Genomic DNA, 72,089 nt, shown 5'->3' with positions numbered 1-72,089 from the left:
GTCCACGTTCTCAGGCAGCCTAAATTGTCTCCAAAACTTGCCATAGGAGCGTTCCACCCTGTGCCAATGGTCGCCCTTCTTCTCTTCCTCTCTCTTCCTTTCCCCGCTCACCCTCAGCACACGGTTCTCTTCCACTTCGATCTTCAGCTCTTCCTTCTTCAACCCTGGCACATCCAACATTATCGTATGCCCCTCCGCTGTTTCCTTCCAGTCCACCCTGGCTGGCGACAGTGCCAAGCTCTCGTCCCTCTCCAGGGTAAGTGGGATTTGCTCTAACACTCGGAACGGATCAGGCAATAACAGACTGCCACTGCCTGGATCCATGAATGGCAGCAAACTCGATCCATTGCATAGGCCAACACAACACGCCAGGAGCAACAGCAAGAGCCTCATTGTGTATATACGCTGAGTGAGAGTGAACTTTCTTGAATTGGAAGTCTGGAGCTAGCGACTTAAAGGGAATGCTACTTCAATGTTAAATTCTATTGCCATTGTAAGAAGATTTGAGGGGATATTTATATGTGGATAAAAGTAGTGAAATTCTCGAAATTTCTGATGATGTGATTAATTTGTAGAGAAATTGGGAAGATTCTAGCGATAACCAAACTCAGCAGCACAGTGCAAATCGAAAAGAGAGCAGCCGATAGGCCGAGCAGGAGGTGGATGCATCGTCCAGGTTCTAGAGTCTTTCATGTCTAATTACTTTTGTCTATTGGATCTATTCCAAGTTTCCTCCACGGCCCTAGTCCAATCGGATTTAATATTTCTTTTGTTTGTATTATTATATTATATGGTTTTAGCAAAAAGATTTAGCCCTTCCTTTTGGATTGGAGGGAAGATAGGTCCCAAGTTTGGATTATCATAAGGCAACCTTTCCGTGGGCTTAGCAATAAAACTAGTTTGGATCAACATTGAAGGCCTTAGGCTTTCCGGGACTAATTGCCTGCTATTCATTTGAAGGCAAGGTGAGCACAAGCCTAAGAAGTACTTACTAAAACCTGCAATACTGGCTTTTGCTTGACGTCTTTATTATTTCTATAAATGATCATATATGGATATTAGAACATTTTGATAAACAGTGTTTTGTTGTTAAGAGCTTCGACGACGTGTTGGAAAGACTGCAAGGAACACATAAATCAGTCATGGACCATGGTGTCCTTTGCAATGCTTTAGCCAAAGCCTGGTTGCACCACATCAATAATGGCTTTCCCAAGAATTATTCAGCGGTTTCATATTTGTGTAAACTGTAAAGTTCAAAAATTTAAGAATGAGTTTCATTTTAAAGTTCAATTTAATGTAAATAATACATCTTTTTTGCTTGATAGTTCCAACTTAAGTTCAACCAAATAAACATAGTTGTAAGAAACAAAAAAAACAATACAGTTCCATGAAAAGATTAACATGTTTTTGGCTTAGTAGTAAAATGTCATGTCGAGACAGCAGCATGAAACATTGACAGACATTGTGAATAGTTACTACCCTAAGTCGTCATTTCTTCTCACTTTGTAATTGACGATGAGATATCTAAAGATTTGTTTGTTGCCTCCCATATATTTTTTTCACATGTTCACCTGACAAACTCACTTTTTCGTGTTTCCGTTACTGCTTTTGGATCCTATCTTTACAATAAGATTTTTAATTAAAAAAATATTTTCAAAAGAAAATAACAGCAAATTTTCCAATGCCTACAGGGATTATAACACTCCACGTAGGTTATCTCTAGTTATGCTTCTTGCAAGCTAATCTGTCACACAATCAATTACATTTCCCAAACAAGTAACTAAAATGGACAAAGGAACAATAAGAAATAATAGATAAAATGTCATCCGCAGCAACTTTAATCCCCCAGGGGGATTTGTAAGGGTCTGTGAGGGTCTTAATTACAACATTATTATCCGACTCAAATATCACATTTCTCCAGCAGCAACTCATTGTCAAATTGGCACTAAGCCTTAAAGCTATGGCTTCAAACACTTGTGCTTGGTACCTTCTATAATCTTTCAGGTGTGGTATACCTACAGTTTTTTTCATTTGTTTTAGTAGCAGCATCACTATTAATTTTGATTGTGTTCATACGTTAGTTCAATATAACTATGAACAACAGGGGACAAAAAGGAAAAATGAGAAGTAGATTACAAGTGCAAGAGATAATTTAGGATAAATTATAATTTTTGAAATTATTATTTATTTATATCTAAAAATTAAATTAAATAATTATTTTTGTCTAATTTTATTTGAATAATTACATATGTTTACATATAAAATTTAGGACAGTATAATCGTCATGATTTTAACGAAATTAGAACTGAGTTGTATAAATTAATCAATTATTTCTTGAAAAATATTTTATTATTATATTAATTAAATATATAAGTTGACTTTTTATTTAAATCAAGAGAGATAAACTCATATAATTAAACCGACTCAACTAGCCTATTATAACTTGTGTGTTATGGCACTTATTCGACTTGGATGTTAACTTTAACATAAGAAATTCCTAATGGAATTTGAGCTCCTCTTATTTAATTAATAAATGTGATTAGAATAAAAGTTAAGTTCTTCCAAATATCCTTCTGTTAAAATTGAATGACCTAAATCATTATTTAAATAAAATATAGTGGTAAAATAAAATAAAAGGAAAATTTATATAAAATTACACTTCTTTTATTTTATTTTAGAATAAGGTTTTTTAAACCTTATTATCTATTTGATATTGACTAGAATAAGGTGTTTCAATCTTATTACACTACTATTAGAATATGGTTTTACAAGTCTATAAATAGACATAGCCTACTCCTCTTGTAATCATTCGATTTCGATATAGTGAATTATCTTCTCTTCTGCCCGTGGTTTTTTACTGAAAGGGTTTCCACGTAAAATCTGTGTGTTCTTTATTTTTCTTTCTCTTTTCTTTGCGATACATTGTCATTATAGACGTTCTATTTTTCACAAATTGGTCTCCGAGCTTCCGGGTTGTTCATCTCAATCACGATAAATGGCGTCTTTGAAGTATGGAATTCAGTTGTTGGATCGCAACACCAGATTCGCGTTGTGATAGATAAAGATGCAGGAATTTCTTGCACAGATGGATTTAGAGGATGCCCTACTAGGGATAAATAAGATGCCTTCGACATTGACGGAGGAAGAGAAGAGGCATAAAGATCGAAAGGCGTTAACACAGTTACATGTGCATTTGTCTAACAAAATTTTGTAAGATGTAATGAAGAAGAAGACCGCTACTGCATTATGAAAGAGGCTGGAACAAATATGTATGTCGAAAACTCTAAGCAGTAAGCTGCATATGAAGCAACGTCTTTATGCTCATTGTTTGGAGGAAGGTGTGTCTGTACACAAACACAGTGTTAAAAGAAATTCTCTCAAACTTGGGAGCCATGGAGGTTCAGTATGATAAGGAAGATCTAGGTTTGATTCTACTTTGTTCGTTGCCCCGTCTTATTCAATCTTTAGAGACACGATTTTATATAGCCGCGAGTCTCTCACAGTTGATGAGGTTTATGATTCTTTAACTTCGTATGATAAGATGAAGTATCTTGTGGTTAAACCCGACTCTCAGGGAGATGGTCTCATTGTTTATGGGAGACAAGATAAGAATGCTGATAATGATCGTGGAAGGATACAGGAAAAAAATCCTTGCGGTAAATCTAAGGGTAGATCGAAGTCTTCAAACAGAGGTAAAACTTGTAACTATTGCAAGAAGAAAGGTCACATTAAATCTGAGTGCTATAAACTGCATAACAAGATCAAAAGAGAGGTTACGAATCAAAAAGGAAAACAACTAGAAAAATTCAGTGAAGCTGATGTTGTAGAAGATTACAACGATGGTGAACTTCTAGTCGCTTCTTTCAACAATTCTAAAGTGAGCGATGAGTTGATTCTTGATTTGGGCTACATCTTCCCCATGAGTCCCAATTGGGATTGGTTTACAACTTACGAAATAGTGTTTGAAGTTGTTATTTTTATGAGAAATAATGCTTCGTGTAAAATCACAAGTGTTGGAATGATTAAAGTTAATATGTTTGACGGAGTTGTTAGAACACTTAGTGACATGCGACATGTTCCAGAATTGAAGAGAAATTTAATTTTGTTGAGTACTTTTAATTCAAAAGGGTACAAAGACACAGTTGAAAGTAGGGTTTTGAAGATTTCTAAAGGTTCCCTCGTTGTGATGAAAGGGCAGAGAAAAACTACAAATTTATATGTTTTTCAAGGTTTTACTGTTACTGGTAATGCAACTTTCGCTTCCTCTTCCTTGTCAGATGATGATGTTACTAGGCTTTGGCATATGCACCTAGGGCATATGAGTGAGAATGGCATGGCAGAGACTTCGTGATGGGCAAGGAATTTGCAAACTAAAGTTTTGTAAGCATTGCATTTTTGGGAAGCAAAAGAGAGTTTGATTCACCAGAGGAATCCATAACACAAAGGGAACATTGGAGTATATTTTATTTTGATCTATAGGGACCATCCAGAGTGCCTCCGAGAGGTGGAGCTAATTATATGCTAACACTTATTGATAATTTTTCCAAAAAAGTTTGGATGTTTTTCTTGAAGCAAAAAAGTGATGCGTTTTCTGCATTTAAGTATTGGGAAACTATGATTGAAAAATGACGGGAAAACAAATCAAACACCTCTGTACAGACAATGGTGAATAACGTTGAATAATGTTAAAGTTACAATAAGTCCTGATTCGACATAACATTTATGTGATAAACTTTTCATGTATCATATCTTTTTATCACTTATATCTATGTTGGACACAAGTCATGGTATAGTCACAATTGTATAGTTCAATCTCATATATCTTAATATTCTGAGTAGATTACAATAAACAAATAAGTTTGATATCTAATATTAACTAATTTGAGCATGACCATGCATTTCTAGTCTCACTCCATCAAGTGACCCAAGATATCACCCCCATTATGTCAGAGTGGTAAATCCTATCTTGATCAATCATATCCCACTACGTGGATTGTGGTGTATCCAACATCAGTCTTTATAGTTCAACCTGTTACGGTAGACGTTTGACTATATCAAAATATACAACTCACAATGTTGGGACAATGATGATCTCAAGTCTGAGGATCATATACATAGTTATCACTATGAGTAATGTTTGTGACTATTACATAATAATACAAAAAACATATTCATGACAGGTCAGTCTAATATATTGTTCTCTGACACATACTCATGTATTCATTTTTACATCCCTATGTCAATGACAACACATTGTCATCAATCAACTACACATTAGTCTCAATGCATTATTATTGTCCAAGCCCAAAATAATACTTGAATAAGGACCTTTTACGAATAAGTATATTATTCTTAGGACTTTATTGTTGATCAGTTTATTTATATACATAGAAAAAGAAACTAAAATAACAATGACAATGTCATATATTAATAACAAGGTAAAATAAGTATGTAATTACAACCATCTCATGATTGATTTTTGGGCGTACTCTAATAGATGGCATGACAAATCATGCGATGCAACATATGACACAAAACAGATACAGATCCTACCCTCATCCATTACACACAATCTCCGTCCATCCCAACATACCAATTAGGGTAAAAATACCCTTTCCACCCTACACACCAAATCAGTAATCGTACATTAGTGTACAGAAATATGTAGTCAAGATGTTAGATATAGTGTGGAAAATTGCCAAAATCATATATATACAATGTTTAACTACTAGATACAAAAATTTGTGGTGTAACTAATAGAAATTGAAGAACATGGTCTGCCAAAACTTCTTCAGTCACATATGATATCCCAATCCAATGCATATGCAAAAACATGATACACACTTAGATGCACACATACTAAACATTCTCTTATATACTCGATTGATCATAATGTGCTAATAATGTATACAATTTCACATATCAAAATCACATACATCAAAATCAGAAATACTGTATACAAACAAGCTTACTCATACAACAATTATACATATTTAACTGTACACTTATACACATAGAATGTTTGTATTTAATCATCATGCATAACCTAACAATTTTAACTGATTTCATAAATGGCCACTTAACTATTATAGAGTTTTAAAAACACACATTCGGATCACTTAACCAATGAAATAGACCTACATGGTCGTATGGCTCACATGGCCAGACACACGATTGAGTGGCGTCAGTAGTATGATTTTCAGCTTCGTGCCATTCACTGATTTTTTGAAATTAGAGTCACACACCTAGCTATTTCGCAATGCCGATACAACAACAACAATTCCAAATCCTATAATGACACCAACTTGAGTTGATTAGCACAAAACATCGAATCCAAATCAAAATCTGACCCCTACTCATTTAGAGTATTTGGCCACAAGAGTTAGTGCATTCAATTTAGACATGCCGAATCAATCCCTAATAGGGCAAATAGTCCCTTACCCTTTTAAAAAAAGTTAACAACAACATTAAATCGCCAAAGTAGAGTTATGCACTTCTTGATCCACACCAAGTTCGAAACACAAGATGATTTAACTCTGCATGATTACATACTAACAATTGACCCAAACACAACCTGCCATTTGCATAAAACCCGAATGAAACACTCACACCTAAAGGAAAAATAGAAAGCACTTATGCAAAGATACAACCACAATGTTAAACACTTTTGAGTACTCAAGATTGACACCCAAAAACTAGAGGTTGACAGTGGTTCAAAGGAATTCATAGTTAAACAACGACAACCAAAAACAAAAGATGACGGCTAAATAAGGAAGAGGGTAGAAACAAAAATTGTAACTATGCAAAAGGGCAATTGAGAAAAAAAAAAGAAAACAAGGCAAAAACGACAGAGAGAAAAGATAAAGTAGAAGAAAAAAAGGAGAAAAAAGAAAAGAAACTAAGAGAAACAGTAAGATGGAGAGAAATGTGGAAAGAGAGAACGACAAGAATGAAAAGAATGAGAGATAGATGGTTGTGAGGCATTGTTTTGGGGAGAAAAATCATCAAAATTATTATAAAAATCCACTGAATCCTATTTGTTATCCTTAACAGATTTTCTAGAGCATGGATGACACATCAAAGAGAAGAAAAAATAATTCCACTATTACACACAACAGGATTCGAACATAAGACCTGTGGGTAAGCTAAACCCTTACCACTAAACCAGCAAGTCCATTCTTGTGAATAAACACACAAATTTTAAAGATAATTCAGATGTTCAGAGTTGAGGGTTGGGACAAAAATAATAAAAATTTCAAGGGAAAGGATTTGAACATAAGACCACAAGCACACATAAGTAACACTCACTATTGCAACATGTAACAGCCCATTTTTCGGTGAAATTGGAATAGTGGTTTTGGGACCACAAATTTGAGCCAAAAATAAAATTTATTTTTATTTTATTTTATGGTCCGTAATATGAAAGAAATATCATGTGAGAATTTTGAGAAGAAAATTTTATCGATTATGTGCTTAATTATGAGAAGGACTAAATTGCATAAAATAAAAAAGTTGGATTCTAGTAGCTAGAAGGATCAAATAGCTATGGAATTCAAAACTTGAGGTTCTTCTGTGGTAATTAGACCATTAATTAAAGTATATAGATATTTTGGTGACTCATCCATGTAAATTTAGAAAAAGGGCAAGAACTAAATTGGAATTCAACTAAATTAGTTAATTAAAAAGATGAAAAGAAAATAAAAATCATATTTTCTCATCTTCTTCCCCAAAATTGACATGGAAACCCTAGGAGAGAGAGAAGAAACTTTCATGGCCAAATTTGGTAAGTTTCCTTCTCCCGTTTTTAGTAATTTTGATATTTTTGAAACCAGGATAGCCTAAACAATCTATTTTGGGGATCAATTTGAAAAGTTATCAAGGTTTAAAAAATGAGTCATGGATGTAAATACTGTAAAAGTTGTATGTATATTTTGGCTAGGCTTGGGTAGAGGGTTGATGGTCCTGAAACTAACTAAAAATTAGACTAAGGCAAGCACCTATCGAACAGTAGTATAGTTATGGTAAGACCGGGAATATCGTATCCATAAGGACTAAAAGTACTAGTAATTACTATCTTTTTATTATCTAGCCTAAGAATTAAAGGATGTTTTTAAACTAAAACTAATTATATAATTAACTAAAATTACGACAGAAATTAAAGTTGGAAAATACTTTTTAGAAAACCGATGGAGAGGACAATACCTAAGGAAGAATCCACCTAGACTTTACTTATCACTTCTGAATTAGACGATTTATTTACTTGACTTAATCCGTAAAAATCCCTTATTTATGTTAATATCTCTTTCGATACTAAAAACAACTAACTCTAGGTTGATTAATCGAAATATCTTTCTAATTAAAACCTGTATTGTCACATTAACTCGGTCTATGGATTCCCTTATTAGATTTGACTCTAATCCGGCAGATTTATGTCGTCCTATCTCTAGAATTGCATGCAACTCCGCTTAATTATGAATGATCTACTCTTAAACAGGGACTTTTTCTCCACTAAATAAGCACATCAAAAACCTGAATTAATATCTTGGAATATTAAAGCAAGGGTTAAAACTCACAATTAAGAATAAGAACAAGTATTTATCATATAATTCAAATGGTAATAAGATTCGCCTTAGGTTACATCTCCCTTAGGTATTTAGGGAGTTTAGTTCATAATAATGGAAAACATCTCAAAATTGGGATAACAATAAAACATAAAGAAACACCAAAGAACTTCTAGGGAAATTGAATGGAGATCTTCAGTCTTGAAGTATATCTTACTTCCGAGCTGATTTCGATGGCTGTCTTTGAGTATTTTCTACCTTCCATTCTGTGTGTCCCCCTTGATCCTCTTCTAGGGTGTTTATATAGACTTTGGAATGCCCAAAATTAGCCTTTTCAGAACAGAATTAGACTTTGGCTCTACAGGGACACGGCCGTGTGCCATGCCCGTGTGAAGGTCCTCAGGCCGTGTGCAATTCTGACTTGGTTTAATGTCGACATGGTCATGCCACACGAGCGTGTGGCCTACCCGTGTGTTACACACGAGCGTGTGGACTACCCGTGTGGAAGTGCCTAGGTTGTGTGGAATACTGAGATAAGCCCATTTTGTCCGTTTTTGGCCCATTTCTTGCTCTTTTTCACATTTCTATGCTCATCTAAGCATAAAAAATGAATTTAATGGATTAGGAGCATCAAATTCTCTAAAAATTATGATAAATCATCCAAAAATATTCCAATCGTAGGATAAAAATATGTATATATTATGGTTTATCAAATATCCCCACACTTAAGCATTTGTTTGTCCTCAAGCAAAATCTTCAACTCTTAATTAAAATAAACTCTTCTCAATTTATATTTCTCATCAATAATGTATTGAAATAAACCACAAGTAATCATATATTGAGAGTTTAACTAAAAGAACATTAAAGTTTCACACAGTCCAAGTTGAGCATTTTAATTATAAAATCATATGTATCCCCCTTTATCTAAGTAATTTCCTTAAATTCCAAATTGACAAGGGTTGACATCCTCACTAAAGATTCACTCAAATCACTCAAAGTGTTTGAGGTTCTATAATTAAGCGCTCAATAGTCAAACATGAAAAGTTATTACCATAGGCTTGCATGAAAATCAAATCTCCACCACTATGAATGAGATGATACACAAATCAAAAGGTCTTTAACAGGGTTGTAATGGGGCTTGGGTTAAAGGTGTGGATAAAGGCTAAAAAAGAGGGTTAGAATCGAGATTAATTTAATAAATTACCAAACTTAGAAAAATAAAGCTAATTACTGAATTACAAACATGTGCCAGAATTAACACTATCCAAAACTAATGAAGTGAGTTTTTCTCTCAATATAATGACTTTAACTTATCCAAGCTCTTTAGAACAATATGTAATTGAATGAATATAAATATACGTTTTTCCTCTTCTTTTTTTTTAAATAATAAGAACAAATACAATAATGGGTAGTACATAATAAGAAATAATTCAGAAACTGGACTAAACGAACATAGTTAGGTTACTAATCAAATCAAATCTTGATAAAAAGAAGTCAATGAAAAGGGAGAAATTCTTAATGAATTAAAAAGGGTTAAGTTGTGGGTTAATATTAAGGGGAAAATCAAGAAACAATAGTTAAGGCTCAAAAGGGTTTACTAGGGGTCAATTATATGGGTAGGCTTTTTATGGGGTAAATGGGTTAAAACCTAAGTGCCTTTATCATTTTAGTATATCAAATCAAAGGTGTGGTCTTGACATGTATAATTGATGCAAGTTCTAGAATAGCAAATCAATGTTGATAGACTCATAAAAAAATCAGTGAGCAAAAAAAAGATATATGCTCTAAAAGGCTCAAAGTCTCACGAAAATTACGGGTATTTGATGTCAATACTGTAAATTCAAAATTTCAAGATAATACCTCAATTCAGGGAAACAATCTAGCAATTTTAATTCTCAAAAGTCAACTTATCATGCTTGATTCTGTAATGCCTTTAAAGTTTGAACAATCAATGCACAATTCTCTATGATTAAATTAAAAACATATTAATAAAAATTATAAATCATTCAAAATTCACTCTAATAATAGTATGAGGAAATTATTTGAGACCGAGATAGAGATTTAGGAGTTTTCTAATATATAAATAACCTCCCCACACTTAAGATGTACATTGTCCTCAATGTACGAAGATAGATAACGACAATATAAGCATAATATCATAGAATAGGGGAAACGTGAAATTGCCCTGAATTTGGATGTAGTTCTTGAAAGAGCGGAAGCGGGTTTAGAGACATTGGAAGTGATGTGTATGTGACATGTAGACAGAGGTGAAGGTGGTGGTAGAGGTTAGGTTCCACAATTACAGTGCCCAGCGAAAATGTTATCATGGTGGTCGGTGTCGTGGTGGCTATGGTTGTGGTCGAGCAGGTTATGGCAATCGTGAAGGATTGTTTGTATATTCCTAAGTAGCACCAATCAACTGAACCTTTTGAAACTGCAATGCCATCAGTAATGTTTTAGGGAGTTATATTGATAGGGTTGTTATGGTTCGTAATAATGAAATAACTAGATAAAAGAAAATCCAAATTATACTAATAAAAGTCTTTTAAGAAAATGATAAGTAAAGACAAAAAGAAATGCAAAAATAAAAATAAAAGAAAAAGAAAAACAAATTGAAATGTAAATGGACTCAAAAGTCCTAATTGACAGCTGGATCGTGGGGTGGTGGTGTTGGAGGTGATATGTGAAAATGCTGGCAAATTTGTTGTAGAGTCACCTCGATGCTGTCGAATTATTGCTCAAAACGATTAAAGTGGTCAGAAACTTCAGACAATGAAGCAGCCACATGAACTGGTCAGTGACTCGGTGGTGGCTAAGAAGGTGGGTCCTTCTGAAATGTAAGGATATCGTCAGGAATATCCTCGGTGTCATCCTCATCAATAGCTCGTGCAGGTCGGTATTGAGGAGGATCGAACCCACCACAGCGCTCTATCATCCTTATGTGGAGCATACTTTGGATACCCTGTGGGGACATCTGACCAATGAGTGTGAGCGATGAGGACTGTACCACTGTATTCAGGTGCCCAAAGTATCGAGCTAGACGAGTCACATATGGGCCAATGCTGATGACTCCCTTTCGGTGTTGTTCTGTCTGATGGCGAAAGGTAAGAGCAATGAAGTATGCGAGATCAAAAATATGCCATTGCCTCATGCTCCACAGGAAGTATGCGTCGTGAGTGTTAACGACGCCAGTGCTTTCTCGTCTCCCAGTTAATGTGTGTGCCAAAAGGGAGTGAAGATATCGTAGAGCTGGAGCTAGAGCTGATGCCTTTGAGCGGTTGGGGTCATAGTTGCCTGTAGCAGGCATGAGGGCTGCCCAACATGATGAAGGTGCATAATGGATGTGGCGGTAGAGGTGGGGAAAATTGTTAGCCTCCATAAAATCGTCTGTACAGAGTCCCAGGTCAGCTCCAAATTCTGGGACACTCAATTGCCATACTAGACCGCCAAGGGGGAATTGGACTGTTCTTGGGTCGTCGTACTCCACCATAACTATTTGCAACTAAAACGTCAAGCATAGTTCCAAAGTGAACTCTAGATACATTGGCTTGATGATATCAAAGAAGCGGTCCCATGGAGCGGCGGCGAGGAGGGCCTGAACCGAATCAGCTAAGTGGACCTGCTCTAATGTGGCCCAATTGATGCAACGGCCCACACCAAGGGGTCGGGCACATAAAATCTGAAATAATTCTTTCTGGGGTCCTGGTGGAAATTGAAGGAATGGATGGCGGATCTCAATGGTGGCACTCGAGGAGGTCGCACCTAATCCCTTTCGCTTTTTAGAGGTGGGGACGGAAGTTTTGTTTCCTCGAGTGTTTTTCATGATGTACCTAAAAGAGAAAACATTTTAATATAAATAGAATCGGCATAAGTAACACTTAATCAAGGACATCAAAAAGCTTAGGAGGAGCTAAGATAAAAATGTGACTTAGAAGACTCTATTGTGATAACAAGATGAAAATTTAGTCTTAAATGCACCATTACCTTAGCATGAAAAAATTAATAGAATGTGAAACTAACTTAACAGTATACTAAACTAATTAGCAATAATAATAGTAACAAGGGAAAAGACACTGCAACGAATAATGAAAACAAATAAGCACTAAAGAAAAACCGAACATCATTAATGACTAACTAAATTCACAAATTTATCAAAAGATCCTATGATTAAAACAGTAAGCAAGGCAAATGAACAAGAATCAAGAGAGGTGAATCCCAAATCTATTGTTAATAAGGGGTAACAAAGTACCAAATGAATATCAAACATATTAGTGAATCAATGGGATAAACTAAAATAAAATGAAATAAAAACATGATGAAGATCAAGAATATGAAAAAACCGACTGTTATGGTTGAGTGGACGGCGACTAGTTGGTCGATGGTGGTGCGTGAAATAGGGAAGGGGGTTGCGATTTGTGTGAGGGAAGAAGGAAAAGAAGGGGTATGGGGTTGAACAAGGATGGATAAAGGGAGATGAAAGAGAGGAAAAAATAAACGAAAAAAGAGTGGGGTGTTGGTCGCCTGAGGTTGTTGGAGAATGGTGGCCGGAGTGGAGAAGGTGAATAGTGAAAAGGTTGATGAATAGTGATAGTGGAGTTTTAAATAGGAAGGGGGGAAAAATTAAGGTTAAGGGAGGGGAAAAATGGGGGCCACGGTCGTGTAAGCCCTGTTTTGGGCCACACGGCCGTGGCCCACGCTGATGTGGTGTGTTCCTAGCCCGTGTTTTTCGTGAAATCTTAGTCAGTGTCGCACATGATTCCTTTAACAACCCCGTGTTTATAGGCTGTGTACCCCACACGACCGCATTGAACGGCCGTGTGCATGTTTGTTCGCTTCTCCCACGCCCGTGGTAGGTTCAACACGCCGTTTTCATGACTTGTGCTTATGGTTTGATGATTTAAGTCAGTATCGCACACGAGCCTGTGGACACGCCCGTGTGTCTAGGCCGTATGACCGACACGGTCGCATCGTATGACTATGTGGTGCTTCATTTGATTCCCCCACACCTGTGGTAGGTCCAACACGCCCGTGTCTAGTAATCAAGATTGCACACGACTTTTGCGCATGATCGTGGCTTAAGCCCGTGTTGTCTTCTGAATTGTTGAAAGTTTCAGTTGTTTGTGCAATTTCCCACACGGCCTCAAGCACGCCAGTGTGCATGACCGTGTAACTTCCACGGCCACCTTGTATGGCCGTGGTGATTTAACGTATGCCGTGCCACTATTGATTTTTTTGGGGAATTAAGGTGCAGTTTCACCATGGTCTGGGGCACGCCAGTGTCCCGTAGCCGTGTGATTCACACGGTCGTGGCTATTTATCGCAGTCCATGTGTCATCTTGTCTTGGGGAAAATGTTTGTCTTATTTTAGCATGACCATGGCCACGCCCATGTCTCCTACCCATGGTGAGAACACGGCCTAGGGCATGCCTATGTGCCAGGCCGTGTGTGCCAAAAATACCTGCAGTTAATTCATATAAAAAAAATAGAAAAACAAACTAAAGTTATTTAGCGGGGTTAGCACTCGGGTTGCCTCCCGAGGAGCACTTATTTAGAGTCTGAGCTCGACTTTACCTTGTGGGTATGTTTAGGCAGGTTTGCGGAGCCGTAGCTCCTCTCTATTGTTTTTGAAATCCTCACCGTTATAAAGTTTAAGACGATGTCCATTTACCTTGAAAAGGCCTTGGGTTGGGTGACTTACCTCTACTGTGCCATATGGAAAGACGGTTTGGACTACGAAAGGACCTGACCATCGTGATTTAAGCTTCCCAGGAAATAATTTGAGCCTTGAGTTATATAGCAGGACAAGGTCTCCAACTTCAAATTGCTTATGTTGCTTTAAACAAGCATCATGGCGGCGCTTCGTTGCTTCCTTGTATAATCGTGAGTTCTCATAGGCATTAGCTCGCCATTTATCGAACTCGTTCAGTTGCATCAATCTCTTTTCACCTTCGAGTTTGGGATCAAATTTCAGAAATTTTATAGCCCAGAATGCTTTATGTTCTAGTTCTAATGGTAAATGATAACTCTTCCCATAAACAAGTTTGTAAGGAGATGTTCCTATGGGGGTCTTAAAAGCAGTTCTATAGGCCCATAAAGTATCATCTATTTTTTTCCCAATCTTTCCTATTTGACTCTACAGTCTTTTCTAGGATACGTTTAAGCTCGCGGTTCCCGACTTTGACTTGTCCACTAGTTTGAGGATGGTAGGGGGTAACTGTTCTATGCTAAATCCACTAGTTTGAGGATGGTAAGGGGTAACTGTTCTATGGTAAACTCCATATTTCTTAAGGGTTTATCAAATTGAGCATTACAAAAATGAGTACCTCTATCATTGATAATTGTTCTAGGTGTTTCAAATCGAGAGAAGTGTTTCTTAATGAACCTTACCACCATTCTAGCCTTATTAGTACGTAAAGCTTGGGCTTCCACCCATTTAGACATATAATCAACGAATACTAAGATATATTTCTTCCCAAATGAGTGAAGGAATGGACCCATGAAGTCAATACCCCATACATCAAATATTTCACATGAAAGCATGTACATTTGAGGCATTTCGTCATAGTTAGAGATATTACCTGTTCGTTGGCATTTATCATAAGAAGTAACATACCTGTTGGCATCTTTGAATTGTGTAGGCCAATAAAAACCTGATTCAAGTGTTTTATGTGTGGTCCTAGTCCCACTATAATGTCCTCCAGTCGGTCATTAGTGGTAATGTTCCAACATTCTAATTGCTTCTGACTTCGTAACACATCTTCTAATGACTTGATCTACACATATACGAAAAAGAAAAGGATCTTCCCAAAAGTAGTTTTTCACATCAGTAAAGAAGCATTTCTTTTGCTGATGTGTCAACCCTTTTGGTGCAACGTCAACAGCTAAATAATTCGTAATGTCTGTGAACCAAGGTTCCTCAGAGTTATATATAGCAAAGAGTTGTTCTTCAGGGAACAAGTCGTTTATCTCACGTTCATCAAGCTCCTTAATATGTGGGTTTTCTAATCTAGATAGATGGTCTGCTGTAAGATTTTCCTCTCCCTTTTAATCTTGAATTTCTAAATCGAATTCCTGCAACAATAAAATCCATCTTATTAGTTGAGGTTTTGCATCTGTTTTAGTAAAGAGGTATCGAAGAGCAGAATGGTCAGTGTAGACAACAATTTTAGATAATATTAAATATGGTCTAAATTTATCGAATGCAAAAACCACAACCAACAATTCTTTCTTAGTTGTCATATAATTTTCTTGTACGATTGTCAATGTTTTGCTAGCATAATATATTGGTTGAAAATGCTTGTCTTTCACCTGTCCAAGAACCGCACCCACTGCAAAATCACTCGCATCACACATTAGTTCAAAGGGTAAATTCCAATCAGGTGCAACTACAATTGGAGCATTAATTAATTTATCTTTAAGAGTATTAAATACTTCTAAACATTCCTGACTGAAACTGAAAGGCACAACATTTTCTAGTAAATTCGTTAAAGGCTTAGCTATTTTAAAAAAGTCTTTAATAAACCTTTTATAAAATCCAGCATGATCTAAAAAGCTTCGAATAGCCTTAACTGAACTAGGGGGAGGTAATTTCTCAATAGTTTCAACTTTCACTTTGTCAACCTCGATTCCCTTGCTAGAAATTTTATGGCCTAACACAACCCCTTCACGAACCATGAAGTGACATTTTTCCCAATTTAGTACTAGGTTCATTTCCTCACATCTCATTAAAACTTGTTTTAAATTTTTAAGGAAAAGATGGAAATAGTTATCGAATACTGAGAAGTGATCCATAAATACCTCCATAATGTCTTCTACGAGCTTATAAAAAATGGCCAACATGTATCGCTGAAAAGTAGCAGGAACGTTACATAATCCAAAAGACATTTGTCGATAAGCAAACATACCGTATGGACATGTAAATGTCGTTTTCTCTTGGTCCTCAGGAGCTATTGGGATTTGGAAATAACCAGAGAATCCATCTAGGAAGCAATAAAACATATGCCCAGATAATTTTTCCAACATTTGATCAATGAACGGTAAGGGAAAGTGATCTTTTCTTGTGGCATCGTTAATTTTTTATAGTCAATGCAAACTCTCCATCTTGTGATTGTTCGCGTTGGAATTAATTCGTTCATCTCATTGGCCACAACAGTCATGCCTCCTTTCTTAGGAACAACCTGCACAGGGCTCACCCAAGAATTGTCAGAAATAGGATAAATAATTCCATCATCTAGAAGTTTAATTACCTCGAATTTTACAACTTGTTTCATTTTGGGATTTCAATCGCCTTTGAGCTTAGACACAAGGTTTATATTCATCTTCCATTAAAATTTTATGGGTGCAAAAAGAAGGATTGATCCTTCTTATGTCAGAAATCTTCCAAGCTATGGCTCTTTTGTGCTCTTTCAACACTTGGAGTAACTCGTCCTTTTCGGTTGGCTGTAAATCTGAAATAATAATCATTGGTAATGTGGAATTATTTCCAAGAAACGCATATTCTAAGTGATCTGGTAGTTGCTTTAATTTCAATTTAGGAGGTTCTTCAACAGAGGGTTTTAATTTTAACTCATTGTTTACCTCAATACCCTCATAGCTCTTCTGTCTCAGTGGAGGCTGATTGGATTTATTTCAGCTTTTATCTTACCTATTACAGAATCATCGTCATTTACCTCCTTTCCTTGGGCAAGACACAGTTCCAACGTGTCCCTATGTACGATTTCCTGTAGAGAATCTTGAGTAGCGTGATCAATAGAATCAATAAAATAACAGGATTCATCCTGTTCCCTAGAAAATCTAATGGCATCATAAATTTTAAAAATAATCTCTTCGTCACCTACCCTAAGCACAAGTTTACCATCACCCACATCAATAACAACCCTAACAGTGGCTAAAAATGGACGTCCTAAAATTAAAGGCACCTCAACATCTTCATCCATGTCAAGCACAACAAAATCGACAGGGAATATGAAGTTATCTACTTTTACAAGTACATCCTCGATAATACCCCTAGGATATTTAACAGATTTGTTAGCTAGTTGAATACTCATCCTAGTAGGTTTTGGTTCCCCGAGGCCAAGTTGCTTGAACATTTTGTAGGGTATTAGATTAATGCTAGCTCCTAAATCAACTAGTGCCTTCTCAATATTTAAACTACCAATTACGCTGGAAATAGTAAAACTTCTTGGATCTTTTAGTTTGGTTGGCAGTTTATTTTGAAGTATGGCTGAGCACTCCTCATTGAGTTCCACTGTAGGCAATTCTTCAAGCTTCCTTTTATTTGTTAGAAGCTCCTTCAAAAATTTTGTATATGTAGGTATCTGTGAGATAGCTTCAACAAAAGGTAAGTTAATATGTAACTGTTTAAAAAGTTCAAGAAATTTACCAAATTGTGCATCCATGCAATCTTTCTTCAACTTTGCTAGGTATGAGATTAGTGGTTTATATTCCCTCAACACCGATTTTTCATTGTTTTCGTGTTTTACCTCCTCATCTTCTTTTTTTTTCAGCTTCTGGTGGCAGCTTTTTTTCAGATTTAGCTAACACCTTCCCACTCTTTAATGTAACTACTTTCGCATGCTCTTTTGGATTGGGTTTGGTGTTACTAGGTAGACTCCCTGGTGGTCTCTCTAAAATCATCTTAGCCAGCTATCCTATTTGATTCTCGAGCCATTAAATTAATGCTTGTTGATTTTTAAGTACAGTTTCAGTGTTCTAAAAATGAGTCTCCGCTACTGAAATAAACTTTGTCATCATCTCTTCAAGGTTCGGCTTTTTGTCTTGTTGGTAAGATTGTTGTTGGAAGCCTGGAGGGGTGGTGCTCTCTGATTGCCTTGGCCTCCCCATGAGAAATTTGGGTGGTTCCACCAACCTGCATTGTAAGTTTTACTATAAGGATTATTTTGAGGCCGAGGATTATTGCCCATATAATTCATTTGCTCGTTCTCCATGTTAGGGCCGTAGGATGGAAATTCTAAATTGCTCGTTCCACCTCCACTTGCATCACACTGCATTACTGGATGAACCTGTGTAGAACCAAGTAAACCATGAATTTTTCTATTCAAAAGTTCTACCTGATTGGAAAGCATAGTAATCGAGTCAACATTAAAAACGCCGACTGCTTTCATTGGCTTTGTCCTCATGACTTGCCACTGATAATTGTCCAGTGACATATCTTCTATGAACTCATAAGCTTCTTCAGGTGTCTTATTATTGATGGTTCCACTGGCAGCTACATCGATTATTTGTCTAGTTGAGGGATTCAAACCATTGTGGAAAGTTTGAACTTGTTGCCAAAGAGGCAACCCATGGTGAGGGCACCTTCTCAATAGATCCTTGTATCTCTCTGGTGCATCATAAAGTGTTTCTAAATCCATCTGCACAAAAGAACATATATCATTCCTTAATTTAGCCGTTTTAGCTAGCGGAAAATATTTAAGCAAAAATTTTTCGGTCATTTGTTCCCAAGTGGTGATTGACCTTCACGGTAACAAGTTCAACCACTGTTTAGCTTTATTCCTCAATGAAAAGGGAAATAACCGAAGGTGAATGGCATCATCAGAAACACCATTAATCTTAAAAGTGTCGCAGAATTCAAGAAAATTTGCTAAATAGGTGTTTGGATCCTCGTCCTGCAAACCATCAAATTGAACAAACTTTTGTATCATTTGAATCGTGTTAGGTTTCAGTTCAAAATTATTTGCAGCAACAGAAGGTCTAACTATACTCGATTCAATTCTTGTTAAAGTAGGTTTAGCATAATCATACATAGCACGAGAAGCATGATTCCGATCTACTGGATTTGCAGCAACCACAGGAGGTAACAGATTATTCTAATTTTTTGCCATCTTCTCGGTATTAGTGTGAATATTGCCCTCTCGCTCTTCCTCTATGTATTGTAGGCTTCGCCTTATTTCTCTTCAATTTCTACGAGATGTGCTTTCGATCTCACTATCAAAAAGCAAAGGTCCTGACTGGTTTCTTCTAGTCATAAACTATAACAACCTTCCAGAAGTAAATAAAAGAAAATTTAGTAATTAAAAAAAACAAAATTAAATTGCAATAAAAAGAAAAAAATGGCTAAAGTAATAAATATTAAGTGTTCCTAATATCTTAGTCCCCGGCAACAGCGCCAAAAACCTGATAGTCGTGAAACTAACTAAAAATTCGACTAAGGCAAGCACACCTATCGAACAGTAGTATAGTTATGGTGAGACTGGGAATATCATATCCACGATGACTAAAAGTACTAGTAATTACTATCTTTTTATTATCTAGCCTAAGAATTAAAGGATGTTTTTAAACTAAAACTAAAACTAATTATCTAATTAACTAAAATTACGACAGAAATTAAAGTTGGAAAATACTTTTTAGAAAATCGATGGAGAGGACAATACCCAAGGAAGAATCAACCTAGACTTTACTTATCCCTTCTAAATTAGAAGATTTATTTACTTGAATTAATCCGTAGAAATCCCTGATTTATGTTAATATCTCTTTTGAGACTAAAAACAACTGACTCTAGGTTGATTAATCAAAATCTCTTTCTAATTAAAACCCCTATTGTCTCATTAACTCGGTCTATAGATTCTCTTATTAGATTTGACTCTAATCCGACAGATTTATGTCATCCTATCTGTAGAATTGCATGCAACTCCGCTTAATTATGAATGATCTACTCTTAAACAGGGACTTTTGCTTCACTGAATAAGCACGTTAAAAATCTGAATTAATATCCTAGAATATTAAAGCAAGTGTTAAAACTCACAATTAAGAATAAGGACAAATATTTATCATATAATTGAAATAGCAATAAGATTTGTCTTAGGTTTCATCTCCCTTAGGTATTTAGGGAGTTTAGTTCATAATAATGGAAAACATCTCAAAATTGGGAAAACAACCAAACATAAAGAAACCCAAAAAACTTCTAGGGAAATTGAATGAAGATCTTCAGTCTTGAAGTAGATCTTGCTTCCGAGCCGATTTCGGTGGCTGTCCTTGATATTTTTTTCCTTCCACTCTGCGTGTCCCCCTTGATCCTCTTCTAGGGTGTTTATATAGACTTTGTAATGCCCAAAATAGCCCAAAACTAGCCTTTTCTGAATAGAATTAGACTTTGGCTCGACAGGGACACGGCCGTGTGCCACGCCCGTGTGAAGGTCCTCTGGCCGTATGCAATTCTGACTTGGTTTAATGTCGACACGGTCATGCCACACAGGCGTGTGGCCTACCCGTGTGTTACACACGAGCGTGTGGACAACCCGTGTGGAAGTGCCTAGGCCATGTGGAATACTGAGATAAGCCCATTTTGCCCGTTTTTGGCCCATTTCTTGCTCTTTTCACCTTCCTATGCTCACCTAAGTATAAAAAATGAATTTAAAGGATTAGGAGCATGAAATTCTCTAAAAATTATGATAAATCATCCAAAAATATGGCAAGCATAGGATAAAAATATGTATATATTATGGTTTTTCAAGGGTCAGATTTCATGAATTTCATTTTCTAAGCCTAAGGACAATGGTAATTTATGGAAAAGTTAGGGGCAAAATGGTAATTTTGCTTAGGATGTAAATTGAGTCCAAATAAACATGAGATGTGTGAAATTGATGTTAAATTTACTTGTATAGATCTAAATGGACCAAATTTAAAGTTAGAACGAGGAAAAAGAGGAAAACGTAAGATTAGTAGATGTTTGTACACGAACCTTCGTCGAGGTAAGTTCGTGTAACTAAATTATGTCTATTTACGTGCTTGTTTTGATTGTGATTATGTAAAGTGTATAAATTTCATATATATGTGAAAGGATTTCATATCCGATCAAGCATGATAAATAAAAATGTTCAAATTACTCGATAATGCCCGATAGATGTTAAAAGGGTAAACGATGGAAATGTTGCTTTTATGCCCGGAATGGATGTGGAATATTATCATATGAAGTATATGGATGTTAAAGATGTATGAAATGATCACATACTAAAAAAAGCTTGGAAATGTTAAATCTCGTTTGAATAAAAGAAAATCGATGGATGAATATGCTTGCCTGAAATAAGTGAGGTTCTGCTTTTGTTGTAGAATGGATTTAGCTCGGACGAGTAATCCTAATGACTTCATTACAGAAAGGATTTAGCCCGGACGGGTAATCTTGATAAAAGTCCTACTGAGCATATGTTATGGATTGGATTTAGCCCAGACGGGTAATCCAGATCAAGCTCTTTAGAGCATATGATATAAAAAGGATTTAGGCTGGACTGGTAATCCTATTGTATACATGTGTAGCTCGAGAGTGTTCTCTTTGAAAACTGTACCTTAAGGGTACTAGTGGACATGGATTAACGAATTCTGATTTGTACACCTTAGGTGTACTACCTGTGTATCCATCGGTATTTCGAATAAATTCAACGGGTAAAGTTCTGACAAGAGAAAAGATGAATTTAAAACAAATTGACATGGAATGATACATATGATATAGAAATATGACATGAAAAGAATATTACATGAAATAAAAGAAGATGATATTTGTATATGGAAATTACTTGATGAGAATTTTCATCCTTGATCATAAACCCAAACACTTTGAATGTATTACTACTTGTGTGACTTTAATACTCGAATAAAATAAGTAAAGTCTTGACACGAAATGATCTGAACTCGAAACGAACTACTATAAAGCTATACTTGTAATAATAAGAGATGGTCTATACATGTTAAATAAATACATGTTGTGGAAAGCATATATGCATGGGAACTTGATTGTTGTTGAGCCTATACATGTCTTGATGTTACTATGGAATATATGACTAACAAGGGCAATGAGGATGTGTGTAGGGCTTGAGATCAAAGTAGTTGAATATGCCTTACTTAGTTACCTCAAATACGATGAATGGTAAGTTAAGTACCATGTTATATGAACTTACTAAGCATTTTATGCTTACTCTATTTTATTTTCCCCTGTTTTAGAGTAAATCAGAAGCTCGTTGGATTGGAAGCTTGGCAGAGAACACTCACACTATCCATCGGCTTATGTCGGTATATAAATATATGGTAAATCAATTATGGTTGTAATGGCATGTATAGGTTATGTTGGCCATATTGGCATGAAAATGAAAATGATTATTGTAATCTAGCCATTGGAATGGCTAGTGATGATTATGTCTTGGTACATGTATATATATGTATTTAAGTTCATGTTACGGTGATAACATAGGTACTATATATTGTTTGATTAAGAAAGGGGAAACAAGTATGCTTATTAAAGAGTAAGATTGTAAACATGAATGCTTGTGATGATATATCGTGTTGAATGATAGAGTTTGCTTATCTTGAATGCTCGAAATGGTTGGTATTTGTATGTGTGATTCAAGTGCAGGTCATGGGTGAAATTTTGTGTGTGAAATAAAGCTAGAAATGACTTTATTTTGTCCACATAGGCAGACACACGGGCGTGTGTCTAGACCATCTGTAACACACAGCCTGGTAACACGGGCATGTGGTTAGGCAGTGTGTAACACCCTTAACCCGTATCCGATGCTAAAATAGGGTTACGAGGCATTACCAAATAATACACCTCATTTACATACATTTATACACTCATAATCAACATCCATTCAGCTCAATCACATTGTCCCTTATAAGGCTCTATGAGGCCTTAAAACATGCTTAGAAGTAGTTCGGGACTAAACCGATAATATTTACAAACTTTAGGAAACATAGAAAATTTTCTTTGATTTCAGGGTCACACGCCCGTGTGAACAGGCCGTGTGCCTCTCACGGCCACCAGACACACTCGTGTCACAAGCCGTGTGAAATCAGGGTATACATACTGACTTGTACCACCCGACCGAGGACATGCCTGTGTGCCATTGCTGTGGGAAAACTAGGGAGGTTACAAACTTGGGTCACATGACTGGCCACACGCCTAAGTGCCAGCCCGCGTGCCACACACTGTCAATAGACACGCCCGTGTGTCTAGGCTGTGTCAAAACTGTAGGGTATACTACCATAATTTGAGAGGGTACCCTAGGGGACACACGACCGTGTAACATAGCCGTATGTCACACACGGCTGAGACACATGCCTGTGTCTCTGGCCGTGTGGAAAAAAATAGGCCATTTGCAAAGCTAATTTGCCATGCTTTTCTCATGTGCACTTAGCAACAAAAATAATACTAATTCATCGTACAATAGGCATTCCAAAATCATCAACCTAATGTACCATTCATACCATATCCAATTCTAACAGATTCCATAATCAATTCAAACCAAATACCTAATCAAAAACTTATATCATCAAACATTCATTCATAAGCATATATCTTCCCAATTTATCCAATTCCATTTTTCCATATAATTCCTTTACTAAACTAAAAACATTACCTTTTGAATAACTATGATACTTTAGCCACATTTATACCAAAACATACCAAACTAAACCATCACATATAACAAGCTATATAAATCAAAACATATACATTATAAGCCAAATCTCATGGCTATATTCATAACCAAAATATCATAACTAGCCTATACATGCCATATAACACATATACAAAGCTTCAAAAGTACCAACGAGTTGATCGATAGTGTGATGACGTTCCCTGACGATCCCTGAGTCTATGCTAGCTTCGATGATCTATAAAACATAGGCAAATAACCATACCGTTTCCACATTACCAAATCAAGATTACATTAACTACAAACATTTCTCATGTCTCAAAACATGATCCAAAATAATCTCATTGAACTTTCTCAATATAATACTCGAATAGGTTCTGTATGTACATGTTCCACCTCATACTAACCTCTTTCTCAACTACGTCATTCTTTACCCATTAAACCATTCGGAATAGAAATCGAATACTCAAAGATCACAATCGATAAGTACCTATACCATGGCCCGTAGCCAAATCAAGGTAACTTCTCCCTGAATACCCATACCATGGCCCATAGCGAAAACAAGGTATTATTCACACCGGAAGTGTCAATATCATGGCCCAAAGCCCATACATTAATCTAATCACATGTCACTAACATCCAAAACTATTCTTAAGGTTCAACCGAGCTTTCACACCTCTTGTTTCTATCATCGAATGCATACGTATAGTCGTTTTCCCTATTCAACACTATCTGTAGTCCCATTATCACAGTTTATGTGATATCAAAGCATTTAATATGCATTTAAAATGAAATTACCACATACAAACTTATCTCGTACTCGGAATTGACGAATCGGATCGATTACTCGATAACCTTCGATTTTCCCTGATCTAAATCCGATTCTTTTCTTTCTCGATCTATATAAATTCAAAATTAACTCTTTATTCCTCAATTCATTCGATTTCATCCAAAACACACAATTTGGGACATTTTACACATTAACCCTATAATTTCACATTTTTTCAATTTAGTCCCTATTTCAGATAAACACAATTTACAATAATTTCAACTAAACTCAAGCTATCCAAATATCTATAGGCTTCATAACAGCCCATAATTATCAATATTTCACACATTTAACGACATATTTTACACTTTTCACAAATTAGTCCCTTTTATGAAATTTCACTAAAAAATCACTTTACAAAATATGATAATCTATCAAAAAATACTCATGTTTCATATTCCAACATTAAAGAACACATGAATTCATCAATGGAAACTTTTGAAATTACCAACACTTTCAAAAATTGAGGCATGGGCTAGCTAGTACTCAAAGCAACAATCACAAAAACGTAAAAATCATTAAAAACCGAGCTAGAAACATACCTCAATTGCTTTAATTAATCTAACCAAATGAAAATCCCTAGAATGGCTTTGTTATTCTCTAGTTTTAGTTGAAAAAGAAAGAAAGATGGGAAAAATTTATGTTTTGGTGTATTTTAGTTAACTTATTTAGCAATTACCCCTTAACATTAAACCATTAATTAACATCCATTAAATGCTCATTTATGTCAAATTCCACTATCAATGGTCTAATTACATCATAAGGACCTCACATTTAATAAGCCATGGCAATTAAGCACTTTTAACAAGTGGAATGCAACTTTTGCATTTTACGCGATTAAGTCCTTTTTCTCAAATTGAGCTATTAAATGATAAAATTAGCTCACGAAATTTTCACACCTACATATTCACATGCTGTAAACACCAAAAATAATATTAAAATAATTTTACAACCTCGAATTTATGGTTACAAAACCACTGTTTTGATTTAGCTAAAACCGGACTGTTACACAGTGTGTCCCCTGCACCTTAATTTTGAGAAACAGAATGCTCAGTATCGGGCACACGGGCAGAGATGCGGGTGTGTGTCTCAGCCATGTGTGCTACACGGCCCAGAACATGGGTGTGTGTTTTGGCTGTGTGAAACCTGCACCTAATTTCGAAATGAATTAGTTAACCACACGTCCTAGCACACGGACGTGTGGCATGGTTGTGTGTGCAAGTCAGAGAGTTACACGAGGTCAAACACGGCCTCCAGCACAGGCGTCTCCCAAGGTCACACAGGCGTGTCCTTTGGAAAAAAATTTAAAAGTCACGAAAAATTCTTAGAGGTCTCGATTAAGTCCCAACTCGTTTCTAAAGCTCGTATTGGTCATCGAGGGTCCATTTAAGGGATGTTTTGAATGATCTCTTGAAAATGAATAGTAATTTATATAAGATATTTGTAAATGTTTCTGAATGTTTTGGTAATGATCTGAAACCCTATCCTAGTGACGGATATAGGTTAGGGGTGTTACACAATAGATCAATTTACTTGAAAAAAATAGCCATTCAAAAGAAATGAAAACTTAGGGGCATTACAATTCTCTCATCCTTAAAGAAATTTCATCATCGAAATTTACCTGACTTAAACAGATGCAGATATTATTATTGAATCGAGTCTGTCAATTCCTAAGTGGCTTCCTTGGTACCATGATTCTGTCATAGATCCTTAACCAAAGGAATACTCTTCCTTCTCAAGACATTTACCTCTCGATCTAGAATCTGCATTGGCTCCTCCACAAAAGTCAAATCTGGCCTCATCTCAATCTCTTCAATAGGCACAATGTGAGATGGATCATACCAATATTGTCTTAACATGGAGACATGGAAAACATCATGTATATATTCTAACTCCAGAGGCAACTCCAATTGATAGGCAACTAACCCCACTCACCTCAAAATTTGATAAGGCCCAATGAACCTAAGGCTTAACTTGCCCTTATGTTCAAACCTAAGAACCTTCTTCCACAGAGATACCTTTAGGAAAACTTAATCTCCTATAGCAAACTCAATATCTTTTCTCTTAAGATCTACATAAGATTTTTATCTCTCAGAAGCTATTTTAAGTTGATCTCGAATTAATTTGACCTTATCCTCTGTCTCATTAACCAAATCTGAACCCATAATCTTTTTTCCCCCAACTTGGTCTAACACAATGGAGTGTGACACTTACAAGCATACAAAGCCTCGTAAAGTGTCATTTAAATATTGGCTTGGAAGCTATTACTATAAACGAACTTGGCCGAAGGCAAAAATTCTTCCTAACTACCACGAAACTCTATAGCAAGCCCCAAAGCATATCCTCCAAAACTTGAATTACCCTCTCAGGCTGTCCATCAGTCTATAGATGGATTGCTGAGCTGAAGTCCAACCGAGCACCCAAAGCTTCATGCAGTTTCTTCAAAAACTAATATGTGAAACAAGGGTCTCGATCTAAGATAATCGATACAGGAACATCATGATGTAACAGTTTGGTTTAGACCCTAGTCAGAATAATAGTTTCGGGACCATAAATCCTAGTAGAAAATATTTAAATATTATTTTTCATGCTTATGTTATGTGAATTAGAATGTGTGTAAGTTTCGTACGAAAATTTGATCAATTGTGTGCTTAACTTGATAAAAGGACCTAATCGCGTAAAATGTAAAAGTTGTCTGCTGTTTGTTAAAAGTGCCTACTTGATTTGGCTCATTAATTGTGAGGTCTTTTATGTGGTAATTTGACCATTGGAAGTTTTAATGGATATTAATGACCATCTAGTATATGTTTATTTTATGTTTATAATAAGGTTAATAAGGTGAAATGTTTATTAATGTTAATTAAAATAAAACAAAAGCATGAAAATGACCATTAACATCCATTTGTGTCGAAAATACAAGAAAAAGAAAAAGAACAATTACATTAGGGTTTGGCAATTGATTTTCTTTGATTAAGGTATGTGTTTTGATCCATTTTTGATAATTTCTATGTTTTTGTGGTTGTTGCTTTGTGTTTTACTAAGCCCATGTCTCAATTTTCAATTTTGTTGATGATTCTAAAATGTGCCATTGATGAAACTATGAGATTTGTGAAGTTAGTTGTTTATAAATGGAAGATATGTTTTGGGTTAACATGTTTTGTCTTTGGATTTTTGGTGAATTTGAGTAAAATGGGCTAATTGTGAAAATTATAAATTGAAGGACTAAAATGTGAAATAAATGAAATATGTGGACTTGTATGAGAGCTATGAATATTCGGCCTTGTACATGTCTAATGAAAGTATGTGTATTTTGTGATTTTGTGAATTAGGGACTAAAATGTGAAAATGTGAGGAAAAATTTGTAAAATGCCCTAATTATGTGTATATGGATTGATTTGAATGATTTGGTGAATAAAATGGTTAAATTTGAATTCATATAGATCAAGAAAAGAGGAATTCAAATTTAGACCAAAGAAGGTCGAAGATAATCGAGTAGACGATTCAAATCGATAATTTCGGGTACGAGGTAAGTTCATATAGAATAAATGATATTATAGTCATCTTTTAATGGTTTAAAGATGCATGAATTATATAGATGTTTTACTATGATTTGTTTGAGTGGATAAATCGAAGGTATTCGGCACTAAGTGTGGGATTTGAAATAATTGAGGTTATAAATAGCACTAAGCGAGCGAAATGGAATAGCTTTGGCTATATGAGGCACTAAGTGTGCAATACTGAGGTAGCTTCGACTATTTGAGATGGAACTAAGTGTACGGGATCATTTTAGCTTCGGCTAATTATTAAAGCACTAAGTGTGTGAAGTCATAAAGCGTGGAAAAACATTGGAAAGAGTTAATGTATTTGAATGGGAGGTAAGAATGAAAATGAATAAATATGGGAAAGTTTAGGTATGTACAAAACCTATGTGGTAGATGATACTGTGTGTATAAAGCTTGATAAGTTGTTATGAACATATTAATTTGTGATGGAATAGAATTGATAAATGATTTGAGAACTACTAAGTGTCTATTAGTCGATAATGTTTTGTATTGTATAAAATGTTGGTTATATTTAGTATGAGCTTACTAAGCTTTTGAAAGCTTACTTTGTGTGTGTTTTCATTGTTTTATAGATATCGAAGCTACTGTGAGCTTCGAGATCATCGAGGATCGTCACCACACTATCGAACCTTATTTTGGTACTTTTGAAAATGTATATATTGAAGTATGGCATGTATAGGCTAGATATGTTTGGATTATGTTTTGTAATGTTTGTACCATGCCATGTGATATGGCTAGCTTGTGTTTAAACTTATGGTTGGGAATGTTATATGATATGTGAGACATTATGAATTATATGGTATGTTTTGAATGACCAAAAGAAATGGTCAATGTTGATAAGTTTCGGTAAGTTTTGAGTATGAGATTGAATGATGTATTGAAACATATGTATTGGTATGATTTTAGTTTAGGTTTTGGTGTGTTTTGGTTGATGCATTGAGATTGGAATTTATTGATATTGTAAAGGCATGAATAATGTATGTTTCGGTATAGAGATTGGATGAAATTGGTGTACAAATATGCTTAGTTTGGTGCTTGTAGGTTTGACCCAATTGGGGTGGCACGTTGGCTATTCAAATGGCCTATTTTTGTCCACATGGGCAGAGACACGGGTGTGTGTCTCAGTCATGCACGACACACGGCTATGTTGCACGGTCGTGTGTCCCCTAGGGTATCCTATGATTTTAAGTCAAGCTCGAGCACGGCCAAGGCACACAGGCATGTGGCTAGCGTGTGGCTCAAGTCAGGCTCGACCAAAGCCAAGACACACAAGCATGTCTTATGGTCATGTGATCAAGTCAGTATGTATGCCCTATTTTGACACGGCCTAGACACACGGGCGTGTCTAATACCATGTAAGGCATACGGCCTGTTCACACGGGCGTGTGACCTGTATAACTTTGAAAATTGTTCAAGTTTTGGAAAAATTTTGTATGTGTTCGGTTTAGTCCCGTCCCCTTTCTAATGTATGTTTAAGGTCTTGATGACCTATATAGGGGACTATTTATTGATGTTTGACCTCTGATGTTTAAATGTTTATGAACTAAATGTTAAATGTTTCGATTTGTCTAGTAATGCCTTTAATCCTAGTCCGGTGATGGATACGGGTTAGGGGTGTTACACATGAAGTCTAACTATCTTGGAGATGTACAACTTAGCAAACTTCTGTAATGAGTAGTTAGACCGAATTGAAAGAAAGTGAGTAGACTTGGTCAATTAATTCATGGTGACCTATATAGAATCCTTCTTAATGGGTGTCAAAGACAACCCACTAATGAAATCCATGGTTACTCGTTCCAATTTCCACTACAAAATATTAACAGGTTGTAACAGACCATAAGGAAGTTGGTGTTCAGCCTTAACTTGCTGGTACATCAAGTACCGAGATACAAAATCAGTCACCTATCATTTTAAATAGGCCACCAATACAACTCCTAGAGATCACGATACATATTGTTTCCACCAGAATGCATAACATAAAGACTATTATGTGCTTCCCGCATAATAGACTACCTCAACTCAACATCATTCGGCATACAAACTCGACCTCGAAAACACAGAATACCCTCACTATTAAACCCAAAATCTGAAGTCTTACCCTCTTTAATCTGCTAAACCCAACTAATCAGAGACTTATTCAAAAGTTTCTTATCTCAACTCTCATTAATCCAAGTCTGCTTAACTTGCATCTCAACTAACAACCCACCATCATCGTACAAACTCAATAGAGCAAACATTACTCTCAACTCAGACATTGACGTTTAACTTAAAGCATCGACCACCATATTGGCCTTGCCAGGGTGATACTCTATAGTGCAGTCGTAATCTTTAAGTAACTCAATCCATTTATGTTGCCTCGGATTCAACTCTTTCTAAGTGAAGAGATACTTGGAGCTCTCGTGGTCAGTGTGAATAATACAATTCTCACCATACAGATAATGCCTCTAGATTTTCAAAGTGAAGACAACTGCAGATAAATCAAGATCATGTATCAGATAGTTTCCTTCATGCAACTTGAGTTGTCTAGATCCGTAAGCCACCACCTTACCCTCTTGCATCAAAACACAACCCAAACCAGTGTGAGATGCATCACTATACACCATATAATCCTTCCCATATTCAGGTTGTATTAATAGAACAAGTGTTTGAGTCAATATCAGCTTGAGCTTTTCAAGGCTCAACTGCTAGTCATCAGTCCACACGAAGGGAGCATTATTACACAATAGTTTAGTAAAAGGAGTTGCGGTTAACGAAAACCCCTCTACAAACCTTTGATAATACTCTGCCAGACCGAAAAAACTCCGAATCTCAGAAACATTTCTAAGCTATTTTCACTTCGAAATAGCCTTTATCTTTTTTGGTTCCATACGGATTCCCTCAGTAGAAACCACATGTCCCAAAACCATGAGTTCATTCAACTAGAATTTACACTTTCTCAGCTTAGCATAGAGCTTCTTCTTTTAGAGAATCTACAGAACCACTCTAAGATACTCATCATGCTCAGCCTCGGTCTTAAAGTATACCAAAATATTGTTGATAAACACTACGATGAACTAATTTAGATACAACTAAAACACCATTTTCATGAGACCCATTAATGTAGTCGAAGCATTAGTCAAACCAAAAGGCACAATTAGGAACTCATAATAACTATAACGAGTCTTAAAGGCAGTTTTAGGCAAATCAACCTCTTTCACCTTTAACTAATGGTACGCAAATCTCAGAACACTCTTGGAGAACATAGACGCTCCACGAAACTGATTAAACAAATCGTCGGTCCTCGGTAGAGGATACTTGTTCTTTACCGTTAACTTGTTCAATTGTCGTTAATCCACACACATCCTTATAGTACCATCCTTCTTTAGAGGTGTGCAAAATTCGGGTAAAACTGAAAAAATTCGGTTAACCGACCGAATTCGGTTAATCGGTCGGTTAACCAAATTAATTCGGTTGGGGTCGGTTAATAATTTTTTGAGTTTTCGGTTAACGATTAATTCGGTTTGAAACCGGTCGGTTAATCGAAAAAAATTTAATAAATAAAATTATAATATATAAATAGCCCACTATTCACTCAAACCCAATCCAACATAAACCCAATACCTAATCTAATATATATTAACCCAAGTACCCAACCCAACCCAATCATAAAAATTACAAATAATTTAATAAATAAAAATAAAAATCTAAAACTAAAACTAAAAATAAAAATAAAAAACATATAATTTTATACAAATAACTCGGTTAATTTGATTAATTCGGTTAATTCAGTTAATTCGGTTAATTTGGGTAATTCGGTTAATTCGGTTAATTTTATACTTATTTTAACCAAAAATTTAAAAATATATAGTTTTCGGTTAATTCAGTTAACCAACCGAATTAATCGAAAAAATTTCGGTTCGGTTAATTTTTTTGAAAAATTTTCGGTTCGGTTAACGGTTAAAAAATTTAAAAGGTCAGTTAATTCGGTTAATGTTATTTCGGGTCGGTTAACCAATTGAACACCCCTATCCTTCTTCTTGACAAAGAGTACAGGTGCTCCCCACGGAAACACATTAGGTCTAATGAATCCTCTACCAAGAAGTTCTTGAAGCTGCACTTTCATTTCCTTTAGCTTTTTTGGTATCATATGGTAATGATCAATAGACACCGAAGTTGTCCCTGACAGTACCTCAATTCTAAACTCAACTTCTCTATCCAGTGGTAACACTGAAAATTCCTTAGTAAAGACATTTGGAAAGTCTTTAACCATGTAGATTCCCTCCATAGCAAAACCCACAACACTTGTGCCATGCAAATAGGCCAAATAAGCATCACACCCTTTTCGAATCAATTTATCAGTTACCATAGTGGAAACCACACTTGCCTCTATTCTAGCAACTTTGCTACACTTTATCTAATATGTGTCGTAATGGCACGATGTGGTGTGTAGGGATGGGTGTGTGTTTTTAACCCCACATGGTGTGACGGGATGGTCGGAGATGGTGTGTAGAGGATAGGCGTAGGGCTCTGTATATCTGATTTGCATATCTGTTTCTGATTTCTATATCTGAAAAAGGACATAAGTCTGAATCTGTATCTGGTTTTGTATGAGACCTCAGTATGTTTACTTGTCTATCTTTGCTGGGTTACACACTGAGTTTTCATAAACTCACTTCTGTTTGTCTGTTTTATTCAGGTACTCCACAGACATAGGGGGATCGGTGTGATGGAGCCTCTTGGTGACCACGAGTTTATAAACGATTAATGATTGTGATTTTATATTGATTTTAAAGGTTTTCTGGAGTTTTGTAATTTATGGACTTTCTGAACTGTTTGACTTTATTTTTGAGATTTGGATTTTGACCTGACTATTTATTTACGATGATTTTTACTAAAACAATGATTTTTTGAGAACACAAACTAGATTACCAAATTAAATGTTTTATGACTTCCTCTGAACTTACGTTTGAGAAAATAAATAAATTAAATGAACACTTTCGAAATTAAACATAAATGAATATGAGTTTTGAAACTGGAACGATTTGATGAAATGACTTTATTTTTTTAAAACCCTATCTTGTGACACCACTAGATTCGGCCATAACATCTGGGCCGAGTTTAGGGTGTTACAGCTCTTCCTCACCTCCATATATAAGGAATGTATCTTTAGTCATTCTCAAGTACTTGAGAATGTTTCTAATCACGACCCCATAATCAAAACTAGCATCAATGTAACCTTTAAAGGGATCTACTTGGAAGCGGCTCGTCATGCTTAAAGCATACGATACATTTTCTCTCTTGTGAAGTTGAAGGACACATTTTCTTTGAGAGTGAAATACCATGTCTCATAGGTAGGAATCTTCTTTTAGATTCTTCCATACTGAACCTTTTTAGTACTTTATCTATGCATGTACTTTGGCTTATACTTAGGATTCGTCTAATATATCTCTATAGATTTTGTCTCCTAATATGCATGTGGCCTCGCCCAAGTCTTTCATAGAAAAACAACTTCCTAACCAAGTCTTAATAGACTGTAGGGTAGGTATCTGTTGTAATGAGAGATCCATATCTCTTAAGTACATGGTGTTCTCTTAAAATCTTCATGGTAGTTGTGTTTCCAAAACAATTGATTGTTTCGCAACAACTTGTGGAACCTGTTGTTGTTCATTCTCTAGTTCAATGATCTGTTGTTGTTCTCGAATTTTTTTGAGTTCTATTATTCTACCACTTCCCTTTTTAGAGACAAACTCTCTTTCAAGGAAGACTCATTCCGAGCAACAAACACTTTGTTCTCGATAGGATTGAAGAAATAATCTATTTTAGTTTTTTTAGGATATCCCACAAAGAAACACTTTTTAGATTTGGGTTTGAGTTTAGTATATGTCTAATGTTTAACATAAGCGTCACAACCTCAAATCTTCATGAAAGATATACTAGGATACTTCCCAGTCCATATTTCATTTGGTATATTTTGAACTGATTTAGATGGAACACGATTTAGTATGAAAGTAGTTGTTTCAAGTGCATGTCCTAAAAAAGTAGGAAGATCAACATGACATATCATTGATCAAACCATGTCTAACAGTGTTCGATTTCTCCTTTCAGAAACTCCATTCAGCTGTGGAGTACCAGGAGCTGTAAGTTGTGAGACAATCCCACATTCCTTCAAAAACTCATCAAACTCTAAGCTTATGTATTCTCCTCTTCGATCTAATCGAAGTGCCTTAATACTTTTACCTAGTTAGTTTTGTATTTCATTTTTAAATTCCTTGAACATTTCAATAACTCAGATTTATAATGCATAAGATAAATATACCCATATCTACTGAAGTCATCAGTGAAAGTAATGAAGTATTGAAAACCTCCTCTAACTTGTGTGTTCATTGGTCCACACACATCACTATGTATTAAGCCCAATAAATCACTAGCTCACTCACTTTTACTATTAAAAGGAGTTTTAGTCATTTTTCCCAACAAGTAAGACTCGTATATATCCAATTGTTTGAAAACAAAAGAATCCAAAATCTTGTCTTTATAGAGCTTTGATATTTGTTTCTCACTTATATGGCCCAAACGACAATGCCAAAGATAAGTTTGATTAGAGTAATTTATTTTTCATCTTTTAGTATTTATGTTATAAATGAGTCTATTTTGATCTAAAATGTAGACGCTATTTGCCAATTGTGTTCAACCATAGCAAACATTATTAAGATAAAATGAACAACAATTATTTTTAATAATTATTTCAAAACCAATTTTGTCTAAATAATAAATTAAAATAATTTTTCTAGTCAAACCGGGCACAAAATAACAAACCTCCAAAATTAAATCAAGTTCTCTAAGAAATGATAAAATATGTGTTCCTATAGCTAATGCAACAACTCTTGATTTATTACCAACTCGCAAGTCCACATCTCCTTTAGCCAGATTCCTACTCCTTTGCAATCCCTATACAGTGGTACAAATATGAGAACCACATCCGGTATCTAATACCAAAGAAGTAGATGTTGATAAATTAATATCAATAACATAAATACCTGAAGTGGACACTCTTTTTTCCTTTGCCTTCTTGACCTCTTCAAGATAGGTAAGGTAGTTCCTCTTCTAGTGTCTGGTTTTGCCTTAGCAATTCCTCCTTTAGTTTTCAATTTAACTTTTCCTTTTTTGGGCTTAGCCTTACAGTTGTCCTTAGGCTTTACCATAGCCTTAGCCTTTCTTTTGCCTTATCCTAGCAGGCCATCAGAATGGGCTTAGGCCCAGCCTTTTTCATTTTACTTTCACCAGTTCGTAACATGTTGAGCAACTATGGAAAAGCTTTATTAATTTCATTCATGTTGAAATTAAGGACAAATTGGCTAAAACTATTTGTCAACGATTGTAGGATAACATCAATGGTCAATCCCTCACTTATAGGGCATCCTAGTTTTTCAAGGCTTTCAATATAGCCTATCATCTTCTTGTAACATTGGTAGTAATACTTGGACATTTCTAACCTTACAAGCAATGGGTGGCATCTAGCAATGCATCATTGCCACCCAAGTTAGAAGAAGTCGTGATTCGACATAACCTTTTTGTAATAATCTTTTCATGTATTACATCCTTTTATCCTTAATAACTAGATTGTACACAAGTCATCGAATAGTCACACATGTCTAGTCCAATCTCATATTTCTTGATTTTCTGAGCAGACTACAATAAAAAAATAAGTGTGATATCTTATATCAACTTATTCAAGCATGGTCATGCATTTCTAGTCTCACTCAATCAAATGGTCTAAGATACTGCTCCCATTATGTAGGAGGGATAAATCCTATCTTGATCAACCATATCCCACTACATAGATTGTGGTATATCCAACATCAACCTTTTAGTACAACTCATTATGGTAGACATTTTGACTGTCTCAAAATATATGACTCACAATGTTGAGACAATGATGATCTCAAGTCTGAGGATTATAAACATAGTTATCACTATGAGTAATATTGTGATTATTACATAATAATCCAAGAAACATACTTATAGTGGGTCAGTCCAATATATTGTGCTCTAACGTATTCTCATGTATTGATTTTGACATCCCTATGTCAATGACAACTCTTTGCCATCAATCAACTACACATTAGTCTCAAGGAATTATTGTTGTCTAAGCCCCCAATAATACTTGACTAAAGACACTTTAAGAATAATCATATTTTCTTAGGACTTTATTACAATTCAGTTTATTTATATACATAGAAAAAGAAACTGCAATAATAATGGCAATGCCTTATATTAGTAAACAAGGTAAAATGAGTATGTGATTACAATAATCTTATAATTGGTCTTTAGGCATACTCTAACATGAGAACCACTTTGGACCGAATACTCCCCAAAAATTTCAAGGCACCAACGCAACCTGTCCATCGAACCATGAGATAGTAGCGAGAGATGAAGAATGTTTTGAGCTCTTGGTAAGTAAAAAAGATAGCACCATATATAAATTCCTAGTGTGCATGTGAGCATAAATTAAGTCCACAACTCTAGTAACACCACTAACCCTAGGCGACTCTACCTTGTAGGACTGAACACTTGATAATCACGGTGCATCCCAGATAGGAAGTAAAGTTATGTCACCCACCAACCAACTGTAACCCTTGGAAAAAAGCTCTCTAGCCAACCATATGCTCCTCCACAAAGTAGAAGATCAATTCCCTAACTCAGACTTGAAAAAATCTGCATGTGGATAATTCTTCGCCTTTAGAACTCTAGCCATTAAGGAAAATGGATCACATGCCAAATGCCAACCCTATTTGGGAAGCAAATCAATATTAAACTTGGATAGGTTATGAAACCCCATACCTCCAACCTCCTTCAAATTGCAAAGAACATCCCAAGAGCACTAATGAATACCACATTGCGAGTGAGATTTCTGCCACCAATAATAAACTCCAATTCATTGCAGAAAGAGCTTGGCAAAAGAAAATAGGACATGACATACGTAGTAATAGCTTGCAAAATAGACTTGATAAAGACCTCCCTACCCTTCTATGACAAGCACCTCATACACCACCCAGCAATCATTTTTTTGGATTAGTTCCTTAATGTGTCGGAAAGCCATTCTCTTATTATGACTTGCTACAATCGGCATACCAAGATACCTCTCTGGATTGATCGAACAATGCACACTCAATTCTAACACCATACAATCCCTTGTCCTTGCATCGACATTCGAGCTGAAACAAATAAGAGATTTATCAAAATTAACCATTTGTCCAGAAAACCCTTCATATTCATTCAAAATAGCCTTAATATTAACCACGCCGCTCAGAGAAGCATCCCCAAAGATTAAACTATCATCGATAAAGAATAAGTGAGACACCACTGGTCTATTTCTAGAGGCACAAACTCCTTATACCAAACTATCTCAAGTATCCGAACACAACAAAGAAGACAAACCTTCACCATAGAAAAGGAACAAAAAAAGGCTCAATGGGTCACCCTGTCAAAGTCCTCTCGACAGAACATCGTCCCATTAACCAACACAAAATAAATAATTGATCATATGTAGTGCATAACAAGATTCACCCACTGAGAGTCAAAGCTTAACTTCAACATAATTGCCTCTATAAAATGCCACTCAACAAGATTGTATGCCTTACATAACTGCCTCTACGAAATGCCACTCAACAAGATTGTATGCCTTACTCATGTCTAATTTCAAAGCAAACGAGCCATGTTACCCTTCTCGATGTTTTCTAAATGAATGTAACACCTCAAATGCCATGAAAAAAATTATTGGTAATCAACCTACCCAGCACAAAAGCACATTGAGCCTCATCAATACAATGGGTCATAACAACCTGCAACCTGTTCAAAATAGCCTTCAAAATAATCTTAAGCAACATGGTAAAAAGGCTAATGGGCCAAAAATGGGTTATTATCATCGGTTTGGTCTGTTTCGGAATCAACCCAATATTGGTATAATTAATAGTCAACATGGACATCCCGTATAACAGCCCATTTTTAGGTCAAATCGAAACAATGATTTCGAGACCAAAAATTTAAAGTCAAAATATTTATTTTATTATTTTTAATAAGGTTTAAAGAATGATAGATTATTTATGTGAAAGTGTAGTAAAGAAATTTTATTGTTTAAATGCTCAATTCGATAAAAAAGACTAAATCGCGTAACGCGTAAAAGTTGAGTACTATTATGTAAAGGTGATATATGGCTATAGCTTGAAATGCAGGAGTCCTTGCATGTCATATAGACCATATTAAGGGTTAGTGGAAGTTGTTAGCTTGGTAAATTTGAAATTATTAGTTTATTAAGGTTATTTTGGTAAAATGTCAATTTATGTTAATAATAATAAAACAAATAAAAATTTCATTATTCATTCATCTTCCTAAACCAATTTTGAAAAAAAAAATCAGAAATTTTAGGGCTTGACATTCGGCTAAGCTTGAGGGAGCAATTAAGGTACGGTTTTGACTCGGTTTTTAATGATTTCTACTTTTTTAAGCTCATTGCAGCTTAATCTAGCTAGCCCGTACCTTCATTTTTGAAACTGATATAAATTTTGAAAAGTGCCATTGTTGAATACTTGATTTCTTTGTTAATAAATGATGGATTTTGGAGGTTTGATGATAGTTTTACTAGTTTTGTAAAGTGATTTTTGACAAAAATGCAAAATAGGGACTAAATTATGGAATTGTATAAAGTAGTAGTTAAAAGTGTGAAATAATGAAAGTTTTGGGCTGCTAGTAGCATATAGGAAATTCGGCTACCTTGGGTAATAGCCTAATTGTGTAAATTTGTCATTTTATGTATAAAGGACTAAATTGCAAAGTAGTCGGTCTAGGGTAAATTTGTAATTTGGCCAAAATTGAATGTTTTAGGCTAAATTGAATTGAATGAAAGTTTGAATGAGTTAATTTGATATCATATAGATCAAGATAAGCAAATACCGAAATTAGATCGGGGGAAACGAAAAGTAGACGAGTAAACGCTAGTTTTCATCCTAGCAATCCAAGGTAAGTTCGTATAATTAGAATCAAACTATGCTATACTTGCAATGGTTGAATTGAATGTTTATAATTGAATTATGTATGATATGAATACTTTGATGATGTACAAAAATTTATTACCGAGCTTGATTTGAACTATATGAATTCATTGGATACGAGTGACGTGTTACGGTACTTATCGAAATGGTCGAGCTCCTGCATTTGTTGTGAACTCACCATAGCTCGTATGAGCTTATTGATTCAGCTCGAAAGAGCTTACTGTTCAACTTAATAGAGCTTCCCGTTTCCAGCTCAATCGAGCTTACTGTTATCAGCTCATTATGAGCTTATTGGCCATGTCTCGAAAGAGCATGTATGATGATGAATTGACAGATTATTGACATTGTTCACTCGATTTTCCCTTGAATTTCTAATAAATTCAACGAGCCTAAATAATGATATATGAACAAGATATGCTTTATGTATCAGTTGAATGACTAACATGTGATGTTTATGTGTACTTAGGTGATGGAATTATATTGAATTGTTGGCCTATTATTTTTGCATTTGATTACCTTAAATGGTAAGTTTAATTTTGAATTATACGTGCTTACTAAGCTTAGTAGCTTACGCTTTTTCTGTTTCTATGTCTTTTAGAGGTTCGTTAGCTCGCTCGTTCGTTAGCTCGCTCGTTCTAGACAAGTCGAAGTTGCGCGTCATACTATCCAAATTCCATTTGGTATTTTGAACTTTTAAACTTATGTAAATATGGCATGTATAGGCTAGTTTGATAGTATAAGTTATGTTTTGGAACCATGCTTTGAGTAAGAATTGTATATATGTTAAGCCATGTGATTTGGCTTATTTCGTACTATGTTTTGGTTGTATATATATGTGTCTAATCATGGTATGTTTTTAGTATGATAATATATGTATGAGATTATGCAAAGGTAGTCTTGATTTAGGAGGTTGAATGGATGAATTGTATATAATGTTATATAGGTGTATGAATATGTGAATGATAAGTTTGGATATAGCTTTATTTGTGTTTTGAATTGGTTCATTTGGCTGCAAATTGAGTTGTTGATATGAGGCCAAATTTGAATGTATTTGCCTGTGTTTTAGGGTGGCAAATTTGGCTATTCAAATGGCCTATTTTTGTCCACACAGGCTAAGACATGGGCGTGTGTCTCAGCTGTGTGCGACGCACGGTCATGTTACACGAGCGTGTCTCCCCTAGGATACCCTAAGAATTAAAGTCAATATACCCTCTAGATTTCACACGGCCTAAACACACGGGCGTGTCTAATGGTCGTGTATGGCACACAGATTGGCACACGGGCGTGTGGTTGGTCGTGTGGCCAAGTCAGTAGCCTCTTTAATTTTCACATGGCCTGGCACACGAGCGTGTCTTGTGGCCTTGTGAATAAGTCAGTATGTATGCCTGGTTTTGCCACGGCTTAAACACACGGGCATGTCTAAGGCCATGTGAGGCACACGGCCTGTTCACATAGGCGTGTGACCTTTTAAAAGTTGAAAATTTTCTAAGTTTCCAAAACTTTTATATGAGACCGAGTTGGTCCTGAATGCATGTTTAGGTATTGTATGCTCAGTTTTATGTTCATAACGAATGTGAATGAATGACATTTACTGTAATGAGATGGTATTTCAATTGTAATTTTTCTGAACTGAATGACAAATTTGGTAATGCCATTTAACCTATTCCGACGACGGTTACAGGTTAGGGGTGTTACATCTCGCCATTTAAAATACCCAAGCAGAACTGAATAACCACTTTGCCAACAATATGCCAATAAGTCTAATAAAACAAAGCAGGCAAACCATCTTCACCTAGCGTCTTGTTAGGACCCATAGCATTGAGAGCAGCAACAATTTCCTCTTTTTGAAACTTAGAACAAAGAAATGCACTCATACCCTCGGTAACGTGAGAGTGAATAGCCGACAGAATGTGAGTCAAATCCCTCTGCCCATGTGAAGTAAAAAGGTCCGAGAAGTAACAACACACCACTCTCCCAATGTTGTTATCTTCCTAAAAAACCTAATCATCCTCAGTCTTAAGTCGCCCTATAAGGTTAAATCTGTGACGATGCGAAACATATCGGTGAAAAAATTTCGTAATGCAATCCTCGTTATGAAGCCAAGTGGCACGCGTCCTCTACTCTTAATACCGCTCACTTTTGTCAATTTCCATATTCAACTGCATCTTCTTAATAACCAATTCCTCTACCACACTATCATCCAGATATTCCTTACTCAAATCATCTAGACATGTTTGGAGATGAGCAATAGTGTCAGTCGCTAACCAATGTCTAGTGCGCACCCATTGCGAAACCCCCAACACACACAATCCAAACGCTGAAGGATGTTAGCCTCCGAGGCAGTCCAAAGACGCTAAACTTCTACCTCACACAAGTCGGCAAGCACCCAAGTGACCTTAAACCGAAAGGAATGATGTCAAAGCAAAGAAGCCTTGAAAGCAAACCCAATATCAAGTAACAATGAGCAATAATCAAAAATTGAATGCACACGATGCGAAACAGTGGATTTTGGAAACATGTCTTGCCAGGCAGTAGTAGCCAAACCCCGACCCAAACATTCCTTGATGTTAGTGTGAGAAAATCGATCATGCTCCCATGTATACCAATGACCCAAAAAACCCAAATTCGAGAGATTACAAGCATCAAAGATAGCCCGAAACGCCTCCATCCCACGTTCACCACGAAGACGACCACCTTGTTTCTCATGAGAAAAAAGTAATTTCATTGAAATCCCCCATAACAAGCCATGGACAATTTTATATGAGTGTTTTTAAGGGAAAAATCCTAATCAATATATTCAATGTTATTTTTATTATTATATGACTATCAAATGAATTTAAAAAAAAAAGTTAAAAATGTCACACCAAAGAAGCTAATAAAAGAATTTTAATAGTAGTATCAACTGAACCTGAAATTTTAAATTTGAAAAGTAGATGATTATATTGCTGAAAATAAAAATAGAGGAACTAAATTCTAAATGTAAGAACTTAAAATATATTTCACTCTTCAAAATTTTCCTTTATAATTAAAACAAACAAATAATCATCTAAACGAAGCAATGTCCATCAACCATTCCAGTTTATAAATAAAGGTTAGGTTTTGATATTTTTAATTTTTTTATATACAAGTAAAAAGTTAGTCAAAGACAAAGACTATGCAACGACTATAATAGTATAATTTGAGAATTTTGTAAGTTAGTGTGCTAGGTATGTGATAGCTGGCAGGTAATATAAATATCCGTACTCTCGCCGGGTTTTAATTTTTTTTGTTTATAATTTATTTATTTATTTAATACTAAAAGTTAACTTGCCATTACATCACTCCCCTTTTTTAGCCGGGTTTTAATTATTTATAAAAAAATATTATGAATTTTGAACAAATAAATTTAAAATATATATAATTTGCTTGCTTGCTCATATATAATTTAATAAATATATTTAAGTACATATATTAGATTTTATTTAGACTATCTCAATTTTTTTCATTATTTAATTTTAAAGTAGTTAAAAATTTGTTGACGTGTTTTATTATTTAAATATATTTGCTTGCCTGTTTATATTCAAGTTCTTGTGATAGTAATTTCATTAAGGCAAAAAAAAAAGTAATGACACATATAGAATCTTATTCTATTGAATTTGTTTCATTTTTAAAAATGAATGAGATAATATATGATAAATAAAAAATACATAATTATGAATATAATATATGACATAAAAATAATCATATAAGATAGTTCTAATAATGTTTTTCATCCCTAGAAGTAGAAATATAGAGATAAGCAAGATAATAACAATAGTTTTTAAGATAACTAGAGAAAACTTTTGTTGTGAATGTCACATGAAACGTTATTGTTATAAGATGTGTGTTTTTTGGTAATGAAACAATGCAATGTTAATGCAATTCTTGTTAGTACAAAATTAATTGAGTACTTAATGAAGAGTTAATATATTGTTATGTGGAGGAATAAAATTTGTGATCAAATGATGCATGATTTTTTTAATATGTCATAAACGAAGCATATTAAATTTAAAATATTTGCCATACATATTATATTGAGAACATTAAATTGCATTTATTACATCGGGTGATTTGTCTTATATTAACAATGATAACCATATTTAGTATTTAATATGAAATCTTTATGAAATGCTACAAATATGTTTGTCTTTCTATTCATAAATAAATAAAAAATTAATTTTTTAATGTTAATTTGATAATATAATCAGATATATTTGTGGTTTTAATTTTTTCTAAACTTATGCTTATATATTATACATAAATAAATCATTGTTTAGATAATTGTTTATTGTTTTTAGGATAAGTTTTCTCTATTTTTACTTTTTAAATGACTGATTTGGTTTAGTTAGATTAAGGTGAGGTTATGTTCTTAGTTCATGTATTATGCATAAATTATGGACTTAATTTTTATACTTTAATTTAGTTAATTTTAAATTTTTCACTTTTCAAATTTTAAAATTCTAGTCATGACCCAAAGAATAGCAGCTAAACCTCTTATGCGCTTTCCAGTTCTCTCTCTTAGGGTTAGGGTTTTTATTAGGTCTTAGGGTTTTAAGGGTTTTGGGTATTTTGAATGTGTTCAGGGTTTTTAACTAAAAAGGACAAAATTCTTAGGTAGTTTTGAGAGGTCGAGGATGTAATAATGCGCCTCAGCATACATTCATTTCATATGTCATGGTGGGATAGGACCATGACCCTAGAATCCTATCGTGGGGAAATTTAGTTTCGAGGTAATAATGCTTGATATAATCAGGGGTCGAATTCAACGTGAAAGTCCCAGTCTGTGGCCGTGATGCGATCACAGGTTCGAGTATAACCGGGGGCTAGGTGACAGTCATTTTGTGGTCAAGAGTTCAAGCACTTTGGATGCCTGCAAACAATGCCCTATATATATATCATACATAAGATTAATCATACAGAAAAACTCTGGGGACTTCTAGTGTAATCAATGCAAATTTTTTCTCTATTTCCAAGTAGCTGGTATCTCTAACCTTTCATTCTTATCTGAAGGCTGACACCGAGGTGGACAAAAGAGGGCTCTCAAGAGGAGAGCGGATGTTTCGGCATAGTAAAGGTCAAACTCGAGTCGGCGCGACAATGATTGTAGTTATTAATGGGTTGTGCATAACGACAACTGTCGTTGCTCCGAAAGGAGCATCACCTCTCCCTACGTGAGAGTCCTTTTGTGTCAACAACAGTGCCGGCCTTCGAACAAGATTGAAGGTTAAAGGTATTAGTTCCCTGGAAATTGAGAAAAAAATTACACCGATTATAACTAGAACCCCTAAAGTTTTTCTGTATGAATATGCCTTCAAACTTCTATATGGTATTCAATTGGCTCCCCAGTTATACCACGATCCATTACCGCATAACGACTATTGATTGAGACCTCCATGTTGACTTCCACCCTTGACCGTACAAAGTAAAATCACCCCATAACTGACTTCCCTAGGATAGGCTTTGGAGGAATTGATCCCATCTCGGCATGATATATGAAATTTTGCGGCTCAAAGCGATATTGCATCACCAACAACTCAAGAATACCTCGAATGTAAATGAAATATCCTTCGTGACCGGAATTTTTAAGATCGAGAAATAGTTTATAGTGGAGAAATAGAAAGGATTAGAGAAAAATTATATGAGTGAGGGATGATGAAGCTTGGTTGCATCATTTAAAATTTTGACAGATAAGTAAGGTTGTTATAGAGAAGGTTGATTGTATCATTCTTATTATAAAAATAAAAATTTGAATTTCAATGTTCAAAAATAATGCACCGGAATAAAATAAAACACTGAACCTATTTGAATGTTTTAAAATAATGCACTGTAAGTAATGATCAAAATCCAGTTGCATTCAAAAAAATTCGAAAATAAAAAACTAAAAATTAAGATTTAACCAACCGAGTAGTTTGAATTTCAATTATGATTCGAATTGAATTATGCAATTCTAATAATTCAAATATACGATTGGTGTAAATACAATACTTCATTAATTATCCCCATTTATATAATTTAAAATTTTCACATCTCACAAAATATAATATTAATAAAAAGTTTATCCTGCAATATTGTTTTTTTTAAAGAAACAATACTGCATTAATAGATTATGGTGTTTATTTTTTATATTTGTACATATTAATATGGATGTGTTTTGATATATTATTTTAAATTTATCAATTTTTAAAAAAAATATTTATGTATATTATATATACATGTCAATATCTCAATTACATACATATAAAGATATTTATATAAAAATATTGACTTTAACATTATTAATTATGTTCAATAATTTAAATAAATAATTATATTTTATTTTGAAAAATAAATATATAAAAATAAATATTTAAGGTAAATAATTTTAAAATAATTTAAAATATTAAAATTTAGCACTAGTAGGTACTCGCTGGTACAAGTTGATTGTAACAGGTTTTTCAGTGATGTCGAAAACAATGGTTTCGAGGTAAAAAATTCGACAAGCAAGCCCGTAAATATTATTATTTAATATTTACAAGTCAATTATAGTATTAAAATAAATTTTGAATTGGTAAATTATGTTATTTGAATGAATAATTAGGTTCAAGTGGTATGACCCTAAAGTTAATTGGTTTTAGAAAATGAGGTATCGGGACCTCGTTTCTATAAACCAAGTCGAAAATATTTAATAAAATATTTACGGAGTGTTTTTAAGGTTGTATTAAAGGTATGTTAAGAAATTTTAACGTTTAAATGATCAATTAATTAGAAAGGACTAAATTGTAAAGATATGAAATTTAATAACTATAGTTCTATTTGTATATAATGGATATAAAAGTATGAATTAAGGATCTTAAGTAGTAATTCAATCAATTTTAAGGTTAGTGGATGAACATGGCTTGGCATTTAGTGAAATTTGATTTAGCATTTAAGGGTAAAATGGTAATTAGCCAATTAAACTTAAAAATAAGTAAAGGAAAAAGTTATTATCTTTTTTATTTGGAGAAGGGGTGACCGAAACACCATTTCTTTTAGGGAAGAAGCATTCAGCCAAATATATCTTGATGGATGATCAATAACAAGTGGAAAATCAAGGAGAAGAGAAAATTACAAAATAACCTTTGTATTTAATCGTTGCGAGAATTTAGTCTGGTAAGTTCGTATGAACTGTAATTATTTAAATGTTGTTTAAATTGAATATTTATTATGTTGTTTGATGTAAATGAATCAAAATATAAACGTATCAACGCAATGATGAATTGACAGATCTTGAATCACGGTTGAACCTTACGAATTCTTAGGATACGAATGACATGCCATTAGGGATTTTATGTTTCGGGTGCTGGTCTTGAATATCTTACCGATGGATGATGTCCTACATTTGTTGCGGATTCTTCATAGCTCATGTGAGCAGCATCATGTAGCTTACATTCCAGCTTACAGCTCGTGTGAGCAGGCCCATTTCACAGCTCGTGTGAGCATTGATGTAAAGGAAAGGTTACAGTTATATGTAAAGGCACACTTCGTGTGATTCCTGAGTATTCGATGAAATTCTAGATGGTTCAACGGGTAAGAAAAGGGAATGAAATAGTAAGTTCATAATTGAAATGTAACATGATGTTATAAAAAGATTGATGAATTAAATAATACATTTATATATGGAAAATCTACTTATGCTATGATGAACTCATTTATGTTATGTACAAGTGCACTGACTTGTGATTTGATGGTGTTGTTTAAGCTTATACTAAGATTTGGAAACAGTAAGTAAGCAAATGGAATGAAACATGATAGTATGGTAACGATGATGAATTATATGTCATGTTTATATATATATAGTTGATTTAATATGCCTCATGAACAAGTATGCTAATTTTTGAGTTTGATGGTGTTATATAGGCTTTATTAATCTTATGGCATTGGTAAAGGTTTATACTTATTCTATAAAGTTCATTATTGAAATGGTATTTATGTTTAAAGTTTATACGAGCTTACTAAGCATTCATTGCTTACGTAGTATTTTCCTTTGCTTTATAGATTATCAAAAGCTCGATCAGTTGGAAGTTTTTCGGAGATCTATCACACTATCTAGTGGACAATTCGATAGTTGTTGAGTAATTTGGCTAAGGTTTATAATGACATGTATAGGGTGATTTGTAATGGTATTATAGTGTATGTGCTAATGATGTCTTAGCAGGTATAAGCTTTGGAAAGCTATGTTGGTTTGGTACATTTTGATGCCTTACCAAGTTATGTTGTTTTGGTAACTTTATAATGCTTGTTATAAAGTTCTCTTGGCATGTTGATGATAGTTTGAAAATGGTAATTGAGCATGTTTGTGCCTTGATGTTTATGTATGGTTTATGGACTTATAATGTTTGTTTAGGTAAGTCCTTTTGGTCACTTTTTGACAATGACAGTGTATGGCTTGTTGGTACAATTTGTTGGCTTGAAAATGGTCAATTGTGATGTGTTTTAGGTACATAATAGTATAAGGCTATTATGGTATGTCTTCAATGGTTTGGAAATGGTTAAATGTGGTATGTTTTATTACCTAAATGGACTAGATTTATATGCACAAAATGTGTCATATGAACTTGTTTATGTATGCGATATTTGGATATTAATGGTGGTGCCTTGATTGGCACATTGGTTAATTGCATTAAGGTTTTGGAAGTAACAAATATATATGTGTTTAGATGAGGTTTTAGTCTTTGAAAGTATGCATAATTGGTCTAAATGTTCATGAATGGAATGGTTTTGAAATGGATTGATTTTAGGTAAATTTGGGTCAACACGGCCTCAGACACGGGTGTGTGACTTGTCCATGTGAGACACGTGGCCTGGCAACACGACCGTGTGTCATTTGATGAATTTCTTAGGTTACAAGTCAGTGAGTTACACAGCCTAACACATAACCCGGCACACGGGCGTGTGGGACAACTTAGAGAGTTACACGACCTGGCACACAGGCGTGTGACACGACCATGTGACCCTACTCAGAGAGTTACAAGGGCAGGGACACGGGCTGAGTCATGGCCGTGTGTCCCTAGTCCGAAGGTTACACGGTCTGAGACACAAGCGTGTCTCTCAGCCATGTGAAGCACACGACCCTGTGACCCCTGTTTTTCAAATTTTGCATGTTTTCCCTAATCTTTCCAAATTTTTTTCTAATTGGTCCCAAATTACTTTTATGATATTTTTTAATGCCTCGAGGGCTTACATTAGGGACGGTATGTATGTATGTGATTGGCTTATGTTGTGATTATATATATTTGAGAGTTATTAAGTTTAAATGTTTTCGATTGTACAGTAATGCTTTGTAACCCTAGTCTGGCGACTGATACGGTTTAGAGGTGTTACATTGATGCACACCGGTACAGATCGAAATGGATTGAAGCATATTGGCCGGTACAAATAGTACCAAAATGTACATCGAAAAGGGAAAAAAATAGAAATCACAATGAAGGCAAAAAGTTAAGCAACCGAACCTAAAAAAAGGACTACATTCCTTATTTTGCTAAAAGCTAAGATGGAATAGATATATCAAAGCATCCTTAGATATAAAAATCATCATATTAGGGCAATTGGCTGCTTAAGTTGCAAAAAAGCGGGAGTGAAGCGTGCAAGTGGAACACATTTGAGATCATGGGCTCTAGGTGTTGTAAGTCCAGTCACTCTCTCATGTCAACACCACCGTTGATATTCGACAGCTTCTTGTCAAAGCATTGAATCAATGTTGCCAAAGTGACAGTGAGTTTCTGCATGGCTAAAGAAATACTAGGGTAGCCCCTCATCTTTGTACCAAAAGGCAACAGTTGATAATGTAAGCCTTTAACATCGATATACCCTGAATTAATATTTGTATCAAGTCGGTTGCATTTCAAGAACCTCTCAAGCTAAAACTTGAGCGGATCCTCCCACACCTTAGGATCCCCCTATAGCCCAAATGTTTACAAACAACAAAGATTGAGCTGGGATTGTGTAGCCATTGATTTTGCAATCCTCAATTGCTTTTCTATTGATCATTGGGATTGGAGGATGAAGCCGAAATGATTCCATGATTATGGCTTGAAGGTAGGGGAGACGTTGAGTGTCGAATTCTTGTACCAACCTGCTTTTCCCCACAACTTGATTAAACTCTTGTTGTGCTTTTATTAGCGTCTCTGGGTTGTTGATTAGCTCTGCCAATGCCCATTCTACTACTATTGTTGTTGTGTCTGTAGCGGCTATCAAAAAATCCTACAAAACCCTACAAATGTAGTTAATATCAATGTTCATATACTTAACTAACCCACTGTTTTCACCCCATAAATTTACGGGTAAACTACGTAAGAGGTGACCCAACTATGATCAAATTTCATTTTTGGTTATTTAACTATTAAATATTTGACAAAATAGCTAGGTGGCAGTTTAAAATTTTATATAACAACAAATTTAACCATTAACATTTATAGATTATCTCAATCTAATCATAATTTTTTAAAAAAAAATAACTATCAATATTTACATATTATCTCAATTTTATCCTCATTAAAAAATATATAAAATTCTTCTCTTCGTACCAAATGTTCTTCCTTTAAAACTATTGAGAAATTAAATTTTATCTCTTCACCATCTCTTTTAGTAGAGGAATTAAAATAAAATTAAAAGTAAGAAAAATGTGCTTAGATAACTAGGGAAATAAATATTAATGAAAACTTAAAAGGGAAAATACTAAAAAAACAAATTTAATTAGATGGATGAATAATTTAAAACTTTTGAAAAAAATAACTTTTTAATGTTAATTTAATAATATAATCAAATATATTTGTGGTTTCAATTTTTTCAAATTTATGCTTATATATTATAGATAAATAACTCATTGTTTAGATACTTAAAGTAATTGTTTATTGTTTTTAGGATAAGTTTTCTCTATTTTTAATTTTTCAATGACTTTCAATGACTTATTTTGTTTAGTTAGATTATATTATTAATTCATGTACTATGCATAAGTTGTGGGTTTAATTTTTATATTTTAATTTGATTAATTTTAATTTTTGTACTTTTCAAATTTTAAAATTCTAGTTATAACCCAAACAATAACAATTAAATCTCGTACCATGTACAAATTGTGGATTTAGTCCATGCTATCCAATCTGATCATTTTTAGTCCCTGTACTTTTCACAATTTGAAAGTTTAATCCGACTCAAACCGGAGTTATTAAATCCATTAACTAAAATAATATGACTTTTTGTGTGTATTATATGAAAATAACAAGCCTACATGAAATTGTCATTTTGATAACATGTTTGCCTAAAAGGATTTTAAAAGTAACATAATTTAGCCCAATATATTTAGCGGCTATTACTTTTTGCTTAAAATAAATTTTCAAAATTAAAAAATATAAAGATTAAAAATAATTAAATTAAAATAATAATCTTAAATCTGCAACTTACGCTGATAGGTCTGACAATAGAATTTGGCCAAAACTTAAAAGCAGAAATTGATTAATAATTATAGATATGATGAAATTTCTAATGGATATCAAAATTATTCTTAATTACAAATAAGTATGATACAAAGTTAATAAAGTAAGCAGAGAGCGAAAGGTGAAAAAAAATATAGAGGAAAAAGACAATAACAACAATAATGATATGCAAAATTTTAAATCTCCTCATCTAATAAAAAATTAATAGCAAAAACTCAATATTAATAAATAAATGTAGTTGGAGTATTAATATACTAACGAATCAGAGTTTGATTTATTAATTTTTATTATTATTTCATTCTAGCATAAAAATAATCAAAGTCATTAAAAGTGGCATTTGGATTAGCAAATATTTTATTACCCTTGTAATGGAATTACCCTTATTACAATTACTTAGCACACATCATTCAGTATATATATATATATATTTGTTGTTGTTTGATTTGATTGTCGGAAATGTAAGATTCGTTTTGTTGAAAGAATATATGATAACATAGTAGTATTTGTTTACTATTATATTTTTTCTTAATCATAAATAACGGTGGAAAAAATTAATAAATTATGCGGAGTGTGATGTGAGCGTTGACTACAAAACAACAACAACAACACAAAGCATCAACTTTTCTCAATAAATGTTAAGCTCTGAATAATTTATTTTTGTTTCTATAAATTTTAATATAAATATGTATTTATTTCAGTAGTTAAATATTTTGGGTGTGTTTGAGGTTTTGAGTTCAAGATTCACTTTTAGCAAATTCTATTATTTTTTATCCTAGCTTTATCCCTACTGGGTAGGCTTATGTAATATTTTTTGTAGACCTATATTAAAATGAGTTTACTGGTTTGAGTGGTAAGGAGTTAGTGTGTTGAAGATTTTGTGTTCGAGTCCTTGTGTAAATGAGGGTGATAATTTTTGCTTCGGGTGTCTAATAGAGGTTTGGAGGAACTGAAATTCTGAAGAAGTTGAGAGTTAGTGGGAGGTTAGGATAGATATTGTTGTCAATTTTTTTTTCTAATTTCATTTCTCTCTCTTCCAAAATTTCTGACGTACGTTTTTGCTTTCCTTTACTCTTCTCTTCTTCTTTCAATTTTCCCTTTTCAATCCATATTCTCCTTTTGTTCTTCGCGTACACTTCGGGATTTTGATGTTTTTCGTGTTATCAAGTAAGTGGGGGGCTTTCACTTGTCGATAGGTTTCGTTTTCAATAAGCTACTGGGTTTCTCCTTTTTTCTTGAATTCTTAGTGTGTATTGTAGGGGGAAATAATTCTTTGTAAACGTTTTGTGTAGTAGAAGGCAGTGAGACCGTGGCTTTCGCTCAATCAATCTAATCTGTACGAGTGATCAGGTTTAATACTGGTAAGAGTATGCACGTTGCTTGGTTTAGTATTGATGGACTTGCAATTTGATTGCTAAAAAGGTGTCGGGTATCCTATTTTTAGGTGTTGGTGGTCTCGGGAGTGGTTTCGCATCAAAACCGTACCAAGTGTGTACCCTTAACGTGAAAAAATAAGGTTCGGTGAAAGTTGAAAAAGGGCACTGTCAATGCGACACAGGCATGTGGCTGGCCGTGTGCGAGACACAGCCGTGTGAATGTCGTAGGTGTGGCTGTATGCGAGTGTAACACCCCTAACCTGTATCCGTCGTCGGATTAGGGTTACAAGGCATTACCGAAGTAAACACAGTTCAACACAGTTATAAATCACTTTTCAGGCATCAAATTATAATTATACATTTTTTTAACATTTCCAAACTCATACGACCACAATCTATTTATTCACTTAAACTAGATACGCATATTTGATTCTCAATATCAACTAAATTCAAACATGTATGCTAATCATGGCTCATGCATAACAATCCATACTCTTATTTCATACTAACCAAGACTTCCATTACAATCATGCTTCGTAATTTAATTCATCATTACTCATAATCTATACAAGTTTTAGATCAAGCTTTCATACATCAAAACCAAATTTCATATGTTTCATTTAAACCATAACTAGCCATATTTTTCTACTTAAAGGACATGCTTATGTGAGATAATAGTCTTATCACCAAATAGTCAATTATAGCTTTTGCACATCTAAAATTCATGTGCATTTTACTATATCCTCAGGAATTATTCAACTATTTATACTATTTCTTGACCGAATACAAACAGTAATACATCACTTTATAATTATTCATATACCCAAATAAAACATACTTATTACAATCATTATTTTTTAATAAGTAACCGAATCCAATTAGCCATTTTACTACTATGGTTTGCCATTAACACCTATACACATAACCAAAAGAAGAATCAAACATTAAACTATATGCCATATGCATATGTACTTAATTTATCTATCATTAGTCCAGTATGTATCCATATCATTTACCAATTCCAAGCAAATTTACAAGATAAATTATACATCAACTTATAATTCAATAATGTCTCACACCAAATAGCCAATTTCATGAGATATAACAAAGTCATCACCTATCTTATAAAACATGTACCACACTTGAAAACCCATCCATCAACAACATTGTTACCCAAGCCGAATCACAAAACCATTCCATCACACAAAATATACCTTAAATCATACTTTCAAAATAAGCTAATACATGACCAAAAATCACCAACATTAACATCATAAACAAGCCATTTTTGCATGGTTATATATAAATACACAAATTTCAAAACCAGTATCAAAGCTAGCCTATACATGCCACATAACCAAAACTCAAAGCATTTATTTACCGAAGCCAAAACTGGATAGTGTGATGTGGTCTTCAATTTAACATCATTTATTCACTTACGAACTTACATCATACGGACACGAACAGATCGAAACGACTATTTGACAACTTTCGACTTCTCCTGATCCAAATCTGATTTCCTCTTTTCTTGATCTCAATTTGAACTTCAAAGTGCCGAACTCTTAACAACATCCATGGCTTTCTCTTCCTTTTTTTTTTGACATTCGGCCATTAAAAGATGAACATGCATGGCCATTTCATGTTTTGTTTTATTTATTACCTATTAATATACAATTTACAATTTTATCCATCCTTTATACAAAACAAAATCATTCATTTTAAACCCATAACTGTCCATCCCATTTTTCAATGGCCAAATTCCATTTTAAGGACTTTAAAATTAAGAAACCATAGCAAATAAGTACTTTAATAAATAGAAAGCCTCTTTTTACATTTTTCGCGATTAAGTCCTTTTTTATCAAATTAGACAACTAATCGAAAAAACTAATTCATGAAAGTTTTTTAAACATATCAAATAATATGCTGTAAATACAAAAAATAATATTAAAATAACTTTACGACCTCGGATTTGTGGTTCCAAAACTACCATTTCGACTAGGGTCTAAACCGGGCTGTTACAGTGAGACATGGCCGTGGATGGCGAAGGTGTGGCTGTGTGAGCCACACGGGTTAGGTCAGGTTGAGTGTGTGGGCCATACGGGCGTGCGAGCCCACACGGGCATGTAGTCCCAAAATTCTAAAAATTTTCTTAGGGTCGCATGGGTCATTCCAATCGACTGTGGGCGTACCGTAGGGTAGGTAAGGGCTAACCAAACCTTATTTCATGTGATCTGATACTTTGGTAGTCTAATCTGAATAGGAAACTGATATGTATGTCTAATTGTACTGTTAAGTATGTATTTATCTTTGTATGAGCATGTTAAGCATGTTTATCCTGTTATTTTTGTATCTGTATTTTGTACTTATATTTGGGGTGGGATTTGTATATGCAGAAGAAGTGATCTGTATAACGACCTTTCGGTTATATTCTGGCAGCTTGACTGCATATTATCTGTTATGTGTCGTATCGAGACTATATGGTGTATAGAGATGGGTGGGTGTTTTTAACCCCATATGGTTTGATGGGATGGACAGAGATAGTGCGTAGAGGATGGAGGTAGGATTCTGTATATTTTTCTGGATTATATGATTTTGATATCTATATCTGTTAAGGACTTAGGTCTGTATTTGTATCTGTTCTGCATATAAGAATACTGTGTATATTTTTGGCATGACTGTCTATGTTTTGTTACACACTGAGTCTATGAAACTCACATTTGTTTGTCTGTTCTGTACACGTAACCCTCGGACATAGGTGGATTGATGCGACGGAGGCTCAGGGGTGACCACTAATTAAAACTATCTTTGAGTTTTGATATATTTAAAATTTTGGATTTATTTGAGAGTTTGTAATTTTTGGGACTATCTAGACTGTATGGTTTTAACTGTTGGTTTTGGTTTCGATTGTTTTCCATCCTGTATTGTTTGTCAAAATGATTTATGAAAAACTACGATTTTATGCAAACAAAGGTTTTTCTGGAAAAATGAACTGGGTTTCTAAAATACAATGACTTTTAAGATTTTCACTGCAAACTATGTTTTGGCGAATAAATAAACTCACGATGGTTTCGGTTATAAACCAGTAAATGAATATGTTTTGTAAAATTTTGGACACTTTATAACAAGTAACTTTATAAGGTTTTTGTCGAAATAAAAATAGTTTCAAAACCATTATTAATAACACTTTTGGATTTGGCCATAACATTTTGGCCGAGTTTGGAGTGTTACATTTAGTATCAGAGCTAGGTTACAAAACTCGGGCTGTGAATTTTGGGTTCCAAAATTGGGATTGAAAAAAAAGAATAGTTTGCAAACAAAAATTTGTTTCTTTTTAAGTAAGTATGTGGTACACCAAGTCTCTGGCGTCGATCTTGTAAGTACTTCTGGACTTAGAAAAGACTATAGTTAGAACTCTTTGAAATTGTACTCAATTAGTTAGAGACTAAATTTCTGAGACATTTTTGAACTTCTGATATTTGAGGCATAAAGTATCTACTAATAAAAACTGAAACTGATGTCTAAAATTTTATAATGTAGATAAAATTCAAAATACAATGAGTGCTCGTGGAACTTGTGGTATGGTATTCGTGTGTGCAGTGAGCACTGTAGGGGGCTCGAGCTGAGTCTTCCTCTCTAGGCAGTATACTAAATTTGGATAAGAATGAGACACCGGTTTCACCTGCTACTGAGACTGAGTCTTAAAGTTGCTCAGTTGGGGATGACGTACTGTCCTAAGCTATGTTGAGAGTGTTAAAGAAGGTCACTAGACCCCATTGTGGATATAGTGGTCATGGGTCGGTAACTGAACAACTCTGATCCAATAGAGCTGATTTTTTTAGAGGCTTCACTAGAGTCACTCCTACTATGGTCGAGTATTGGTTGGAATCCATCGAGAGGATAACGAATAAAATTGATTGCACTCCTGAGTAGAAATTGAAGGGTGCAGTCTCTTTGCTTCATGACAAAGCTTATCAGTGGTGGTTGTTGGTTGAGAAGGGTACTCAATTGGATCGTCTGAACTGGATTACTTTAAGACTGGCTTTTAGGGGAAGTACATGTGTGCGAGCTATGTGGGTGCTCGTAGGCATGAGTTCATTATTATCACTCAAGGTGATAAGTCTATGGCTGAGTGTGAGGCTGAGTTTCTGAGACTGGGCCTCAGCCTCACACTCGAAGTATGGTGGCATCCGAGAAAATAAAAATCTATCTGTTTTGATGATGTTTGAGAAATAGTCTGAGAATATTGATTGCTCTATAAACAGAGTAAGAGTTTGCTATTTTGGTAGATAAGGTGAAGATCGCCGAAGAGGTTAAACGCATAGAGCTCCAGAATAGAGATTGAGAGAGAGGAAACAATAAGAGGGATTTAGAGCCCTCTAGTTCTGTTCAGAGGCCTAAGAAACGGGCAAGACCTGATGGGCCTGTTAGAGTGGGAGTTCCTATTGCTGCTACTGCGATTCATCCTTGTTGTGACTGTGGTAGGCATCATCCAGGCAAGTGTTGGAGGAGCTTAGGAGCTTGCTTACGGTGTAGGTCTTTGGAGCATCGGATTAGAGAGTGTCCACACCATTTCAACCAGATGCAAGCTTTAAGACCGGGTTTTTTCAGCCTTAAAGGATAGTATAGCAACCACCTAGGGACCGTAGACCGGCTAGGGGTGGTAATGGTATAGGTCGGGAATAGAGTGCACTAGGTAGAGGTGCTAATTAGACTGAGGTAAGACAACCTGCACTGGTTTATACTGCTTGACGCCGCGAGGACAGAGACGCCCCTAATGTAATCACGAGTACGTTTTTTATTTTTATGCCTTATATATTGCTCTGATAGGCATAGGTTCTACATACTCTTATGTTGCTAGTGTTGTTTCTGAAAACTTAGAGATAATTGTTTAGTGTACTTCTGGTGAAATTACTGTACTGAGCCCGTTGGGACAATCTGTTCGGGTAAATAGAATTTATAAGAATGTTCCATTAGAAGTACAAGGAGTTGTGTTTCAGGTAAATCTAATGGAACTACCATTTGGGGAGTTAAACTTAATTCTGAGTATGGATTGGTTAGTTAAGCACCGAGTTAGCTTGGACTATGCAACTAAGAGGGTTGTTCTGAGGACTAAGGATGATAAAGAAGTGGTTATGATTGGTAAGCATTGAGATTACTTATCTAATGTGATCTCCGCTTTAGTGGCCGAGAAATTGGTTCGGAAAGGGTGTGAGGCGTATTTGGCCTACATCAGTGTTTTAATTTCTAGAGACATTTTCGTCAGGGATATCAAAATAGTCAGGGATTTTCTGGATGTTTTTCCTAAAAAGTTATAGGGTTTACCTCCGAATCGGGAAGTTGAGTGCAGTATTGAGCTTCTACCTGGTATAGCTCCAGTGTCCTTTGCTCCGTACCATATGGCACTGAAGGAGCTTACAAGCTTAAGGCTCAACTTCAGGAGCTTTTGAATCATGGTTTCATCTGTCCTAGTGTGTCTCCATAGGGGGCATCGATTCTATTTGTAAAGAAAAAGGATGGTACAATGAGGATGTGCATTGACTACCGATAATAGAATAAGCTAACTGTGAAGAATAAGTATCCACTTTTGATGATTGATGACCTGTTTGATCAGTTCTGAAGGGCTTTAGTATTCTCGAAAATAGATCTCTATTCTGGGTATCATCAGCTTAAGGTTAAGGAAGCTGATATTCATAAGATGACTTTTAAGACTCGTTATGGGTACTACGAGTTCCTAGTTATGCCCTTTGGTTTGACAAATACTCTGGCTGCATTCATAAATCTGATGAACTAAGTTTTTTAATTGTATCTAGATCAGTTCATCGTAGTCTTTATCAATGATATTCTGGTGTACTCTAAGACTGAGGATGAGCATGATGAGCATCTTAGAGTAGTGTTTCAGATACTCCGAGAGAAACAGCTCTACGCTAAGATGAGAAAATATGAATTCTGGTTACAGGAGGTAACATTTTTGGGGCACATGGTTTCTACTAAGGGGGTCCGAGTTGATCCTAAAAAGATTAAGGTTGTGCTTGATTGGAAATAGCCTAAGAATGTATTTGAGATTCGCAGTTTTCTGGGACTTACGGGTTATTATCGAAGGTTTGTTGAGGGGTTCTCACTGATTGTAGCTCCTCTGACTAAGCTTCTATGCAAGAATGTTCCCTTCATCTGAACTGATGTGTAACAATCGAGCTTCGAGAAGTTTAATTCTATTTTGACTTAAGCTCCTGTTCTTATAAAACTTGAATCTGGTAAAGAGTTTGTGGTTTATAGTGATGCGTCGCACATTGATTTGGGATGTGTACTGATGCAAGATGGTAAGATTGTGGCTTATGCTTCCCGTCAGTTTAAGTTACATGAAAACAATTATCCGACGCACAATCTCGATTTAGCTGCTGTGGTGTTTGCGTTAAAGATCTAGAGACACTATCAGTATGGTGAGAGGTGTATCATCTACACCGATCACAAGAACCTCAAGTATCTCCTTACTAAAAAAGAATTGAATCTTAGGCAACGTCAATGGATTGAGTTGCTAAAAGGTTATGACTGTACGATAGAGTATCATCCCGTTAAGGCTAATGTGGTAGCCAATGCTCTCAATCGTAGAACGATGACTAATTTGAGAGTGATGTTTGTTCATCTTATTTTGTTCAATAATGAGGGTCTATTAGTTGAGTTACAGGTTAAGCCGACTTGGATTGAGCAGATTTGGGAAAAACAGCTAAGGGTTGAGTCTTTAGTTCTGCGGTTTCGTCAGGTTGAGAGTGATAGTACTTCTGATTTTAGACTGAATAAGGATGGAGTTTTGTGTTTCTGAGGTCAGGTTTGTGTACCAAACGATTTTGATCTAAAGTGATCAATTCTGAGGGAAACGCATAGTAGTCTTTATGCTATGCATCCTAGTGGTAGTAAGATGTATCGGGATCTTTGTGAATTATACTGGTGACATGGTTTGAAATGTGAGGTGACAAATTTTGTTGTTCGTTGTCTAACGTACCAGGAAGTTAAGACTGAACACTAGTTACCTTCAGGTTTGCTTCAACCCATTAAGATTCTCTTGTGAAAATAGAAATGTGTGACGATGGACTTTATTAGTGGGTTGCCTTTAACACCAACTAAGAAGGATTCTGTATAGGTCATCGTGAATCGATTGACCAAGTTCGCCTATCTTATTCCGGTTCGGATGGACTATTCCCTTCAAAAGTTAACGAAGCTCTATATCTTTGAGATTGTAAAATTGAATGGAGTACCGATTTCGATAATCTATGATAGGGGTCACTTCACTTCTCGATTTTAGAAGAAACTGCATGAAGCTCTAGTTTTAAGATTGGACTTCAATACCGTATTCCATCATCAGACCGATGGTCAATCTAATAAGGTGATTTAGATACTAGAGGATATGCTTCGGAGCTGTGTCATTGATTTCTGAGGTAGTTGGGAGGATTTTCTGCCTTAGCTAAGTTCTCCTACAATAATAGTTTCCAGTCTATCATCTAGATGGCACCTTACGAGGCTTTGTATGGTCGTAAGTGTCGTACTCAGCTATGTTGGACTGAGTTGGGTGAGCGTCGGGTTTTTGGTCCTAAGTTGGTTTTCAAGAGTGAAGATAATGGTAGACTGATTCGGGATCGTCTGAAGGCGGCTTCTGATAGACAAAAGTCTTATGCAGATCTGAAAAGGGGGGATATCGAGTACTCTGTGAGTGATTTTGTATTCTTTACGGTACCTCAATAGAAGAAAGTTTTGCAGTTAGTTCGTAAGGGCAAGTTAAGCCTTAGGTTCATTGAGTTGTATTAAATTCTGAAGCATGTAGGACCGGTTTCTTATCAATTAGAGTTACCTCCAGAGTTGGATCGTATCCATGATATGTTTCACATCCTGATATTGAAGCGGTATCGGTCTGATCTATCTCACGTTGTCTCTGTTGAGGAGATCGAGGTTTAACCGGACTTGACATTTAAGGAGGAGTCAGTTCATATTTTGGATCGAGATATTAAGGTTCTGAGAAGGAAGTCCATGTCGTTGGTTAAGGTTTTGTGATGGAATCATGGCACTGAGGAAGCCACGTGGGAGCCTGAGGACTCGATGCGTCAATAGTATCCTTATTTGTTTGAGTCAGGTAAATTTCAAGGCCGAAATTTCTTTTAGGGTTAAAGTTGTAACGCCTTGAATAATTTATTTTTGTTTCTCTAAATTCTGACACAAATATGTATCTGCTTCAGTGGCTAAATGTTCTGGGTATGTGTTTGAGGTCTTGAGTTTAAGTCTCACTTTTAGCAAATTCTGTTTTTATTTTTATCCTAGCTTATTCCTACTAGGAAGGCTTCTGTAATGTTCTTTATAAACCCATATCAAAATCAGCCTGCTGGTTCGAATGCTAAAGAGTTAGTGTACTGGAGGTCCTATGTTCGAGTCCTTGCGTGAGCGAGGGTGATAATTTTTACTTTAGGTGTCTGATAGAGGTTTGGAGGAACCGAAATTCTGAAGAAGTTAAGAGTTAGTGGGTTAGTGGGATTTAGTGGTTAGTGGGAGGTTAGGATAGATATTGTTGTTAATTTAATTTTATCTTTTTCTACTTTCATTTCTCTCTCTTCCAAAATTTCTGGCGTACGTTTTTGCTTTCCTTTACTCTTCTCTTTTGCTTTTAATTTTCCCTTTTCAATCTGTACTCTTCTTTTGTTCTTCGCTGCACTTCGGGATTTCGGTGTTTTTCGTGTGATCAGGTAAGTTGGGGGCTTTCATTTTTTGATAGGTTTCGTTTTCAATAAGCTATTGGGTTTCTTCTTTTCACTTGAATTCTTAGTGTGTGTTGTAGGGGAAAATAATTCTCTGTAAACGTTTTGTGTAGGATAAGGAAGTAAGACGGTGGTTTCGCTCAATCGGTCTAATATGTGTGCTTGATCAGGTTTAATAGTGGTAAGTATGTGAGCGTTGCTCGGTTTAGTATTGATGGATTTGCAATTTGATTGCTAAAAAAGTGTTGGGTATTCTGTTTTTAGGTGCAGGTGGTCTTGGGAGTGGTTTCGCATCAAAATCGTACCAGGTATGTACCCCTAAAGTGAAAAAACGAAGTTCAACGAAAGCCAAAAAAGGGCATTGTTGACGCCACACGGGCCTGTGCCAGGCTATGTGCGAGACACGGTTGTTTGAATGTTGTAGGTGTGGCCGTGTGCGAGACACGACTGTGTGATGGCGAAGGTGTGGCCGTGTAGGCCACCAATTAGTTCAGGTTGGGCGTGTGGGCCACACAGGCGTGTAGGCCCACACGAGCATATGGGCCCAAAATTTTGAAAATTTTCCTAGGGTTGCACGAGTCGTTCTAATCGATTGTGTGCCTACTGTAGGGTCAGTAAGGGCTAACCAAACCCTATTTCATGTGATCTGATACTCTGATAGTCTAATCTGAGTAGGAAACTGATATGGATATCTGACTGTATCGTTAAGTATGTATTTATCTTTATACAAACATGTTAAGCATGTTTATCCTGTTATTTTTGCATCTATATTCTATACTTGTGTTTGGGGTGGGATTTGTATATGCGGAGGAAGTGATCTGTACAACGACCTTTCGCTTATATTCTAGCAACTTGACTGCATATTATCTATTATGTGTTGCTTGACACTATATGGTGTGTAGGGATAGGTGGGCGTTTTTAACCCCACATGGTGTGATGAGATGGATGAAAATGGTGTGTAGAGGATGGGGGTAGGATGCTGTATATCTGCCTGGACTATGTGATTATGATATTTGTATCTGCTAAGGACTTCGGTCTATATTTGTATCTATTCTGCATATAAGAATACTGTGCATATTTTTGGCATGACTATCTCTGTTGTGTTACACACTGAGTTTACGAAACTCAAATCTATTTGTTTGTTCTATACAGTTAACCCTCAAACATAGGCAGATCGGTGCAACAGAGGCTCAGCGGTAACCACTAATTAAAATTGCCTTTGAATTTTCGGTATATTTAAAATTCTGGATTTATTTGAGAGTTTGTAATTTTTGGGACTCTCTGGACTGTATGGTTTTAACTGTTGGTTTTGGTTTCGATTGTTTTCCAGCCTACGTTGTTTGCCAAAACGATTTATGAAAACGACAGTTTACGCAAACAAAGGTTTTTCTGGAAACATGAACTGGGTTTCTAAGATATAATGACTTTTAAGATTTCCATTGCAAACTATGTTTTGGCAAATGAATAAACTCACGACGGTTTCGGTTATAAACAAGTAAATGAATATGTTTTGTAAAATTTTGGACACTTTATAACAAGTAACTTTATAATATTTCTGTCAAAATAAAAACAACACCCCTAGATTCGGCCATAACGTTTAGACCGGGTTTGGAGTGTTATAATAAATATTTAAATGGTAGAAAGAAACTTACTTATCATAATATTAATTAATTGAATTTGAAGGTAGTCGGCCACATGTAGTACAAAAATCAAATGTTACGTTTTGTCAATTTATAATAATTATTGTAATTATTTTATATATTATCATTGAAGTTTGAAAATTCTATAACAGTTAAGTTTGTTGAAGAGTCGATTTTTTATATTTTATTTTTACTCTTTATAATAACTTTTTATCTATAACAACAACAATCATAAAGTATGAAATACTCTTTTTACAAAATTACTTCTCTATAATAACCTCTTTTAAATTTTAGCAAAATTAGATCTATTTCTAACTGATTTTTTTTAAATTATTTAATTTTTATATAAAAATATGTTAGTAAAATTTTTATTAAATGAAAAAAGTCTTTAATAAATGGAATTAAATTTATAAATGTTATTAAAGATATAATCTAAATTTGACCAAAGAATATTATTATTAAGAGTTATAATTTTTTAATTTATAAATAAAAATTAAATATAATCTAAATAAAAAATGTTGTTACATGTGTCTCGAATGCGTTTATAACCTCTTTAGAACATCTAAAATTTTGACAGACAAATAAGGTTGTTATAGGGAAGGTTGATTGTATCATTCTTATTATTCATTTATGTTGGACTTTGTAATTAAAAAATATTTTAATATGGGGAGGGTTTCACTTACATCAGTGTAAAACTAAAATGTTTTTACGCCATTCCTTAACTTTTTATATGATTACTATTTTAACAATCCAACCATAGTATTTCATGCTTCATTCATATAGATCATATATGTCAAGTTTGAGTTAAATTAAAATTTTTAACTACTTTTATGTAAAAAAAACTTTCAACCATTCAATAAATATTAATAGATACACTTTTTAGATCAATATAATAAAAATATCAGATCAATTTAAAAATTTATATACATAATAAATACAATTATATCAATAAATTTAATAATCGAATTGTTAAAATATTAATTATATAAAAACACTCTAATTTTATTAATATTATATATTTATACCATATAATTGAAAAGCGATCTTGGTGTTATTAATTTGTTAGAGGATGTTGTTATTAATTTATTAGCATTATTCTTATTTTTCATTTATATTACAGAACGTGGCAGATTAGCTATAGCTAAATGGAGCATAAAACATAGAGGATGGTCTATGCTGCTAAGCATATTTGAAGTACACCACAGGGATGTATTAATTTGTTAATGGTTGATGCTGTGGGGGTTGCCTTCCCTAGAATATAATTTGGTTACACCTTTTGTCCTCCTGTAATACAAAAAAGTTAATATAAAATATAAAATAGAATCACGTAAGGGTACATGCGTCTTTAAATTTATCCATTTTCATTAATTATCCCCATTTATTTAATTTAGAAATTTCACGTCATAAAATCTAATATTAATAAAGAGTTTATCCTGCAATTGTTATTTTTTTTTATGAAACAACACTGCACTAATAGATTATTTTCTTTATTTTGATATTGGTACATATTAATTAATATGGATGTATTTTGATATATTATTTTGAATTTATCATTTTTTTAAAATATTTTCATGTATATTATATATTATATATGTAAATATCTCGATTACATACATATAAATATATTTATATAAAAATATTGACTTTAAAATTATTAATTATGTTCAATAATTTAATTAAATAATTATATTTTATTTTTAAATGTAAATATACCAAAAAGAAATAATTAAGGTAAACAATTTTTAAATAATTTAAAATATTAAAATTTAGTACCAGTAGATAACCGCATGTACAAGTTGATGCACATCGGTACAAATTGAAATGTACGTCAAGAAAGGAAAACAATAGAAATCACAATGAAGGCAAAAAGTTTAGCAACCAAATCTGAAAAAATGGCTACATTCCTTATTTTGCTAAAAGCTAAGATGGAATACATATATCAAAGCATCCTTAGATATAAAAATCATTAGATTTAGGGCAATTGGCTGCTTCAGTTGAAAAGAGAGTGGGAGTGAAGCGTGCAAGTGGAACACATTTGAGATCATGGGCTCTAGGAGCTGTAAGTCCAGCTCGCTCACTCATGTCAACACCACCGTCAACATTCAGCAGCTTCCAGTCAAAGCATTGAATCAAGGCTGCCAAAGTGACGGGGAGTTCCTGCATGGCTAAAGAAATACCAGGGCAACCCCTCCTTCCTGTACCAAAAGGCAACAGCTGATAATGCAAACCTTTAACATCGATATCCCCTGAATTAATATTAGTATCAGGTCGATTGCATTTCAAGAACCTCTCAGGCTGAAACTTGAGCGGATCCTCCCACACCTTAGGATCCCTGCCTATAGCCCAAATGTTTACAAACAACAAAGACTGAGCTGGGATTGTGTAGCCATTGATTTTGCAGTCCTCAACAGCTTTTCTGCTGATCATTGGGATTGGAGGGTGAAGTCGAAATGATTCCTTGATTATGGCTTGAAGGTAGGGAAGACATTGAGTGTCAGATTCTTGTACCAACCTGCTTTTCCCTACAACTTGATCCAACTCTTGTTGTGCTTTTCTTAGCTTCTCTGGGTTGTTGATTAGCTCTGCCAATGCCCATTCTATCGCTATTGCTGTTGTGTCTGTAGCGGCTGTTAAAAAATCCTACATAACCCCACAAAGGTAGTCAACATTAGTGCGTGTATACTTCTAAACCACTATTTTCGGCCTGTAAATTTCTTTTTTAGTTATTTAATTATTAAATATTTGATGAAATAAGCAGTTTAAAATTTTGTATAATAATAAATTTAACACTTACTATTTATTCATTATGTCAACTAATCATAATTTTTTTAAAAAATAACTATCAATATTTACACATTATCTCAATTTTATCTTAATTAAAAAATATATAAAATTCATCTCTTCGTACCAAATATTCTTTTTTTTTCTACTTCCTTTAAAATTCTTTGGAAATTAAATTTTATCTCTTCACCATCTCTTTTAGTAGAGGAATTAAAATAAAATTAAAAGTAAGAAAAAGAAAAAAGTCAAACTCAGAATCGTGCTTAGGTATGTAGGGAAGGAAATATTAATGAAACTTAGAAGATAACTTAAAAGAAAAAGTCAAACAAATTTAATTAAACTTTTGACAAATAACACTTAATAGTGACCTTAAATTTATTTTAGAAATACAAAATTATGCCATTGCAACAACCAAAAAAGCCTACCTAAACAAAAATGAACAATTAAGTTTGTAGTATATTTAGCAATGAAATGACAAACATATTTATAGTAATGAAAATATAATGGCAGAGCATGAATATTAAAGAAGAAAAACTTAAAAAGGTAGAAATATATATACGGACCAAGATTAAGGCCTTGATATGGTTTCTGGTTAACTGAATTTCGGAATGCTCATCTTCAAAGACATCAAGCATCATATCCAGAAAGTCCTTCACATCTTCATCATTTGGTTTCTTGTTTTTCCTTAGTTCCTCTCGATCTCTCATAATTTTTTCCAACAATGAATCATACCTGCAATGGATATCCAAAAACCTCTTTCGAAAACCCTGCACATCTATGTTTTTGAAGAACCATATGATATCAGAGACATTGAACTCCCCGAAGATCTCAGTCACTTCTCGAACTAGGGTTCGGACCCCGTCGGCTTGGTCTCCTGTTCCTGAGCACCTAATGCTCATCATCATCTGAGATATGACGTTGTTAGTTAATTTCAACAGTTCTTCAGTTAGGTTCACGGTTTCAGTTGATTTAGACTTGTCCAAAAGAATGCTTATGAAATGATGTAATTCCTTGGTACGAACAGGAAGGAATTGGCCAAGGGTTCGGTTGCCTAGCAGCTCGAAAGTGCTCAGCTTTTTGATGAATTTCCAGTAAGTTCCGTAGGGTGCGAAAGCGAAGGAAGAGTTGTAAGTAAGATGGTCAATAGCAGCGGTGTGCTTGCGGGCGGAGAAGGTGAGCTCGTGATGCTTGAGAAGCTCTTTGGCAAGCTCAGGGTTAGAGACCACAACGCACTCGACGGACCCTAGGCGGAGATACATCAAGGCGCCATGGATGGATGAGAGCTTCTGAAAAGTTTGATGAATGAAGGGGCTGAGGAGATGGAGATGTCCGATGACCGGTAACGCCGTCGGACCTGGCGGAAGCTTGGAATGATTTCTAATGGAAATCACTGTTCTAACTATAAGAAATGAAACAATGAACAGTGCGGCATATGATAAGAATGGGAGCTCCATAGCCAACTGAAGAACCATTTGAAACACCAAAAGGAAAAAGAAAATGGTTTTGGATGATTAAAAGGACTGAAAACACAAAGCTATAAATCTTTCCAAACGATGAGCACTCATCAGCTTCTATTTTTTTTTTCTTTTTTCTTTTCCCACTACTACACACCACTCACTGAACCTACCTTATATAATAAATGTTAAAAGCTTTATCAGTAATTTTGGACTAATTTTCCGGTAATTGCCAAAACAATAAAATATTTATGTAACTAGGTCTATTTAATGGTGAATTTAAAAAAAAAGGGTTTCTAACTGAAAGTTTTTTTTAGGTGTTAGGCAAAAAAGTGCTTCGATTAGAAAGTTTTTTTTGCGGAATTAGTAAAAACACTTTTAGTAGGAAGTTATTTTTGCCAAGTCAGTAAAAGCATTATTATTTAAATAGATTTTAAACAAATTTGATTTTTGCAAGATATTTAAAATAGTTTTTATTAATTTTATTTTAATTTTGATATTAACCATATAAGCTTTTTAAACATATTCTAAATTAACTATTTTATTTTTTGGTATGATTTAAATAAACTTGAAAAAAAAATAATTTTAATTATATTATTTAATAACTTAAATATTTTTTTATCATATTATCAATATTATAATTAAATTTAAAAAATTTTAAAACAATATTTATAAATTATTTTAAATATGATATTTTTATCATATTAAAATTAACTCTTTACACATTTAAAATTTTTTTTAATTCTAACATTAAGCCAATTTTTAAATAAATTTTATTTTAATCAGTTTTTAATTTTAATTTTAATCTTAACTATTATAAAATTTAAATAGTTTTGAATAAATTATTTTATTTCTAATTTAAAAGAGTTCTAATGTTTAAATTGTTATGAATATCTTATTAAGAAGATGTTCATCCAAATCAATATAAGTTTTGATGTACTTTAAATTCTAATAGTAACTAGAATTAGATCTCTACTTCATTTATACTTCTTATGCCTATAAATAGAGATTTTGGAGAAGTTTTGTAAATATTCTGATTGATCAATAAAATACGCTCTCTCTTTTGTTCTCTCATTTTCTTTGTTCTTTACTCTCTATCTTTTTATTTTATAATACGCTATTAGCATGATCTAAATTGTTATTTTAGTACTTGTAATAGTGTTCGGGATAATAGTCAAGGTGACAGCAATGATGTTAAAGAATCTCAGATATATTTTACTATAATTTATTTATTATATCATATTTATTATAAATGGAGACTAATCAGGACAAACATGAAAAGATAAATTTTGATTTGAAATCCACGCAATGTTTGCGATGGTGATTATGAAATTAAGAATTTTTTGGGACATTTATAAGTTCGTCCTAATAAATCTATTGCATTCCCCGAAGTGAACGCAAAATAAAATATAAACCAATATCATTTCAATATTTGGTAGTACAAAATTAGTCGAAAGCTCTAGAAAAGCTAATATATTAATATCTTATGATGGTTAATCCATTGATTTTAAAATATATTTATAATGAATCTCATATTGAGATTGTGAATAAGGAAAATATTATATTTCATATGAATCAAAAAGGACTATTGAGTTATTGATTACTGTTGTTATTAAATTGAATTGACTGTGACTATCTTTGTAGTATTCTTTTGTAATCATCCCCATTAAATGATTAAAAACAAAATAGTTGACTTCAAAAGATTTACTTATGAGCAATAGAATATGATAATTCTATCTAAGGCTCGTTATGGTTGGATGCACCTGAAGTTGTATTTTTTTTAAACTGTGAGTATAATAAATTTTGTAATTATTATTTTTGGACATTTAAAGATTTTGGCATATCCTCAGAAGCGAATATTGCATGTAATTATTTGAAATTTATATTTATTGACTTATTGGAATTATAGACTTCACATTGATTTAAATATTTCTAGTAGTAAATGTCACAATAGTACTTATATGTGGATACAAGGTAAAAGAAATGATAGTCAAGTTTACTGATACAAATACATTTACTACTTGGCGTGACTAGTTAGACCATCCTGGATCATATATGATGCGAAAATTAATTGAGAATTCATATGGACATTCATTAAAGAACCAGAAGATTCTTTAATTTAAAAAATTCTCATTTGTTGCTTGTTCTCAATGAAATTTGATTATTAGAAACTCACTAGCTTTGCAACCTGTCATTTGCAAGATTACTTGTTTAAATAATTAATTTTAGATCATGCAATTAAGACAATTCATCTTGCTAATACTGATGAGTTTATATCTTAGTCTTTTATAGATTGTCTTTGAAAAACTTTTGTAAAAGTTTGTTATTTATGCGCATAATGGTTTAGAGAAATTATTGATTGCATGCCTCTGATTAATGTCTAAACCATTACTTATGAGAACTAAACTTCCTATTTCAACATGAGATAATGTTGATTTACGTGTTGTACGCATCAAACTAATAAGTTAGAAATACTCTCTATTACAATTGGTTTTTAGTCAAAGAGCTAAATATTTCTCATCTTTGAATTTTTGTATGTGCGTATATGTTCCAATTGCTCCACCACAATGCACAAAGATGAATGAATCCTCAAATAAATTTGGGAATATATATTAATTACAAGTCTCCTTGTATTATTAGATGTTTTGAATGTTTTGGAGATTCAATTATGATATGATTTGTGATTACTATTTTGATTCGATGTTTTCCTGACATTAGGGGGGAGAAATAATAAGTTGTAAAAAGTTAGGGGGAGAGTAATTTGAACCAGAAGTTCAACAAGGATAACTCATTACAAGTTCCAAATATGAAAATTCTCATAAAAGAAAATAATAAATCTAGATGGTCATTTAGTGAAGGCGGGTGCTCAAAAAGAGACCCAAGACATAAATAATAAGTAAAACTCTAGAAGAGATTCAGGTATCTAAAATTGAAGATTAAAATAATGAAAATAAGAGGTCTTGATAATTAATGTTAATTCGAGAAAATGTCAAACCGACAATGATTTTGCATGCATTATTATTGTTAAAATAATGAAATAAAAGAAGAATCTTGAATAAATCTATTGAGAAGTATAAATATGAAATAGATTGTTCAAACTAGAAAGACACAACTCAAGTACAATTAAATTCGTGGAGTTTTTGGACTAGTAATCCAAATATCTAAAGGTATAAAGCCAATGAGGGTACAAATGAAGTAGTTTTGCAAAAGCGGAATAAAGATATGAAGTTTTCACTAAGTCTTGACATTGATTATGAAAAGATATAATATTCTTTTGTGGTGGATGAAATAACCTTTAGATATATTATTAAACTGATAGTTCATAAAAGATTTAACTTGTGTCTAATGGTTGTTGTTACAACCTTTTATGAATTACTATATAGTAAAGTTTATATTAAAATCCTTGAAGAAATTAGATTGCTAGAAGCATATTAAAATTATCAGGAAATTGTTCATTTATATGAATTGAAATAATTGAACATATGTGGTAAATTTGACTTAGTCAATAGTAGTTGAAAGAGGATTATAAAATAATCCAAAATACCTATTTGTATTTTTATAGAAGGATCATGATTAAAGTTTGTTATGATTATTGTTAAAACTACTGAAGAGATCAAAATATATTTCCCCCAAAATTTTCCCTCACTTATGACTTTCAAAAGAATGTTGATATAAATGCTTAACAAATACGTTCAAATGGTTGTTTGGAAAGCTAGTATTCAAGATTGAATACATTGAATATGAGATATTATGTGATTTTTTCATAAGGGGGAGTAAATACGTGCTATACTCTTTTTCCCTTAACCGAGGTTTTGCCCCATTAGGTTTTCCTAGTAAGGTTTTTAATTAGGCAACATATTATTGTCGTGTGTAAAATGGTGTGTGATTTTTGTGCAAGTATACACGTCGGTTCAAATAATAAAGAGGTAAGTAAGTATCGTTCCCACGAGGATTGGATTGAAGCACAAAATTAGTTAAGTTATTTTAATAGGGTCAAGTTAATGCTATAGTAAAATGTTTGAAGGAAATGTTATGGTAAAAACTAAGGTAAATACGTGATAATGGGTAAATAACTAGAATTACTATGACAAAGGTGATAATAGAATGTAAATATGGTAACTATTGAATAATATATAAATGAACAAATAATCAACTAAGAATGCTAAGGTGAAGATATTTCGGCAGGGAATCAAGTATAGTGTCTACGATATTTATGTGGAAGGTTAAGATTACTTAGAATCAACCTTATTGGCAATAATGCCATGACAAAATCTTGATTAACTTACTGTGCAGAAGAGTTCTAGAGCGGCTTGCCTCTTTCAGGGGCAAAAGCACAAGTTACTGCCCCTGCTCATATAAGGTCTTATTACAGTGTAATTCCTTCTTTATGATGCAAGCATCATTCGAATGTTGCTCATGCCATCCAATATTAGTTAAGTAATCTAACCTTTCCCGCATTAACTCAACTTAATAAGAATAATATGCCATCGACTATTCTTAGGGGTTGCACTTAAACGATTGAATGGGCAGTAAAATAATCAGATTTATACCATCGAAACTTACAATAGTTAAGTATCATCAAAATAACCCCAACCCAGTAAGATTTAACTCACTGGTTAGAAAATATAATTCTAAACTATCACCATCGTTTACAACCAAATAAGTTTACAAGAGAGCAGTAAGGAAATAACAGAAGAACGTCAAGAAAGCAGCTTCCACTGGTCCACACTTCAGCAACATAGTCTTGTGTTGATCGAGAAGATGGCTTCCTCTTCCACTTGAGATCTCTTACTCTTCTACTTCTCTGCAGATGATTTTTGAGGTTCCCTTCATTGTCCTTTTATAGATAGAGTTCATCCAATCAGTTTGTGTTAATCTTCTCCTATTTTCTAGGGTGATTTATCTGGTACGAGTTTAAATTTCAAACTAAAACAGTTGCGCATGAAACGTTTGACTCAGTCTTCCTGGCATTGATGCGACACTCATGCTTGCATATTATCTGCACTTTGCCCCAGCAAAACTTCACTTATTTATTTCCTTTCTTCGAAAACGTGTTCCTTTCTTACCACCAAACAAAACTTCCACAAAAACCAATAAAAGCACCAAATAACTCGACATAGTCCAAGTCGAATGCAATATAACAAATAAAAATTAAAATGCAACAAAATATACCTAAGTACAAACAATTAGCTAGGTCAAAAGGCAGAAAATATAACTCTTTCCAATAGTTATCAATTATGCATATTATAGATATTTGTATTCTTTTTCCTTCTCT

General features: G+C 34.2%; 2 protein-coding genes, 1 non-coding gene and 1 pseudogene across 3 annotated transcripts in view; 1 reads left to right on the top strand and 3 right to left on the bottom strand.

Annotated features, from left to right (window-relative positions):
• The window catches only part of LOC107895097 (22.0 kDa class IV heat shock protein), a 1,164-nt gene extending 329 nt beyond the window's left edge, over positions 1–835 (bottom strand). Inside the window, exon 1 of the mRNA XM_016820318.2 lies at positions 1–835. This exon is cut by the window's left edge and continues 329 nt beyond it. Within this exon, the coding sequence (XP_016675807.1) occupies positions 1–393 (393 nt within the window). The 5' untranslated portion in view covers positions 394–835.
• Positions 836–18,860: 18,025 nt separating this feature from the next.
• On the top strand, positions 18,861–18,967 carry LOC121212865 (small nucleolar RNA R71). The gene has a single exon (XR_005908237.1). It is a non-coding gene; the product is annotated as a small nucleolar RNA R71 (small nucleolar RNA).
• A 29,966-nt stretch (positions 18,968–48,933) lies between these two features.
• Positions 48,934–49,641, bottom strand: LOC121212321 (2-hydroxyisoflavanone synthase-like; annotated as a pseudogene).
• A 14,795-nt stretch (positions 49,642–64,436) lies between these two features.
• On the bottom strand, positions 64,437–66,964 carry LOC107895096 (cytochrome P450 93B16). Its single transcript, XM_041086074.1, has 2 exons — positions 65,924–66,964; positions 64,437–65,219 (listed from the first exon to the last, which is right to left on the bottom strand). The coding sequence occupies exons 1-2, from the start codon at positions 66,830–66,832 to the stop codon at positions 64,530–64,532; spliced, it is 1,599 nt and encodes a 532-aa protein (XP_040942008.1). The 5' UTR covers positions 66,833–66,964; the 3' UTR covers positions 64,437–64,529.
• Between the last annotated feature and the right edge of the window lie 5,125 nt (positions 66,965–72,089).

The sequence above is a fragment of the Gossypium hirsutum genome, chromosome A13 (assembly GCF_007990345.1).
Source record: "Gossypium hirsutum isolate 1008001.06 chromosome A13, Gossypium_hirsutum_v2.1, whole genome shotgun sequence".
Lineage (NCBI taxonomy): Eukaryota > Viridiplantae > Streptophyta > Magnoliopsida > Malvales > Malvaceae > Gossypium > Gossypium hirsutum.
Note: the sequence above shows the minus strand (reverse complement) of the source record. Positions and strands in the feature narration are given on the sequence as shown.

What these genes read in the sequence shown, in the direction of transcription:
- LOC107895096 (XM_041086074.1), bottom strand. Translation starts at nt 66,832, where the DNA reads ATGGTTCTTCAGTTGGCTATGGAGCTCCCATTCTTATCATATGCCGCA. An exon ending in ATATCAAGGCCTTAATCTTG is followed by an intron (nt 65,220 to 65,923) that starts GTCCGTATATAT and finishes GGGGTTATGTAG; the next exon opens with GATTTTTTAACAGCCGCTAC.